The 72,089-nt window shown below is 47.0% G+C and overlaps 1 protein-coding gene across 1 annotated transcript; it reads left to right on the top strand.

The window, feature by feature from the left end:
- The first annotated feature begins 19,415 nt into the window (after positions 1 to 19,415).
- Positions 19,416 to 29,047, top strand: LOC147990114 (uncharacterized). The gene is made up of 2 exons (XM_087537134.1): positions 19,416 to 20,138; positions 28,958 to 29,047. Exons 1-2 carry the CDS (start codon positions 19,416 to 19,418, stop codon positions 29,045 to 29,047), a joined length of 813 nt encoding a protein of 270 aa, XP_087393260.1.
- The last annotated feature ends 43,042 nt before the right edge of the window (positions 29,048 to 72,089 follow it).

Below are 72,089 nucleotides of genomic sequence, written 5' to 3' on the forward strand. Positions count from 1 at the left end.
AATATCAGACGGAGTCGAAACGGAACGATATCAACTGGAGAAGTTATTTTTGGAAGGAAACACACCTGATGGACTTGGACCCCACGTCAGAAGATACGGGAGCTGCCCACGAGGGTGGGGGCGTGCCCACCCCCCTAGGGCGCGCCCCCTGCCTCGTGGGGCCCCCGTGGCTCCCCTGACGTGCTTCTTCTGCCTATATAACTCCATATACCCTAAAACTTCTAGAACGCAACATAGATCGGGAGTTCCGCCGCCAGAAGCCTCCGTAGCCACCAAAAACCAATCGGGACCCTGTTCCGGCACCCTGCCGGAGGGCGGAACCCTCACCAGTGGCCATCTTCATCATCCCGGCGCTCTCCATGACAAGGAGGGAGTAGTTCTCCCTCGGGGCTGAGGGTATGTACCAGTAGCTATGTGTTTGATCTCTCTCTCTCGTGTTCTTGATTTGGCACGATCTTGATGTATCGCGAGCTTTGCTATTATAGTTGGATCCTATGTTTCTTTCCCCCTCTTCTCTATTGTAAAGAATTGAGTTTCCCCTTTGGAGTTATCTTATTGGATTGAGTCTTTAAAGACTTAGGAACTCTTGATGTATGTCTTGCCGTGGATATCTGTGGTGACAATGGGATACCATGTGCCACTTGATGTATGTTTTGGTGACCAACTTGCAGTTTCCGCCCATGAACCTATGCATAGGGGTTGGCACACATTTTCGTCATGATTATCCGGTAGGAACTTTGGGGACTCTTTGAGGTCCTTTGTGTTGGTTGAATAGATGAATCTGAGATTGTGTGATGCATATCGTATAATCATACCCACGGATACTTGAGGTGACATTGGAGTATCTAGGTGACATTAGGGTTTTGGTTGATTTGTATCTTAAGGTGTTATTCTAGTACAAACTCTAGGGCTGTTTGTGACACTTATAGGAATAGCCCAACGGATTGATTGGAAAGAATAACTTTGAGGTGGTTTCGTACCCTACCATAATCTCTTCGTTTGTTCTCCTCTATTAGTGACTTTGGAGTGACTCTTTGTTGCATGTTGAGGGATAGTTTTATGATCCAATTATGTTAGTATTGTTGAGAGGACTTACACTAGCAAAAGTATGAACCCTAGGACTCGTTTCAACACATTGCAATACCATTTACGCTCACTTTTACCACTTGCTACCTTGCTGTTTTTACAATTTCAGATTACAAAAACCTTTATCTACTATCCATATACCACTTGTATGACCATCTCTTCGCCAAACTAGTGCACCTATACAATTTACCATTGTATTGGGTGTGTTGGGGACACAAGAGACTCTTTGTTATTTGGTTGGAGGGTTGCTTGAGGGAGACCATCTTCATCCTATGCCTCCTACAGATTGATAAACCTTAGGTCATCCACTTGAGGGAAATTTGCTACTGTCCTACAAACCTCTGCACTTGGAGGCCCAACAACGTCTACAAGAAGAAGGTTGTGTAGTAGACATCAACGGATACTAGTGGGGTGGTCCCTGCGATCGAAGGTGATCGGACAGGAGGACCAAGGGTTGAACTTTGGGGCGACTGGGTCCAACGCATATACGTCCCTGAGCGCACGCTTCCGCTCCCTCTTGGGGATGTGGGTTGCGTATATCATGTTCACCGCCCGCACTTGCGGGGGAAACCTTTTCTGTCCTCCAGTGTGCGGCTGCCGGGGTTCTTCCTCGTCATCGCTATGCGGCCCCTTGTCCTTGTTTTCGGCGATTAACTTGCTGGCCTGCTTGAACACCCAACAATCCCTGTTGGTGTGATTGGCTGGCTTGTCTGGGGTGCCGTGTATTTGGCACGAGCGATCGAGTATACGGTCCAAGCTGGACGGACCCGGCGTACTTTGTTTGAATGGCTTTTTTCGCTGACCAGGTTTAGAGCCTTTGAATCCGGCATTGACTGTCGTATCATCAGTACTTTCGCCGTTAATGCGGCGCTTATGCTTGTTGCTACGCGACCTGCTGTTGCCGTCCTTGGTATCTGAGGTACCATGGTTCTTTGATATGTTGTTACTGCGAGCCAACCAGCTGTCTTCTCCCGCACAAAAGCAGGTCATGAGCATCGTGAGGACTGCCATAGATTTCGGTTTTTCCTGACCAAGGTGCCAGGCTAGCCACTCATCTCGGATGTTGTGCTTGAAAGCTGCTAAGGCCTCCGCATCCGGACAGTCGACGATTTGGTTTTTCTTTGTAAGGAACCGAGTCCAGAATTGCCTGGCCGTCTCTTCTGGCTGCTGAATTATGTGGCTCAAGTCATCGGCGTCTGGTGGTCGCACATAAGTGCCTAGAAAGTTGTCGAGGAATGCATCTTCCAAATCTTCCCAATAGCTAATGGAGTCCGCTGGCAAGCTATTAAGCCAATGTCGTGCTGGTCCTTTGAGTTTTAGTGGGAGGTACTTGATGGCATGTAAGTCATCACCGCGGGCCATGTGGATGTGGAGGAGGAAGTCCTCAATCCATACCGCGGGATATGTTGTGCCGTCTTATGATTCAATGTTTACAGGTTTGAAACCTTCTGGGAATTGATGTTCCATTACTTTGTCTGTGAAGCATAAGGGGTGTGTGGCGCCTCTGTATTGGGCTATATCGCGACGCAGCTCGTATGGGTCCTGCCCGCTGTGTTCGGCCCGGCCGGATTTGCTTTTACTGTATCCGGTGTGACGTTTGCCGTCTCGTAGAGTGGTGCGCCCTCGTGATCCGTAGATCGATCTTGAGTGCTTTGGTTTGTCCTCCAATATGTCTCGCAGGTCTGGTGTATCTCCCCATGCCATTTTATTTGGATGGCGTTGGGGTGGAGGCTGAGCTTTCGGCAGGAATGCCTCTCTATCGCGGCCACGAGGTGGCCGGTCAACCGTATCATACGTTTCTTCCTCTAGTCGGGGTAGTAACCTGCGCCTTGGGTAAATCTTGGAGGGATGCTCGAGTTTATATTCCTCGGTTGCGAGGACTTCAGTCCATTTGTCAGCTAGCAGATCTTGATCAGCTTGAAGCTGCTACTACTTTTTCTTCAGGCTATTTGCCGTGGCCATAAGCCTGCACTTGAAGCGCTCTTGTTCGACGGGATCCTCTGGTACGGCGAATTCATCGTCGCCGAGGCTTGCCTCATCTTCGGAGGGGGGCATGTAATTGTCATCCTCCTCCTCTCCGCCAGCCACTTTCTCCAGAGAGCTGGCACCTTCATCCCCTAACTCTTGCTGGAGGGGGTTTTCGTTGTTTTCGGCGCTATCCGGAGTGTTATTATCTCCTGCGCCAGTATCACCACTTTTGCTTTGGCGGGACTTAGAGCGGCGCCGCTGTCGTCGGCGCTTGGGTTGCTTCTTGGAGGGGTCATCCTCCGCTATCTCGTCGTTGTTGCCTTCATTGGGTGTATCCACCATGTATATGTCATACGACGAGGTGGCTTTCCAGTGCCCTGTAGGTGCTGGTTCATGTTCGTCTCCTACATCGTCGTCCATACCGTCGATGTCTTCGGAGTCGAAGTCGAGCATGTCGATTAAATCATCGACAGTGGCTACAAAGTGGGTGGTGGGTGGGCGTCAAATTTCTTCGTCGTCTGCATCCCAGTCTTGTTGGCCATAATCCGGCCAGGGCTCTCCTGACAAAGAGAGAGACCTTAGTGAATTCAGAATGTCGCCGAAGGGCGAGTGCTAAAAGATATCCGCAGCGGTGAATTCCATGATCGGCGCCCACTCGGATTTGATTGGCAGAGGCGCGGATGGTTCGGGGTCCGAAAGAGAGTCCGACACCTTGGAGTCATGGGTTGCGTAAAGGATTATGCTAGTGTTTGGCTCGATCGCCATCGAGACTGCAGCCCCCAAGGCGGTGTCTAGCCTCCCGTCCTTGATTGGCGCAGTTGGCTCCGAGCTAAGGGCCGAAGCTGGTGTGGGCGCGGCCTCTGGAGTACCGTCCGGTGGCAGAGCTAGGTCATGCCCATCGAGACAGTGCGGCGCGCCTGGCTGTGGCTCGAATCTGTCGAAGATCAAGTCTCCGCGGATGTCGGCCGTGTAGTTCAAACTTCCAAATCTGACCTGATGGCCAGGGGCGTAGCTTTCAATCTGCTCCAGATGGCCAAGCGAATTAGCCCGTAGTGCAAAGCCGCCAAATACGAAGATCTGTCCGGGAAGAAAAGTCTCACCCTGGACCGCATCGCTACCGATGATAGTAGGAGCCATCAAGCCTAACGGCGACGACACAGAGGTACTCTCGATGAAAGCGCCAATGTCAGTGTCAAAACCGGCGGATCTCGGGTAGGGGGTCCCGAACTGTGCGTCTAGGCTGGATGGTAACAGGAGGCAACGGACATGAAGTTTTACCCAGGTTCGGGCCCTCTTGATGGAGGTAAAACCCTATGTCCTGCTCGATTGATATTGATGATATGGGTGTTACAAGAGTAGATATACCACGAGATCAGAGAGGCTAAACCCTAGAAGCTAGCCTACGGTATGATTGTATGTTGTGATTGTTGTCCTACAGACTAAAACTCTTCGGTTTATATAGACACCGGAGAGGGTTAGGATTACACAAGGTCGGTTACAAAGGAGGAGATATCCATATACGTATTGCCTAGCTCGCCTTCCACGCCAAGTAGAGTCCCATCCGGACACGAGACGAAGTCTTCAATCTTGTATCTTCATAGTCTAACAGTCCGGCCAATGGAGATAGTCCGGCTGTCCGGAGACCCCCTAGTATAGGACTCCCTCAGCTACCAACAGAAACACCTAAATTATTGGCATTATGAATAATCTCATCATCGGAGAAATGAAAAATTGAGCAACTTGTATTAACTGCCACATCTGTAGTGGCCTCGATTTCATGAAGCTTGGCCGCTCGCATGCCACGCCCCAACTGCAGATCATCAACATCCGGTTGAGCCTGAATTTAGAGGCTCACCCGTCTCTGCCCGCACATCGGGTCCAGAATCCCTCCAAAGGAGATGATGTCGTCAGTGGTAGGCCCATTTGGGTTGTGGCCACCTGCCTCGTGCCCAGCTGTACCTACCGCCAACGAGCCAGTTGGGGCGTGGCCGCCTGCCAGGTGCCCAACTGTACCCATGGTCACCGAAATAGCAGGTGGCGCCCTCACAGTCATTCATGTGCTCTACTCGCGCGAGCTGTGTGGGGGGACTGCCTGTCGGCACTGAACTTCGGAGGAAGAAGCCCTGTCTGCGTGAGCAGCCGCCTTTGCCGAGGCACCCCCACCAGTCCTTGTATGGGTCTGTGCCGGCGTCAACAACATCGGGCTAGTGGGGCATAACAAGGCCTCCTACCAAGTGTCCCCCACCACTCTATCCTTAGATACCCGTTGCAGTATCAAGGGCAGCATAGGCGATGCGGCTCGCACTGCACCAGTATCGACAACCATCTGTGCCGGCGCACCTGAAGAAGCTACCGGCGACAATGATGGCACCTCCTGCTCCACAGGGTCATCTAGCTCAGCCTTGTGCCCCAAAAGACGACTGGGAGCAGAAGATGTGCCAAAAGAATTGATGCGAAGCATCCTACTATCATCCCCATGGGCATTCCATCACCACCACGAACGCTAACTGGAGCGATGATGAGAACCCATGCGCGTACCATTGAAACCGAGGTTACCTCTTTCCCCTTTGAGCTCCCTTCGATTTCATATGAGAAATGGCTTCTACTTCAAGCGGAGACTTCGTGCATGACTAGGTATCGAGGAGAAGATCATGAAGAGGCAAGAGCCTCAAGAAGAAGGAGGAGAAGGAAGAGCTCCAAGACACTGAGCACCAGAGGCTCTCTGGACACCCCGGGTGCCCGCACCATCCACCACCGGGTGCCTGCATCCCTGGGTGACCGCACCATCCACCCCTGGGTGCCCGCACTGGCTAGCCCCGTGGGGCGCGGCCCCCTGACTACCCCGGGTGCCCGGACCTTCACACCCCTGGGTGCTCGACCCCCCTCCCTGGGCGCTACCCCGGGTGCACGGACCTCACCCACGAGTGCAAGGCCTCCTCCTCGCTGATGACCCCGGGTGCCCGACCTCTTTACCCCGGGTGCCCAGATACGTCTGGTTGTTCCCGTGTGCACTTAGGGCGAAATGACCCTTGTAACATCGTTTTTCTCCCAATTCATCCGTAGCCTATAAGTAATCCATATCTAGCTCATTTTTAGGGTTAGCAAAGTATATGAGAGACATTAGAGAGCTTTGCTCCTTGTATCTACTCCTCTAGGAGATCAAGACCTCCTAGGAGAAGATCCCCTAGTGGATTCAAGATCCCATCTAGGGAAGGATCCCCATCATAGGATCATTAAGACCTCATCTTTATTGTGGATTTAGGAAGAACCTTACCTTTGTGCTTGTTTCCCTGGATTGATCTTGTATACTTGTGGATCTCATGTATGCTATCCTAGTGGATGTGTGATTTGGGTTTGTTTGAGTGATTTTCCCTTGTGTTCTTTTGTGTTCTTCCTCTTTTCCCCCTCCAAGGGTGAAAACATACTCATCTAGGGTTCCACCCTACAACATCTTGGTATCATGAGCAAGGTTGATTCACATCTTGGAGTACCTACACCCCCCCATTTGCTAGCCTAATTTCGTTGGGTTTTTGTCCCAATTTGGAAATCCCCACAAAAAATGGCCCAAATTTTTTCCTTGCAATTTGCTAGATCTTGTGAGATTTTGTTGTTTTGGTCCATGGATTTGTTGTTTGGCAAGTGGATCTAGCCTTTCCCCAACTATCCCCACCTTACCCACCACGAAATCCACCCAATTTTGCATTTTGCACGAAATTTCCGCCCAAATTGACCACCCCCGGGCAAATTTTTGCCCAACCTCCTTGACCACCCCGGGCACCCGCACCCTCCTACCCCCGGGTACCTGCACCCCCCTGTTTTAGCCGAAACCTAACACCATTTTCTTCACAACTTTCACTCCAGAAGTTTGATTTCAATTTTCTTTAGCTTGTTGAGTATCTATTGACATCCCCCATCCATCTACATACGTTCCAACATCATTTGACTCCATAAAAAATTTAGCATTTTGGCATCTTTGCTTAGTCCGTCCATCATATCATCTACAAAACCACCATAGCTTCCCGCAACGTAACCCATTTTGATCCATATAGCATTTGTGGTCGCTTGAGTGGTGACTTGAGTATCCTAAGGTGTTTAGGCTACTTAGGGATGGTTGCTTCTTCATCAACCACCACCACTACTTCCGCATTGCCAACTCTGGAACCACCAACGCATTCCGCTATCACCATTTGACATTTTTCGTTTGAGATTTTGAGTTTGCGCTTTTTTCATTTCCAGGGGTGTTTCTGAAGGAAATATGCCCTAGAGGCAATAATAAAGTTGTTATTTTATATTCCCTTATTCATTATAAAGGTTTATTATTCATGCTACAATTGTATTGATCGGAAACCTAAATACATGTGTGAATACATAAACAAATACAGTGTCCCTAGTAAGCCTCTACTAGACTAGTTCGTTGATCAAACATGGTTAAGGTTTCCCTAACCATAGACATGTGTTTTCATTTGATAACGAGTTCACATCATTAGGAGAATGATGTGATGGACAAGACCCATCCGTTAGCTTAGCATAATGATCGTTCAGTTTATTGCTATTGCTTTCTTCATGTCAAATACATATTCCTTCGATTGTGAGATTATGCAACTCCTGAATACTAGAGGAATACCTTATGTGCTATTAAACGTCACAACGTAACTGGGTGATAATAAAGATGATCTATAGGTATCCCCGAAGGTGTTTGTTGAGTTGGCATAGATCGAGATTAGGATTTGTCATTCCGAGTATCGGAGAGGTATCTCTGGGCCCTCTCGGTAATACACATCATAAGCTTGCAAGCAAATGACTAAGGTGTTACTCACGAGGTGATGTATTACGGAACGAGTAAAGAGACTTGCCGGTAACGAGATTGAACTAGGTATAGAGATGCCGACGATCAAATCTGGGGCAAGTAACATACCAACAGACACAGGTTCAAACGATAAAGGATCATCATGGAATATGTAGGAATCAATATGCGCATCCAGGTCCCGCTATTGGCTATTGACCGGAGAGGTGTCTCGGTCATGACTACATAATTCCCAAACCCGCAGGGTCGCACGCTTAACGTTCGTTGACGCTAGAGTAGTATTGGGATATTTGATGAGTGGTAACAAAATGTTGTTTGGAGTCCAAGATGATATCCCGGACGTCACGAGGAGTCTCATAGTGGTCGAGGGGTAAAGATTTGTATATGGGAAGTCATGTTTTGCGTTCCGAAAAAAAGTGCAGTTTTTTCGGTATTGTATCGGGAAGCTTCTAGAAGGTTCCGGAGGATTCCGGAGGGGTTCGGAAGTCCACAAGTGGGTCCACCACGACCCAAAGGCTAGCATAGGCTGCGGGGAAATGCCCAGGCCTTATTGGGATAGGCGCACCAAGTCCTCAAAAGCTCATGTGGCTAGGGAAGGCAAAAAAATGAAGGAGTCCTAGTAGGAATAGGATTAGACTTGGGAGTCCAAGTCCTCTCCCCGTTAGCTGCGCCCTAGGCCTTGGGGGGGCTGTTTCCCACGTCCCTTCACCTGCATTTAGAGGGGAGGGGGCGCCCCAATATGGCACACCAAGCCCTTGGCGCCCCTCTCTCCCGTTACTCCATAGTTCCACCGCCTCCTCCCAGCGACGCTTAGTGAAGCGCTGTCGGTACTCCACCACCACCATCACCACCACGCTGTCGTGTTGGTTGTGATCCCATCTACTTCTCCTCTGTCTCTTGCTGGATCAAGAAGGAGGAGATGTAATCGAGCCGCACGTGTGCTAAACTCAGAGGTGTCGTCCGTTCGGCACTAGATCGGTTGGATCGTGAAGAGTACGACTACATCGACCGCGTTGTTATACACTTCCGCTTACGTTCTACGAGAGTATGTAGACACACTCTCCCCTCTCGTTGCTATGTATCTCCATGGATAGATCTTGCGTGTGCGTAGAATTTTTTTGTTTTTCATGCAACATTTCCCAACAGTTTCGGCTAACTAGGAACGGTTCGACATTATCAACACCGCCGCTCAACTTTGCCAAGGATTCTACATCGGCTAACTAGGAACGGTTCGACATTATCAACACCGCCGCTCAACTTCGCCAAGGATTCTACATCGGCCACCTTCACCTTTTTGACACCCTAACCATAAGAAAGAGCGGTAACCTCTATATCATCTTGGTACCATGGTATCCCATCTTTGTACATTCTTTCTTGCCATTGCTTTGTTAACCCCTAGCCGATTTTGCGTCACTTTCCTATCGAGACTAGCCATTTGAGTATTGCTGGGCCACGCTACTTGTGCACTTCAGTGATCATAGATACGAACCTACTATTGCATACATACGTCATCTTGGTATCATCATATGATCTATTGTGTCACAAGATTGTTCCTGCATACACAATTGCTATCTTCGTATGAGCATTTCGCAAAAGTGGCCAAAGAAACGAAAAGCTTTTAAGCAAAAAGACAAAAAGAAAGAGCTTGTAAGAAATAGCCATAGCATCGCCACATTGCATATCATACTACCATATTGATCATCTTGGATCATCATGTGCGAAACACCGGAACATCTTACATATATAGCATACTTGGGATAGAAAGTTGATATAGTTTGCATCTCATAGGTTGTGCACAAGTGTCGTATCCGTCTATTGAGCAATCGTGCTAGCGTCTCTCTAGAGTTTTGCTACACGAGCGTTTTTCGTGGATTCCACATTTTGAGATCACTCCTTGGTTGCATGACCCCATTTATCTATCTCTGTGTGTGTGTTTCTGTGTGCCATTTTTTACTATTGGTCTACTTGATTTACTTGCAATTTTGTGAACCTTCTCAACATTTTCGATATCTTGACTAACATTTTCTTAAAATTTTGTGCCACCCATCCTAACCAAGATCCTCCATAAGCTTTACTTGTGTAGGTGTGAGAAACAAACCCGGTACCAGTTCTACTATTGTAGCATTACATTGAGTGATACCCGATACATCCTCAATCTTCGGAAAAGGTAACTTCGGTATTTTTCTCTCACTTTCCTACTCACCACCACTTGCTTGTGATGGATAGGAAATGCACATCATCTTCAGTCTTTGACCGCATCGAGCGACTCGCCATCGACATACAACACTCCGAAGCAAGGAAATGGGACTACGTCAACGTCAAGTTGGACACACACATGGTTGACATCTGACACGTGTTGGCCAACTACAAGTCTTCTTCCCCTTCGTCATCTTCATGGTGGAGACGCTCAAGCAGCAAATCTTCAAAGCGGCCATCCGATGAAAGTACCATGCGGCACCGTCATCATCTTCGAGACGACCATCAAGATGCCCGCAAGCCAAATTGGAACGATGACGAAGAGCGTCGTCGACCGCGAGATGAGAACCACCAAGAGGAAGCTACGACTACCACCACCAATTCGGCATCTTCGTCAAGTGTTATTAAGGCATCTTCACCTTCGGACGTATGACATCTTCGCCTACTTCCCACAAGTACGCCTACATCAACATCGTCAAGTCCAAGGAAACCACCCACAAGCGAGGGCGACACTTCCGTCTTCTGAAGCCCCTCAAGGAGGTTGGCCGAGGATGAAAATTCGCTTCGGTCATGGATAAGAGCTACGAGGTGCCACATCATATGGGCCTCATACAAGACAACGACAAGACGGTCGAGCAAGGGCCATCCCCTTCGACCACGACGACGAGCGCAACCTCTCCAACAACATGCTGATGGCGCCCCAATGAGACTCTTACTCCGAGTCAAGCTACGACACCGCACATGAGACCTTATCTTTGGTCTCGGAGGAGAGCGATGATTTGCCACATCCTACGACATTCATCTTTGGAGGCGTTATGGATGAGGAGTTTGAGCATGGGACTATCCCTTCAACCAAGGAGGCGATAGGAGTTGAGCATGGAGATATTGGCACCTACGTCTCTCCGACACCCACATATGACGAGATGCTCCAATTCCCATGCGAGGAGAGCCACCCCACTATGAGTGATATGAGTGACTCCACCATATGCGACATTGAGTGCATTTCCTATGAGAGGATGAGTGTGACCGCCACTAGCCCCAGACACGAGATCATGCCACACATCCCATGTGAGGTTGAGAGCCACTTGAGTGACTCCACCAACCATATGAGTGAGAGCATCTTAATGGGAGTGAGTGAGTCACAACACTTAGTGAGTGAGGTAGTTGAGAAGGCATGTCAGGCCACTATGATTTCTAACAACTTAATCTCTACTCCGAGTGTGTTTTCCTTTTTGGTGCTAGATCTCCAACACGACTACGTGCCAATCTTCAATGAGTCCATACCTCGAATGGGGAAAACGATGGCCATGATGGACGATGATGCACCCCCACCACATGGTACCATCAAGTTGATGAAGCTATTGACCAAGCGTCAATTTTTGCAACCTCACCTACAACACATGAGCAAAGGTCTAAAGGTAACATAGGTGATGGTACTTCACTTGTCCCGCTAGTAGACTATCTTGCAAATAATTGCTTGCATGATGTTGATCACCTCATGGATCCATCACATACTACATCCTCTACTTGTTTCAATATGCCACCCATTTATGATGAATATGATGTTGAGCATGTCGAATTACCTAGTTGTGTGCTATGCTCCATAGGATATCATGTGAAAATTCTATTGGTCACATTATGTTTGACAATCCATTAAACTTGTCATATGCTATGAGTGAGATCTCCCATATTGCATCATTCCAATCTCAACATAGTAACTATTCATGCCCCGTTAAAATAAATCCCATTTGCACATATGGCATAAATGACGAGATCATGGTTTTCGGATTTTTCTTCTCTTGCGATGATATTGCTATGCTACCTTTGAAAATTTTATGCAATTCATCTCATATGTCATGCCATGGAAATTATTGTATATTGCATGATTCCATCCCATGTGTGCACCATATGCATACCATTCATAACAATGCTCTAGGTGTTTCACGTGATGCATTACAAAATTTGAGTCTCCGTTATGCTATACTTAACAGCAAACCTTTCATGATGGATGACATGTTTATATATCCTGCATCTCATTTATTTGAGCATTGGATATTTTGTGCTAACCAACACATGCATGTATGTATCATAATGGATGATGTGTACATATACCACACACACACAATTTTTCCTTTGCCTTTGTTTTATGTAGGTACTCATGAATACTCGTCAACTTCACAATCCCATGAGTTGACGAAATGAGCTCTTGAGAGTAGCGAAGATTTGGGATTCCGTGGAGTATCCTTACTACTGTTCCCTTCGCGCAAGGACTACATGCATCTCTTTTACTTGGCTCTCACACAGCTTTGGGCTATATACCACTTGTTACATTATGCCCATTTTATCGTGTTTACTTTGCCTGTTATGCTTGTTTCTATGCCTTCACCATGCAATTGTGACCCTTGCTTGCATTTACACATGATTCACCATTATGCTACTCCTATGTCTATTTGCATACTTGGTGGAGATACTAGTTCCTATTGCCTTGTTATATACATGCCACATACTATTGTTGATTCTTGTGTTGGGAGAGTCATGATGTTACATTGATACTTACATAGGACTTCTTACCAATAAAATGATGATACATTACTCATATCTTGTTTTCATGCTTGTGACATGTCATGTGCATTATGTATTCCCACTATTTGCACACATGACATGTTTGCCATGATTCCTTCTAGTACGTTGCATCTTCGCACTACTAGCTTACATGACTTGTTTACTATGATCACTTGCTTTGTCGCATCACCCATGAATGCATTACATATCATTTTAGATCATTTGACTATGCATCATGTGCATTGTGATGAACATTCTTGTTGCACGGACTCATACTTACTTGATTTACACATTATGTGCGCTAACCATTGTATTTCCAAGTGTACTTTGTGTTTGCTCGTTTTGCATGTATACCATCCCGACGACATCTTGGAGTACTTTGATTGCGCCATGACATACAAGTCCGTCCACGACTACCATTCCCATGGTCACGAGATTTACAATCCGAGAGCGGATCTTCCCCAAGGGGGGAGATGATGTGGAGCAACCTACGGTTATCCCCATGGGCATTCCGTCAGCACCACGAACACTAAGTGGACCGATGACGAGAACCCATGCACGACCATTGAAACCGAGGTTACCTCTTTCCTCTTCGAGCTCCATTTGATTTCATATGAGAAGTGGCTTCTACCTCAAGCGGAGACTTTGTGCATGACTAGGAATCGAGGAGAAGATCATGAAGAGGCAAGAGCCTCAAGAAGGAGGAGAAGGAAGAGCTCCAAGACACAGAGTACCGGAGGCTCTCTGGATACCCCGGGTGCCTTCACAGGCTGGCCCCGTGGGGCGCGGCCCCTCGACTACCAGGGGTGCCCGAACCTTCACACCCCGGGTGCCCGCCCCCCCCCCCCCCTGGGCGCTACCCCGGGTGCCCGGACCTCACCCCCGGGTGCCTGGCCTCCTCCTCGCTAATGACCCTGGGTGCCCAGCCTCTTTACCCTGGGTGCCCGGACATGTCCGGCTGTGCGTGCGCGCACTTAGGGCCAAATGACCCTTGTAACCTTGTTTTACCTCAATTCGTCCCTAGACTATTAAGTACTCCATATCTAGCTCATTTTTAGGTTTAGCAAAGTATATGAGAGACATTTGAGAGCTTTGCTCCTTGTATCTACTCCTCTAGGAGATCAAGACCTCCTAGGAGAAGATCCCCTAGTGGATTTAAGACCACATCTAGGGAAGGATCCGCAGCATAGGATCATCAAGACCTCATCTCCCTTGTTGATTTGGGAAGAACCTCACCCTTGTGGTTGTTTTCTTGGATTAATCTTGTATACTTGTGGATCTCTTGTATGCTATCCTAGTGGATGTGTGATTTGGGTTTGTTTGAGTGATTTTCCCCTTGTGTTCTTATGTGTTCTTCCTCTTTCCCCCCTCTAAGTGTGAAAACATCCTCATCTAGGGTTTCCACCCTACAACAAGAACCGAACCTCAGAGCGTTCATCGGCGCCGACGGGGGTGCCGCCCCCTTGCCTACAGACTCCACATCCGACTTGGCAGACTGTCCCTCTGCCCTCTTAGCAGTGTCGCGCCCACTGCTCTCCGCCCTCTTATCCCGATTCCCGCTGCCATCATCCCCCTCTGCCATGTGCACATCATTAGACCCGTCCACCCCATCAAACAAAGGGAGACCCTCAATCTCGACCTTAAGGTCGCACATCATGCCTACATGGGTCCATCTCACAATGTCCGGAACCAACTCAATGTCGACAACACTGACAAGCAGACGAGCCACGCCCTGAGCGCGGGTGAAAGGCATGTCAACCCTTTTTGTCTTGCCAATAAGTTACACCAAACTCTAGATGATGAAGATTGAGGAACAAAACCTAACAAATTATAAGTGATCATTTATCAAACAGAATCTAATTAGTTTCTAATAGTAACAATCGCTAGATGAATATATCATTCAAATACAAAGAAAATGAACTGAAAATAGAACCTTGCACTTGGAGATTAAAACATAGCCCATGGTTTGGCCTGGACGTGTTCCTCGATCTTGATTGAAGCAACGAACGGAACAACGGTCCACGGCCTATTGCGAGCAAGACGATCAACAATGGGATTATATCGGAGGTAACTGCATCGGCACCGGCATGACTGCTAGGGCCTTCATCAATCCCGGATTGCCGCTCGCGAGACCTAGACGGCAGGCCCAGACGGAGTATTGCTCTAACCCATGATCAAAATTACCTTGAAAAAATGTATTAGGTCCTATATATTTTGGAGGGAGTATCCAATTTGCATTTGACGCTACTGACACATCAATCATTTCACAACGTTTTTGTCGGTAAAATAATTCAGCTTGAAAAAATTACTTTGCTTGTTCTGCGTGTTTATTTTAGCTTGAAAAAAGTGATGTGTTTGTTCTGTGTATTTACTTCAGCTTGAGAAAATTACCTTGCTTGCATTCAATTTGTACTTGACGCTACTGACATGTCAGTCATTTCACGCTGTTTTTGTCGGTAAAAAAATTCAGCCTGAAATAAGTACTTCCTGCAACATCCGTCATGATACCTTACCCTGCAGCATGTACCTCACGAATACCTCACAGCAGCATATTACTCCAATTGCAATGTACTTCCTTCTAGAAGATTTGCTTAGCAACCCGATGCGCATCGCACGGTGTAGAACTCTTAGGGCACTATGCGCGGCAGGGACCAAATCCACACTAAAAAAACCATCAGGTCAAGATTATAATTACTCCAATGTACAACTGACGGTCACGACCATGAGGAAAAATAAGTGTTTGGCTATAAGCCATTCTGCCTACTCGGACACGGGAAAAACGACACAACGGAATGTACATCCCTGTTAAGATTCACATGATCGCTAAACACGGCTTTTGACAAAATTTTCACTATTTTCATTTGAAAAGAGGAATATATTAATATCACAAAGATGACAAAATTTTCATTATTTTCATAAGTTCGGACGTCATTACTCAAACTCGAATAGCCCAGGTACTGCTAACCTTAATATGGTTTGGAAAGATCTGTGGCAACTGCGGCTCCCGGGAAAAATCAAACATTTTGGTTGGAAAGTCCTAAAGGGGGTCTTGTCGTGTCTCGGCGTTCTGGCATGTAGGCATATACCCTTGGTTCCGCAATGCCCGCTTTGCAAGATCTAATTTACAACACTGCCTTTTTACATAATCACGGGCATCCGATGTTTGGTCTGAGTTAGGATTGCAGAATGATATTATAAGAGCCGTGTGGCAAGGTCGATCTGGTTCTATAACTTTGGAAATTCTGGTCCGCATGTGTACCATGATTCATGAGCTGCCAACGGCTGAACTCATCTTGGTTGCGATGTGGTTTATCTGGTGGTAGAGGCGCCAAGTAACTAATGGGGAGTCTGGACATAGACACTGGAACAAACATAAATATCTATCTGAGTTTTAGCCACCAACTTCGTATGAGCCTACACACCAAATCAGCCGGTACGTACGATCAGTCATCAGTGGAAGAAGCCAATGGAGGGAGCCGTAAAAGTTAATGTCGATGCGTCATTCCATGCGGATAATTTTTCAGGAGCCTGCAGTGTTGTTGCTGATGATCGAGGCAATTTCTTGGCTGCAACTACTTTTGCAATACCACATGTGTCTAGTGCAAGCTCTGCAGATTTGTCAGCTATCAGATGTGGTCTCATCTTTGCAGCGAATCTCGGATACACTAAGCTTATTTTGGAGTATGACTGTACGACTGCTTTGGAGACTAGATCTGACCCAAACGCATACAAGGGAATTGATGTTCCAATAGTAGTGGAATGCTCTCTTATGGCCATGGAATTTGAAAGCATCAGATTTACTCATTGTAGCAGAGAAGCTAATATGGTAGTGGATGGCTTAGCAAAGCACAACTTTAGTCTAAGCAATTCTGAAACTTGGGACGCTGTCCCGGACTTTATTCTTCATTCTTATGTAAACGATCTTGCTCTTATTTGATGAATAAAGTTTTAATGCTAATAAAAACTAGATGTCACAAAGACATCCAAGATGCACATAATCTCAAAAAAAAAAACTAAATACCTCGCCACAATGATCAATTCCTCTCAGCAGCAACACAAAAACCACCACCAAAGACAACACCCGGAAATCATAGAAGGTCTGCAAAAGTGGCGACTTCAAAAAAGAAACAGTGCACAAGCGCAATCGTCGCCTGATCCAAGATCTTAGGTTTTTGCCTTGGAGAAACTCGATCTCTCAAAACAATACCTTCATCACGGCAATTGCCAGGCACAACCAATGAAGGTCAGACTTTAGGTTTTCACCCCGAAAGTCACGACCCGACACCCGAGGAGCACCACCGAAAATGAAATCCTACAGTGTTGCCGCCCCCACTTGTCACTGCTGCTTCTGAAAGTTATCAAACACCTGGCTGACTCCATCACCTCCAAGGCCCCATCCGCCTTACTGATCCTCCGATCTTAGCCACCATGACATTCTCCATTGCTGTTTAGGCCATGGAAATCGAGATACCGACATGTCCCATGGTTCCAACAAACAAAGCTTCGCGTCACGCCCTCGTGTAGCCACGTAGGCTGATACGGCGCTCACGGCCGGAATCTATCCAATCTAGATATCCTTGGGTGAGATCTCCATCAGTAGTTCCGAAACACGTCGACGGCCAGATCAAGGAGGACAGGTCATGCTGATCATTGTTATGATGCGATGAGAGCACTAAGATCGTCACCACACTGCTGCCTCCACCACGCAGACGCCATCGCCACCTTGGCGGAGGACACCGGACTGCGCTGCCCATAGCCCGCGCCACCGGCCAAATACGGACGCTAGATCAGGGCAGATCCTGGTCCGTCGCCACCCCTCACCTGCACGATCCGCCGGTCCCGAGCGATCTCAGCCAACTCCCAGGGGGAACTAACACACCCTGCGCCTTCCCTCTAGTTGCTGGTCCCCAGCGCTCGCAACCATCTCTAAGGGAGGGAGGGGGGACGAGCATTCCTGCACCGTCCCCCAAGCTGCAGCTCCCTGCACTCGAGCGGCCGGGCCGGGATTCACGCAGGGGCCAGGACACCCGGCGTGGTCTGGCCCTCCTCGATGCCCAGATGCAGGACACGGGAGAGGCCCCCGATACCCAACACGATGGCCTCCCTCCTAACCATCACGCCAGGAGCCGAGAGGCACTAGATCCCCGCCGCCCCCATCACCGACGACGCCCGGCTTTGTCCGGCAGCGGCCTCAGGGGGCGACGAGGGACGGGAGCAGAGGGGATAGGGGCGGCGGCGGGGCGGTTAGGGTTTCGCCCTGGTCGCCTGCAGGAGGTGATGCGAGGAGGCGGGGTGCTTGCGACTACTCTGGATGAAAAACTATTAAATGGAGTAATTTATGTCAAAAAGTCAAAACTGAAATTCACTAAAAAAAAGCATGCATACCTTATACGAAAAAGAACACTGTATAATTACAATCATCATTGCCAGCAACATCAGGCTATGTTGGATCCCACTAGCCTTCTCAACTAGGTCCGCCCATGCGCCTCGAGTGCTAAACAAAGGAGATCCGACAAAAGAGCACCATAACCTGATAGATGACCGCCATGCCGCATGCTATCTCGAAAGAAAGCAACCAAAGATATCTCATAGGAGTCCTAAAAATAATATCCCATAGGAGGAACTGAAAGCACGACACCGCTTAGCAAGACGGTGCTGTTCCATGGATTGGGAACACAACACATGTAGCCATATGAATATCACAAATTTGTACTACATAGTTGCAACACATTATAATAGGAGTTCATATTGGACCGAGATGTGCACATGGCGGCTCACTACAGATTAAGTAACAAGTCGTGTTTATATATATATATATATATATATATATATATATATATATATATATATATATATATATATATATATATATAGTAGTAGGAACAGATAAAATAACAGGTTGTATATAGCCGCAACAGATTACCAACTTGCGGTCGTAATCAACGATGATTATCCGCAGCATGGGCGTGCATGTGATGGGAAGCAGCTTTGCAGGGCACCTGCAGCTTCCTCCTTGCTTGCAACCATCCGCTCCCTCGAGGCCCTACCGTGCACTCACATCTTTGTATATTATCAGCTGATACGATGGGTAAAGGAGATACTGCGGCGTAGTCCAGTGTATCTGGGGCAGAAAATAACGGTCAGCGTAGTACACATGGGCATCGAGTTCAGGGTGACCCTGCAACGTCCATCCATCCATTCAGCTGTCCATCAGTTCTTATCCCCTCGAGGATAACACTAGCGGCACGTGATCGAGTATCTGAGCCATGCATTTTCCACTGGACTGTAGAATGGTAAAAACGTATTTTTCTCTATGACAAAATATAAGGTGTTTTCCATGCGTCTTACATTTTGTATTTTGGTGCAGAGGTTGTACTTCTTATCTTTTTCCCCGTATGGTGGAAGATTCAAATTTTGTTGTGCAAACTAGAAATATCGACTGCAATTCACATCAGGTAACACAAAAACCACAAGTCCAAGAGTTGAAAACTCAAGAGCCCTAAGAATAACAAAAACCAAGTAAGAGCATGTTAGAGTAAGTAATAGGCCTAATGGGCCTGGGCTGCCGGTATAGTCCGTTAGTCTTAGGGTTAATTAGAGATAAGGGTCGATTGCTTAGAAGTCAAGTAAACCTCTCTATATAAGAGGAGATGATGTATCCATCTAATCAAGCAAGAATTAAGAAGGAAAGCCCTTCCCTCTTGCCCGGTCGTGGGCAAGAAGGCCCCCGGCCGGCCCTCTCGCGCCCTCCTTCTAGCAATGTCATAATAATTTGGTATCACCTTTCCTGGATTCGATCATGTCCAACCCTCCAGTGAGTTCTTCCCACCCGCCGCCGCCGCACACCTACCCGCCGCCACCAGCGTCTTCATCGGCGCTGCTACCCCACACAGCAGGCGCGCCGGCAGTGGGCGTGCTGGCGTCCTCAGGGGCGATTGCACCCTCTGCCCCGGCGTCGTCCGCCCTCGTCCTCACCCCGGAGCAGAGGACAGCCGCAATCCTAGAATTACAGCAGGCCGTGGCGGGCATCAGGGCCTTCTTTCGTCGGGCCCTATGCGCCCCAGCGGCATCCCCGGCAGCCACATCCTCCGCCGCACACCAGCAACAGCTACCACCGCCGTCGCCGCTCTCGGGAGCGACCACGGCGCCGGTCATCTCATACCACTATGGAATGCCCTATGACGGGACTGCGACGACCTCATTCCCATCAGCGCCGCCGCCATCCCAGGGCGTCCCCATCCATCTGATCAAGTTCCCGCTGTCGTTGTCACCGCTTCCGGATTGGATCGCTACCCGCCACATGTCGGCAGCGGTGAGGCTGCAGGCTGCTGCGCGTGGCCTCCTAGCGCATCGGCGTGTGCAAGAGATGTGTGGTATGCAGCTGCCTCTCCTCCCAGTTGCACTTCGTTGCGCAAAGGACCTCGATCTCGTCCGCTGCGTTGGGTATCTTGGGCATGCGGTTTTCCCCACGGGCGGCGCACATGCTGTTTTCCCCACGGACAGCGACCTCAAGGTCTGCGACTGACGGAGTCCTAGATTAGGGGGTCTCCGGACAGCCGGACTATATCCTATGGTCGGACTGTTGGACTATGAAGATACAAGATTGAAGACTTCGTCCCGTGTCCGGATGGGACTTTCCTTGGCGTGGAAGGCAAGCTAGGCAATACGGATGTGTAGATCTCCTCCCTTGTAACCGACTCTATGTAACCCTAGCCCCCTCCGGTGTCTATATAAACCGGGGGGTTTAGTCCGTAGGACAACATACAATCATACCATAGGCTAGCTTCTAGGGTTTAGCCTCTACGATCTCGTGGTAGATCAACTCTTGTAATACTTATATCATCAAGAACAATCAAGTAGGACGTAGGATATTACCTCCTTCAAGAGGTTCCGAACCTGGGTAAACATCGTGTCCCCTGCCTCCTGTTATCATCCGCCTTAGACGCACAGTTCGAGACCCCCTACCCGAGATCCGCTGATTTTGACACTGACATTGGTGCTTTCATTGAGAGTTCCACTGTGCCGTCACCATAAGGCTTGATGGCTCCTTTGATCATCGGTAGCGATGCGGTCTAGGGTGAGGTTTTCCTCCCCGGACAGATCTTTGTATTCGGCGGCTTCGCACTACGGGCCAATTTTCTTGGCCATCTGGAGCAGATCGAGAGCTACGCCCCTGGCCATCAGGTCAAATTCGGAAACTTAAACTACACTGCCGACATCCGCGGAGACTTGATCTTTGACGGATTCGAGCCCGTGTCAGGTGTGCCGCACAGTCACGACGAGCACGACGTAACTCTGCCGTCAGACAGTGTTCGGGAGATCGCATCTGCAACTACTCCGGCCTTCAATCCGGAGCAAATTGCGCCATCCAAGGACGGAGGGATAGACCCCGCCATGGAAGCCGCACTCTCAGTGGCGATGGAGCCGAATACTGACTTCACCCCTTACGAGAGCCGTGTCGCCAAACCACTGGATTCGTCTCCGGCCACGGACTCCGAACCGCCTGCATCCGTGCCCATTGAATCCGGCTAGGCACCGATCATGGAGTTCACCTCTGCGGATATCTTTTAGCACCTTGGCCGAACTATGTCCGGCTAGAATGGGGTACAGATGACGAAGAAATTCGCTGCCCGCCCACCACCCACTTAGTAGCCATTGTCGACGACTTAACCGACATGCTCAACTTCGACTCCGAAGACATCGACGACATGGACAAAGATGCAGGAGACGAACAGCAACCAGCGCCCACAGGGCGCCGAACAGCCACTTCATCACATGACATTTACATGGTGGATACAACCAAAGAAGGCAATGACGAAGAGACAACGGAGGATGGCCCTCCAAGTAGCAACCCAAGCGCCGACGTCAGCGGCGCCGCTCTAAGTCCCGCCATAGCAAAAACAGCGATAACATTGCAAGAGAAAATAACACTCCAGTCGACTCCAGAGGAAACGACGACCACATTGCCCCGGCGGCAGAGCACGATGAAGCTGCAAGTGGCGAACATAGTACGGATCTGATGTCCGAACACGGCGACGCCGAGTATAAACCTCATCAAACCCCCTTCGGGGAGGAAAACAGTCCAGACGAAGATGCACACATCATCCCGGAAACGCACCTGGAGCAAGAGAACCTTCGCAGAAGGCTTATTGCCACAGCGAGGAGTCTGAAGAAGCAGAAGCAAAGGCTTAAGGCCGCACAAAATGCACTCAACAGCAGGTGGAACAAAGTGCTCGACAACGAAGCAAAGTATGGTGGAAGTTACCACACAAAGAGCTATCCAAAGCGCAAGCTGTTACCTGAATTCGACGACGAGGCCTTAGAGCCCACACAGCCAAAAAATGAAATGGCCAACCGGCCGGATCCACCACCTTGTGACCGCGATAGAGCGGATAACAAATACGCACATAAGTCAACACACGATGAACGTGAGGACTTGCGCCAAAAATCCGGTACGACCAGATCCATCTATGGATCTAGGAAGCGTGCCCCGGCACAAAATCAAAACCAAATACCACAACCATCCGAACGCCACGGTACATCCAAGTACAGGGGTGCCACACACCCCCTATGTTTCACCGATGAGGTGCTGGACCACGAATTCCCAAAAGGATTCAAACCAGTGAACATAGAGGCGTACGACGGGACCTCAGACCCTGGGGTCTGGATTGAGGACTTTATCCTCCGTATCCATATGGCTCGCGGAGACGATCTCCATGCCATTAAATACTTGCCCCTCAAGCTTAAAGGACCAGCTCAGCACTGGCTGAAAAGCCTCCCCGAAAACTCAATTGGAAGTTGGGAGGAGCTCGAGGACGCTTTTCGGGCTAATTTTCAAGGGACCTACGTCCGACCTCCGGATGCAGACGATTTAAGTCATATAATTCAATAGTCCCGAGAGTCCGCCCGAAAGCTTTGGAACAGGTTGCTCACCAAGAAGAACCAAATCGTCGACTGTCCGGACGCCGAAGCCTTAGCAGCTTTCAAACACAGCGTCCGAGATGAATGGCTCGCCAGACACCTCGGCCAAGAAAAACCGAGAACAATGGCAGCCCTAACAAGCCTCATAACCCGCATTTGTGCGGGCGAAGACAGCTGGTTAGCCCGCAGTAGCACCAACGACCCAAGCACATCCGAAGTCAGGGATGGCAACGGAAAACCACGACACAATAAAAACAAGCGTCGAAATAAAGAAGATAGCCCAGATAATACGGCGGTAAACGCCGGATTCAGGGGCTCTCGGCGAAAAAGCCTTTCAGGGGCTCTCGGCCTAAACAAGATTCTTGACAAACTATGTCAGATTCATGGCACCCCCGATAAACCTGCAAATCACACCCACAGAGAATGCTGGGTCTTCAAGCAAGCAGGTAAGCTAAACGTCGAACACAAGGGGGGGAGACACCAAGCGAAGACGAGGACGAATCTCGCCAGCAAAGCACTGGGGGACCGAAAAAATTCCCACCAGAGGTTAAAACAGTCAACATGATCCATGTGACGAAGAGGAGAAGCAAACATGCACTCCGAGACACAGGCGCCATTGAGCCCGTCACCCCTAGGTTCAACCCCTGGTTGGCCTGTCCGATCACTTTTGATCGCGGGGATCACACGACAAGCATCCGGCACGAAGGATTGGCTGCCTTGGTGTTAGACCCAATAATAAACGGATACCATCTCACACGAGTCCTCATGGACGGCAGCAGTGGTCTAAATCTGATATATCAGGACACAGTCCGCAAAATGGGGATAGACCCGACAAAAATAAGCCACTGTACTACTACCTTCAAGGGAGTAATACCAGGCCTAGAGGCCCGCTGAACGGGCTCTCTATTACTAGAGGTTGTATTCGGTTCTTCCGACAACTTCCGAAGCGAAAGGTTAACTTTCTACATCGCTCCATTCCGAAGTGGCTATCAGGCACTACTCGGAAGAGCGGCTTTCGCTCGTTTTAACGCAATCCCGCATTACGCTTCTCTCAAGATTAAGCTGCCCGGTCCACGTGGAACCATCACAGTTAGCGGAAATACTGAGCATGCTCTACGCGTGGAAGAATGTGCGGCGGCTTTAGCCGCCGAGCACTAGACGGCGTCACCAACCAGAAAAAATGACAGGTTGTCAAGACCACGGACACGGTTAGACGAGTTCGGTGCACCACTACGTATACATGAGATTGGTTTGATGATCAAGCCCTCCTAGATGGTACCAGGGGCTTCCCGCGTGTAATCAGGGCCAGTCCGGATCAACTTGACTTATCTTGAATTTTAATGGTTTATTGATAATAACCTATTTTCTGGTACGGCAACTTTCACCTAAGTTCTTCTCTTTTACAGATGACAATCATGCTACACCCGTCCAGGACACGGCACAACGGAGACACAGGCGCAGACGTGCAGCAGGGACCTGCTCAAAGGTTTCTTTTTAGATTAAGACCCTGCATAAACCTTTTTTACTGTCTCTTGTTGTTCACATCCTCCGGATACTCAATACAACCGAGAAGGATGCCAACGTATTGTCATGTGGCCACGTCAGGATATTGCACGTACCTGGACACCCGGGGTCTATTATTAAGGGCATTGTTCAGCCCGGCATATGTTATAAAGACCGAATACCTTAGGGAGTGTTCGGCGTCGCGAGTTTGGCCTTATATGCATCATCTCCGAATCATGTCTTTGGTCAAATGTTGGGTTTGCCTGGCTCCCATGTTTTGGTACCTTACGTTCCGCTATATCGGCTAAGGTAGCACTGGGAGAACTACTGCGATTGTGTCCTGGTTCGTCTGGATGAGCACCTTAGTAGAGAAAGCGGAAAACTGACTGTCATGATATAGCGCGAGACTGGTCAACCTCTTGATGACTCAGCGGAATCTTCGGGATTCCTCCACATTAACGAAGGGCTGTTTCCCGATCATGTACGTACGTGCCCCGTATTCGGATGAGCGCAGAAGTGCCAGGGGCTATATAGTAGCCCCACTGTCAAACTCCTATGGCTAAGTGAAAGTGTTAAAGCAATATAGTCTGATTGCCTCGTTCGCTGCGCTACCACCTCCTTAACGGACCAAGACGTTGGATCGAGTGTGAATACGCGTTTTTTGCGAACACCCACGCATTATATGCGTGGGGGCGGAAGCCGACGACTGCAAACTTTCAGGTTATATACATATATACATAAACGGCCGCACAGGAGGCATCATAATACTTTCAGGCAAAAGTATAAACACAGCCTTGATAACTCAATAAAACATTGTTCTTACAATGGGAGTACATGTCACTAGAACATGATATTCTTCGAGCGCTGAGCCTCTATCGAACGAGCGCCTTCAAGGACTTCTTCAAAGTAGTGCTCGGCAGCCACTCGGCCCACTACCGAACCCTGTGTTGCAACAGTGGTGGCCTCCATCTCTGCCCAGTATGTCTTGACACAGGCAAAGGCCATCCGCGCACCCTCTATGCACGTCGACCTCTTCATAGCATCGATGTGCGGCACAACACCAATGAATTGTTGCACTAAACTAAAGTAACTATTCGGCCTTGGCCCTCCCGGCCACAGATGATCCACAACGGACCTCATGGAGAGTTCGGACAACCTATGGAGCTCGGCCCACTCGGCCATTTGCTCATTCAATAGCAGCGGACGCACTGGAGGATGGAACTGTGACCAGAACAGCTTTTCCACTTCGCGATCTCTTTGATCCTTGAAGTACTCGGCCGCATCAGCAGCACTTGCCGCCAAATCCACATAGGCGTCCGCAGAACTCCATAGTTGATCAAGAGGAGCATACTTCGGATCTCCGAACTTAGTCCGCAACAAGAAGGGCTTCCCAGCCACGATATCCGCAGCTTGATGCAGCTCTTCCTTTGCCGCTCTGATTTTAGAACAGGCTTCCTTGGCTACTACCATGGCCTTTTCCAGGTCTGTCGCCCTCGCTCAGCTTCCTTTCTCAAGAAGCTGGTGACGGTTAGCGGCATCTTTCAACTCAATGGCCATCTTGGCTATCCTTTCCTTGTTCTGGCGATGCGCGGACTGTTCGGCCCGCAGCTCTTCGACTGCCTTTAGAGCAGCCACATCGCTATTCCTTGCTTGTTCCTTGGCTCGGGCAAGCTCTGCCGGAAGGGTCTCCACGGTGGCAGCTCCATCTGCAGTCACAACATATTAAAGATACTGGCATCATGCTCCTCTTACTATGCGTTGATCACCGGAGAAATCACTTACTCGGTGCCTTGTCAAGCCGCTTGTTGACAAGCACGATGTCGGCATTTGCCGCATCAAGTTGCCACTTTAGTTCGACAGACCCATCAGTCCGGCTAGCCACCGAAGCTTCAGCCACCTGCACATAAAGGCGGTCTTTTTATTACCTGGGACTATGATCCTCTGTTTGCCGCTATTTTCGATGACAATCAGAGTCTCAGGGGCTACTATCTGCATAGGGCACACCTAACGTGTGCGGTACTGTAAAAACCATACACTATTTCACGTACCTCAAAGCCTTTCAGTAGACTCATAAAAGCTTCATGCAATCCGCTTTCAGTGGACGAAATCATTTCAACTATTGTACTTATTAGCGTACGATGCGCTTCTGAGATGGCTGCTTGCTCCAGAAGATCCTTCAGTACGTCCGACCACACACTATATGGTCACGGACTCTTTCTGTTGCTCTCTTTAGGAGCCGAATACTGAGGACTCTGGGTGGCCAAGGGATTACCCCCTGGCCTTGGCGGATCAGAAGAAACCCTCCGCGATGACACTTCAGGGTCGCCCGCCTCATGAGGCGGGGTCGCAGGGGGAGGTGTTTTGCTCTCCATCATCTCCGGAAGAAGATCCCCCGAATACGAACTCAGTCGAGAAGGGCTACGACCCGAACTACAAGATATAAGCTTCGGTTATTGTCTTCAGAAGTAAGGTAGGATATTTTCACTACTAAGTACTTTTCGATTACTTACAGCTCGATAGAGGGCTGATTCCCTTGCGGACACTGTGCGGCAAGGGTACCCCCGGGGCAGGACCCTCTGGCGAAGATTTCTTCCCTCGTTTGGAAACCTCTATTTCTGGATCTTCAGAGGTGGTCCTCTTCCTTCCTCGGGGAGAGGGAATGCCAGATTCTTCTCCCTAGTTATCCTCCTTCGCGGAGGCGCTCATTCCTCCGGTTGGGACGAGTAGTGAGTGAGGCTCGCTTTCGGCCTCTTTATCCCCCCCCCCTTTATCTTCCTTCGAGGGCACCTGATAAGGCGCCGGCTCCAGCATTCTATCTAGTACTAGATTGGCCAAGCCCTCGGGAAGGGGGGCCGGACACCTGATCATCTTCACCTTTGTTATACAGTCCTGGTTAAAGAGCGACTTTTCAGAATGATGTTATGATAAATACGAGAAACAGTGTGTTCGACCATGGGATTACTTACTTGGGTATCCGGGCGATTACAACTCAGACCCGCATCCTCAGTGGTGTCCGGACACTTTATTTGTGATCCGAAGAACAACTTGTACATCTGCTCGAGCGTCATGCCAAGGAAGTGCTGGATGATTCGCGGTCCCTCCGGGTTGAACTCCCACAAATGGAGAGGTCTACGTTTGCAAGGCGGGACCTGGTGAACTAGCATGACCTGCATCACCATGACCAGGCTGACGTCTCTCTCAATGAGATCTTGGATACGACTCTGCAATATCGGCACATCCTTTACTGGACCCCAGTTTAGTCCCTCGCTGATCCATGACGTCAGTTGTGGTGGGGGGGCCGAGCGAAAGGCATGGGTGGCTACCCACTTGGCACTCCGGGGAGCTGTGATATAAAACCACTCCTGCTGCCACAAACTGGACACCTCTGGGAAGGAACCCTCTAGCCATGAAGCATCAGCGCTTTTGCTTATTGCGGCACCTCCGCACTCTGCGTGCCGCCCCTCGGTCATCTTCGGCTTCACATTGAAGGTCTTGAGCCACAGGCCGAAGTGAGGGGTGATGCGAAGGAAGGCCTCACATACGACGATGAATGACGAGATGTGAAGGAGGGAATCCGGGGCCAGATCATGGAAATCCAGCCCATAATAGAACATGAGCCCCCTAACAAAGGGATTTAGAGCGAGGCCTGGTCCTCGGAGGAAGTGAGAGATGAACACAACACTCTTGATGGGTTCGGGAGTGGGGATGACCTGTCCCCGGGCGGGCAGCCTGTGCGAAATTTCGGCGGTCAGATATCTCGCCTCTCTCAGCTTCTTGATGTCCTCCTCTGTGACAGAGGAAGGCATCCACCGACCTTGGAGGTTGGGTCCGGACATGGTTGAAGGTCCGAAGTGCCTGACCTAAGCCTGGGGTGTTGGAACTCGAGGCGGGGGAAGGATTCGATTGAGCGCGAGAGGAAAAAGGGACATGTCTTGGCCTCTTTAGAAAGAGGGTGAATAGCAAGCGTCCTCCCCGCGTCCGTTTTGGACTCGCCTAAAATCGAGGAGTCATGCCAACGGGCACGAGTGGGTTACCCACGTCTGTATTGATGAGAATCCCGTAATAAGGGGGACACGATCTCTGCTTCGACAAAACGTGTCAAGAAAACCGCCTCGCGATATGTGCGGTGCTGGTTGAGAAAAACGATTCGAATAATGACCAAGCCATGACATAACGTTGTGCTGTCGAAACGCGTCAGCAGATTAGATTTGTGGAAATATTATTCTCTCTACAGTGGTATGTGGAAATTATTTTGCAGGGCCGGACACTATCCTTGTGTTCAAAATCTTCCATGGAGTATTCGGAGGAGGAACCCGCCTTGCAATGCCGAAGACAAAACTGCGCGCCGGACTCATCGTCATTGAAGCCTGGTTCAGGGGCTACTGAGGGAGTCCTGGATTAGGGAGGGTCTCCAGACAGCCGGACTGTTGGACTATGAAGATACAAGATTGAAGACTTCGTCCCGTGTCTGGATGGGACTTTCCTTGGCGTGGAAGGCAAGCTAGGCAATACGGATGTGTAGATCTCCTCCCTTGTAACCGACTCTGTGTAACCCTAGCCCCCTCCAGTGTCTATATAAATCGGGGGGTTTAGTCCGCAGGACAACATACAATCATACCATAGGCTAGCTTCTAGGGTTTAGCCTCTACGATCTCGTGGTAGATCAATTCTTGTAATACTCATATCATCAAGAACAATCAAGCAAGACGTAGGGTATTAACTCCTTCAAGAGGGCCTGAACCTGGGTAAACATCGTGTCCCCTGCTTCCTATTACCATCCGCCTTAGACGCACAGTTCGGGACCCCCTACCCGAGATCCATCGGTTTTGAGACCGACAGCAACATCGGCGGTTGGGGGGCGCACCCCTCCTCGCCTTTCTCCATCGAATGCCCTCCACTCTTCTCTATGTGGTGCAGACCAACAGCCGTCCGGCGGGGAGAAGGCATGGTGTCATCGACAGGAACGCACGGCGTAGCACCACTGCATTCCGCCGCCGGTCGCTATGAGGGTGCCTCTGCTGGTCGCTCTTGCGACCACTTCCAGGTGGCCATACACATTCACTCCTTTTGTCCAGATGGTGTCCATGTGATCCAGGTGGTTGTACACGTGCACGTCCGACGTGCGGATGGTGTCCACTTTATGTTCAGGGGTCCAAAATAAAGCGTCCTAGTCCATTTCAGGTTGAGAGTAATAAAACAAGCCGAGATGTAAAAGGCTTGTTTTTAGGTGTTACGTTTGTGTTGCGTCAAGTCATGGTTATAAGTTGGTTAGGTTGCAGCTCAAGGAGAAGTTGCATGTCCAGGTGGGGTGTAGTGTTAGAGTAAGCAATAGGCCTAATGGGCCTGGGCTGGTGGTATAGCCCGTTAGTCTTAGGGTTAATTAGAGATAAGGGTCACTTGCTTAGGAGTCAAGTAAACCTCTCTATATAAGGGGAGGAGATGTATCAATCTAATCAAGCAAGAATTAAGAAGGAAATCCCTTCCCTCTTGCCCGACCGTGGGCAAAAAGGCCCCCGGTCGGCCCTCTCGCGCCCTCCTTCTAGCAGCGCCATGACAGAGCATCTTCAACTGGGCCCTACTTCCCTCCTATATGTTTGGAATGACATCCAGGACACCGTTCGGATCAAGTAACTGAAGGAAATATGCCCTAGAGGCAATAATAAAGTTGTTATTTATATGTCCTTATATCATGATAAATGTTTATTATTCATGCTAGAATTGTATTAATCGGAAACTTAGTACATGTGTGAATACATAGACAAACAGAGTGTCACTAGTTTGCCTCTACTTGACTAGCTCGTTGAATCAATGATGGTTATGTTTCCTAACCATAGACATAAGTTGTCATCTGATTAATGGTATCACATCATTAGAGAATGATGTGATTGACTTGACCCATCCGTTAGCTTAGCATGATGATCGTTTAGTTTGTTACTATTGCTTTCTCCATAACTATACATGTTCCTATGACTATGAGATCATGCAACTCGCGAATACTGGAGGAACACTTTGTGTGCTACCAAACGTCACAACATAACTGGGTGATTATAAAGGTGCTCTACAGGTGTCTCCGATGGTGTTTGTTGAGTTGGCCTGAATCAATATTAGATTTGTCACTCCGATTGTCAGAGAGATATCTCTGGGCCCTCTCGGTAATGTACATCACAATAAGACTTGCAAGCAATGTAGCTAATGAGTTAGTTACGGGATGTAGCATTACGTAACGAGTAAAGAGACTTGCCGGTAACGAGATTGAACTAGGTATTGAGATACTGACGATCGAATCTTGGGCAAGTAACATACCGATGACAAAAGGAACAAAGTATACCATTATGCGGTTTGACCGATAAAGATCTTCGTAGAATATGTAGGAGCCAATATCAGCATCCAGGTTCCGCTATTGGTTATTGACTGGAGACGAGTCTCGGTCATGTCTACATAGTTCTCGAACCCGTAGGGTCCGCACGCTTAACGGTCGGTGACGATCGGTAATATGAGTTTATGTGTTTTGATGTACCGAAGGTAGTTCGGAGTCCCTGATATGATCACGGACATGACGACGACTCTCGAAATGGTCGAGACATAAAGATCGATATATTGGATGACTATGTTTGAACTTCAGAAAGGTTCTGGGCAAGTTCGGACAAATACCGGAGCACCGGGGGGTTACCGGACCCCCGGGGGAGTGTAATGGGCCTATTGGGCCTTAGTGGAGAAGAGGAGGGGCAGCCAGGTCAGGCCGCACGCCCCCCTTCCCTCTAGTCCGAATTGGAGAAGGAGGGGGGCGGCGCCCCCCTTTCCTTCCCCCTTTGTCGGTGTACAAAAAGAGGGGTACACTTTTTGTACCCCTATAACTATGCACGGGCAGTCTGAGCCATGGGCACCACCACACCAAGCAAGGCAAGGGAGGTGAGCCAGGGTAAGACCGAAGCTCAAGAGAACTAGAACGACGCCAAGGCCAAGACCACGAAGAGCAAAGGGGACGAAGCGGATCTTGCCGGGAGACAGTTCTAGCAGCCCCAGCAAGACCCTTGCCGCGGCGACTCATCCCACACCTACGGAGCAAATCACCCTTGAGTCCACTGCCCCCATGGGGCAAGGATTCGGGAAACATCCCCGTGGTGGCATGCAGATCTTTGTAAAGACATTCAAGATCAGATACGCACTGAGGAGACGACAACCCTTGGCGGGATCCCAGCCGAGGAAGACCACAAGGCCCTCGGCAAGCGCCTTGCCGGGGATGACAGCAGGCGCCTCGGCAAGACCCTTGTCGGGGCCCCGGCAAGGCCCTTCCCGAGGATACCCGTGGGGCCACCATCAGGCCCACGCCGACTAAACCTCCACCACCGCGTTCATGCAGCTGCCGACCCAACCAGCTGGGCAGGCACCTGCGTGGCGGTATGCAGATCTTCGTGAAGACCCACCACTGCGCCACCTCAGCTGCATGCCTACCTACGTGGCATCTCAGGCATCGCTGGCCAGGGCGCGTGTCGACACAAGAAGGAGCGGCGACGGACGAGACAGATCTCTCCCCCGTCCCCGATAAAGCAAGGACACCTAAGCAAGACGCGTTAAATGCGCCTTGTCATGTAATGCAAGGGATAACCTCGCATCACTGTACCCTTTCCACCTCCTGTGTGCCACTGTGGCAACCCCTTTTTTCTATAAAAGGAGGCCCGAGGCGACCAGGAGGAGGATTCGGCTTTTTGGAGCTCCTCACGCCCCATAGCTAACTCAAGAACACAGATATACAATCCACCAAAGCAGGAGTAGGGTTTTACGCATCCTCGCGGCCCGAACCTGGATAAACGAACCGTGTGCTACCTGTTAGATCCGTTCTTCTCATGACCCCGCGCCCCGCTAAGCACAGTAGGGATTCTTGTGATCCCATAGGTGTCGTTCCCACCGACATCTTTGGCGCGCCAGGTAGGGGGCGCAATTGTGAGGATCGGCTTTAGCAGTTAGTTCGGCGCTTCTTCATCATCATGGCGCCCAAGAAGAAGACGACGGTGGCGGTTGGCAAGTCGAAAGTCGGACAACCCATCCCGACGTGGGCAAGCAGCGGACCGGTCGCAGAGAGGACCCGGGGCGCTGCTCACGAACACCAACACCATCCCAGCAGCCGAAGTTTGGGAGGCGGCAATGTTTGTGCGCCTGGTAACGGGCCACACGTCGCCAAATCCAAAGGCGGAGCCAAGTCCTTCGCGGGTGGAGCGGGGCCTTCCAAGGTCATTGCCGCCCCACCCGAAGGTGACGCAAGGGCCTCCATGACTCCCATGCCGGCTCCAACAGTGTGCTCCTCCCAGGCAGCGCGCGACGAACGGCGTAGTCGCGCCGAAGATCCCGGGCGTCACCGCGGGAAGAGCCCCGAGCGCCATGCCCGGGACGTAGAAGACCTGCCCACTCGCTGAGGTGCTGGTGAAAACGGCATCCGACCGTGGGGTTGTGATAGAGCTCCTTCTGGCATGGTCAGGAGTCGAAGCGCGTCGCGATCCGTGCAGGTTTCGCAGCCACCGACGCCAGCAGAGGCCCTGGCGCGCACAGTTGCTCCTCGACTTTCCTCCCACTACGGGGAAACTCGACGAATGGAGAGCCACTATCCGAAACCTTGTTGCGGTGGCCAACAAATACGAACCAAGTCTGGTGGGGCCCCCGGGTCGACGCTCCGATGGAGTCCTGCGGACCAATGGCGGAAAAGCCGGCGGCGCCGCGACCACGGTGCATTCACCTCTTCCCCATCTGGTACCGCGGACGCCGGCTCGTCGCGACGTCGCGGGCGACGCCATCTTCATAGCATCGTCTGACCCACGGACCCACTGTGACCAGCTCCAAGTTCTTTGGGAACGAGCCCATGAAGACGCTTGAACCACTATCGAGCGCCGGCGCGGAGCGCGCCACCAGTCAGACAGGCAAGCAGGGCCTACTGTGAACCACCCGGCCCCGAAGAGCCCTGGAGGCCTACCTTACGAGGTAGGATGTACGGCTTTTACCCGTGAGCTGCGGCAGTTCCAGTGGCCCACTCACCGCACCTTCAAACCTGACGTTGGCGAAAAGTACAACGGCAAGACTCACCCGTCTGAGTTCCTCAGCATTTACACCATCGCGATGCAAGCCGCCGGAGCCCGCGACGATAAGTTGCTTGAGAATTACTTTCCATTGGCTCTTAAACCCAACGCCATGTCGTGGTTGATGCACTTGCCGGTAGACTCCATTTCCTCCTGGTCGGATTTGTGCCATGAGTTTGTGGGCGCCTTTACTGGAGGTCACCAAGCCCATGGCCAAGCAAGCGACCTGCATGTCATTCCCCAGAAGGGAGGCCAGAGTCTGCGCAAGTATATACAGAGGTTCAACCGGGTACAGTACAATATCCCTGATGTTCACCCTGCCGCCATCATCAGCGCGTTCCATCAGAACGTGCGTAACCGCAAGATGCGCGAAGAACTGGCAATGAACAAGGTGAAAGATGTGGCAGAACTCTATGTTCTTGCTGACAGATGTGCCCCAGCTAAAGAGGGAAGGAAGTACCCCGGCGAAGATGCCGGCGTGGAAACCGACTCCTCAGATGAGGATATTGCCGCCCCAGCGAAGAAAGGCCGGCGCCGCAACAGGAAGCGCAAAGGTAAAGCCGTGCTTGCCGTCGAGGGATCTGATGACGCCGGCTCCGCCAAGAAAACCAAGGGAGATGACCCCGGCAAGGAAATTGCCGGATGTGTCGCCTGCCGGGCCTTGGTGGCTGCCGAGAAGCCAGGAAACTCCGACAAGCCATACTGCAAGATCCATCGCACCAAAGGCCATGATCTCTAGAACTGCCGACAGGTTGAGCTCCTTGCTGAGAAGCAGAGGGCTGAATATGAGAGGCGGGACAAGGAGAAAGGCCAGGGCGGTGCTGAGGGGTCCGGCAAGAAGCGTGACGGCCAGGCGGGCCGTCGCGGCAAAGATAAACAGCAAGAGAGGCCCGCTAGGGGCCGTGAAAAAAAGCCAGAAGACGATGATCACGAAGAGGACGATGAGTCTGGTGACCAAGAATTTCAAGAAGCTACAGAGGCCATGTGCATCGATGGCGGCGCCTCGCTGCATACCTCTCACCGCCAGCTTAAAAAATGGGCGCGTGAGATTACAGTGGCGGAACCGTCGTTTGATGCCCAAAGGCCGCTGAAGTGGTCCAGCACACCTATCATTTTTGACACTGAGGATCACCCTGACCGCACTACTGCAGTCGGGTGCTTGCCATTGTTGGTTTCACCAACAATACGCAACCTCAAGGTGACAAAGATGCTAGTCGATGGCGGGGCCGGTCTGAACTTAATCTCGCATGCCGTGATCGAGAAATTGCAGATTCCTGATGAAGACCTCGAAGAGACGGGCACGTTTCAGGGGGTCAACCCAGCAAGAAGTCAACCAAAGGGAAAGGTCACGTTGCCCGTGACTTTTGGGAGTGATCTGAACTACAGGACAGAAAGGATTGTGTTCGACATTGCCAAGATCCCCTTGCCTTACAACGGGATCCTTGGCCGCCCAGCACTGGCCAAGTTCATGGCGGCGTCACATTACACCTATAACACCCTGAAGATGCCGGGGCCTGTGACGATCATCACCGTCCCATCATACAAGAAGGATGTGCTAATTTGCGCTGACCAACTCTACCAACAAGCAGTTGCAGCAGCCGCCGCTGCTAAGGCGCTTGCTCCTGCCACTAGAGCCCCGGGAAGGCAAAAGAAGAAGATCGGTGAGACCTCAGGCACCCACTCCGGCAAGCGCACCTCTTCGGAGTGTAGCGCTCCCGTCGAGGACGTGCCCGAGAGCTCCGCCGATAGAAACAAGAAGTCCAGGGCCACACCGCCGGGAACCAAGAAGGTTTCTGTCAAGAAGGACGGCACGGGAGGAGCTTTTACCATAAGCTCCACCCTTGATGACAAATAGGAAGATGCGCTCGTCACCTTCCTGCAGGTGAATGTCGATGTGTTTGCATGGCAAGCATCCGACATCCCCGGCGTTCCCAGGGAGGTGATTGAGCACCACCTTGCTGTCTGTCCTCATGCGCGGCCCGTCAAGCAGAAGGTCAGAAAGCAAGCTTTGGAACGACAAGAGTTCATCACAGAGGAGATCCGGAAACTGGAAGCAGCGGGTTTGGTAAGAGGAGTGCTCCATCCAACGTGGTTGGCCAATCCGGTGGTAGTGCGCAAGGCAAATGGGAAGTGGAGGCTGTGTATTGATTACACAAATATTAATAAGGCTTGTCCCAAAGACCCCTTCCCGTTGCCGCACATCGACCAGATTGTTGACTCCACAGCTGGGTGTGATCTGTTGTCATTCCTCGATGCCTACTCCAGCTACCACCAGATCTTCATGACGAGGGAAGATGAAGAGAAAACGGCATTCATCACCCCATGTGGTAAATATTGCTTTATACGGATGCCTTTCGGGTTGAAGAGTGCTGGTTCAACGTTTGCAAGGGCGGTCCAGATTGGTTTTGAACCCCAGCTCCATAGAAATATGGAGGCTTATATGGATGATATAGTGGTCAAAACCAAGAACAGGACAACCCTCATATCAGATTTACAAGAAACATTTGCAAACCTACGCAAGATCAATCTCAAGCTGAACCCTGAGAAGTGCGTCTTCGGCGTCCCGTTTGGCAAGCTTCTCGGGTTCCTTGTGTCACAGCGTGGGATAGAGGCCAATCCGGACAAGATCAAAGCTATAGAGCAAATTGAAGCGCCCAAGCGAGTCAAGGATGTGCGTCCGCTTGCTGGTTGCATTGCCGCCGTGAGCAGGTTCATTTCCAAGGCCGCCAAGCGCGCCCTTCCCTTTTTCAAGATTTTGAAAAAGGCGGGCCCGATGGAGTGGACGCCAGAAGCCGAAGTAGCATTGCAAGATTTGAAGAGGTACCTCTCCTCCGCGCCAATACTAGTTGCGCCTGGGCCACAGGAACCGTTGCTGCTGTACCTGGCGGCAACGAACCAGGTGGTCAGCGCCGCACTAGTGGCGCAGAGAGAAATTGATGATGAGGTAATAGCAGCGACGGAGCCCGATGCCACCGATGCCGAGACGACGCAGCCAATTGAAGTGCCGCCGAAGAAGAAAATGATGCAGCACCCGGTCTACTTCGTTAGTTCCCTCCTGCAGGGGGCTAGATCGAGGTACTCTGGTGTGCAGAAACTGCTCTTCGGCCTTCTTATGGCCTCGAGGAAGCTGTGTCACTACTTCTAGGCGCACGAAATCACTGTCATCACTCGCCTCCCTCTGCAATGGATATTGCACAATCCAGACGCAACGGGAAGGATCGTAGAGTGGGCACTGGAACTGTCCAGCTTTGGCATCAAGTTTGAGAGTACGTCGACGATTCGAAGCCGAGTCCTGGCGGAATTCGTTGCAGAATGGACCGCGACACCTGACGAAGAAGCCCAAGAGACTGCTCTCCCCGGCAAGGAGGCAAGTTGCGACTGGATCATGTACTTTGATGGAGCTTTCTCCTTACAGGGCACCGGGGCTGGCGTACTGCTTGTCGCGCCCACCGGAGAGCACCTCAAGTACGTGATCCAGATGCACTTTCCCAGGGTGGTGTCAACAGACAATACGGCTGAGTACGAAGGGCTGCTTGCCAGTCTTAGGATCGCGGCGGACCTCGGAATCAAGAAACTCGTCGTCAGAGGCGACTCGCAACTTGTCGTCAAGCAAGTCAACAAGGATTACCAGAGCCCGTTGATGAAGGCCTACGTCGATGAAGTGAGAAAGCAGGAAGAGCGTTTTGACGGTATACAGGCAGAATACGTTCCCCGAGCGGAGAATGATATCGCCGATTACCTGTCAAAATGCGCTGCCCTCAAGCTACCTGTGGAACCAGGTTCCTTTGTGCTTCGGCTAACTCAGCCATCCGTTGATCCATCAACAGAGCAGAACAAGAGGAGAAAAACAGGGCCCGGCAAGTACTTTCCCGCCAAGCTCCCTAAAGCCGCCGGCAAGGATGTTACCGGAGACACTGAGCCCGCCAGAGGACGGCTAGCTCCGACAGAGCATCAAGCTCTTGCCATCGAGACAGCCACTCCTATAGCAGAGGAAATGCCTTTAGTCCTCGCTGTCGAGCCCCAGGCTCCAGCGTGGGCACAACATACCGTCCGATTCCTCCAAACAGGGGAACTTCCTAAGGAGCAGGAAGAAGCGAAAAAAGTAGCCCGTCGCTCTACTATGTACCAGTTCGTCGATGACGTCCTGTACAGAAAGAGGCTGAACGACGTGAAATTGAAGTGTATCCCTCGAGAGGAAGGACTGGGGCTGTTGGCGGAGATACATGGAGGCATATGTGGATCCCACATCGGGTCAAGGGCCCTTGCCGGCAAAGCGTTTCGGCAAGGTTTCTTCTAGCCCACCGCCCTCCAGGATGCAACGACACTAGTCACCAGGTGTGAAGCGTGTCAGTTCCATTCAAAGAAGCTTCATCAGCCAGCTCAAGCCCTTCAAACCATTCCTCTCTCCTGGCCTTTCTCGGTCTGGGGCTCGACATACTGGGCCCTTTCCCCCGCGCTGTCAGGGGCTTTGAGTACTTGTATGTTGCAATCGACAAGTTCACAAAGTGGCCAGAAGTGGAAGCAGTGAGGAAGGTCACAACACAGTCAGCCGTCAAGTTCTTCAAAGGACTGGTGTGCCGTTTTGGTGTGCCCAATAGGGTTATCACCGACAATGGCACGTAGTTCACAAGCCACACCTTCATGCAATATATTCAAGACCTCGGCAGCAAGGTCTGTTTCGCTTCCGTTGCTCACCCACGAAGCAATGGTCAAGCTAAGAGGGCAAATGCTGAGGTACTATGAGGCCTAAGGACAAAGACCTTTGATAGACTGCACAAGACTGGAAGGCGCTGGATTGATGAATTGCCGGCGGTTCTTTGGTCAATTAGAACGACACCAAATCGAGCCACCGGCCAGACACCCTTTGCCCTGGTATACGGGGGCAGAAGCAGTTCTCCCCACGGAACTCATATACGGGTCACCTCGAGTACTCGCTTATAATGAGCTTGAGCAAGAGCAATTGTGGCAAGATGATGCAACGCTCCTTGAGGAAGATCGTCTTCGGGCGGTTGTGAGAGCAGCGCACTACCAGCAAGCCTTGCTCTGCTACCATAGCCGCAAGGTTCATGCCCGAAGCATTGAGGAAGGCGACCTTGTTCTTCGGCGCTTTCAATCGGAAAAGAATTCCAACAAGTTGACGCCAAAGTGGGAAGGCCCTTATCGGGTAATACGAGTCACCAGGCCCGGCGCAGTCCGCCTGGAGACCGAAGATGCCGTTCCGGCGAGTAACTCCTGGAACATTGAGCATCTTCGCAAGTTTTACCCGTGAGGCGCGGCTTGCCGGGCCCCCCGGCAAGCCACCTTTCGTACGAGCCTTGCCGATGACGCATGTAACCCTTTGTACAAAGCCAGGCGCAGACCCTGAGCATAAGTAAATGAAGCACTGGCGCCCAAAGTTATAGCGTGCATGCTAGGTCGAGTCTCGTCCTTGGTTAGGGTTGATAGTGCTTAGCGGCGACTAACCCCTAGCCTAGAGGTCGAGTGTGCATCTCTTTGTCTTTATTTTGTCTTCTTTGGTTCACAGGACACATAGATATCTGTGCTGAACCACTTGGGGAGAAAAAAAAGATGAACAGACCAGCATCTAGCCCCCGGCAAGCCAATATTGCCGGGGGCTGCAAGAGCAAAGATTCACCCACGGCGAACCAAGGTTGCCGGGGACTGTAGCTTCAGATAAGTTCTTCATCCCTTATCATGCATTCCATTATGGACTGAGGTATGTGAAACCTCGTTTTCCCCTAAACTACCGTGCTCCCATAACTCTAGGCCCTAGGGCTCGTTCCTGGGGCCAAGTTTGGTCATAGTCGCGGCAGCGAAAGGATGAAACAAGGAGCCTGAACCCGCTTCATCCCAGCCTCCGCCGAAGGCGTGAGAAAGGTCGAGCGAAGTGGGGAGACGGCAAGGCCTGTTGCCGGGCAAGGAAATGTTTATCTTGAAGATATCAAGGATTTACTCCTTGCCGTGGGTTCCACCCGCAAACAAATGCCCGGCAAGCATCCCTTTTTCATTAAAAAAACATTCCACTCAGGTACAATCCATAGGGAATGAAAAATATGAATGATGGGATTACAAGTTTTAAATTCAACAAAGGCCCGAAGGCTTACAAACTAAAAAGAGATAAGGTGCCCGTAATCCCTTTCTTGTCCCTCTCCTCGGGAGGCAGGTCAGGGAGGCGAAAGGGACAAAAGGAGCGCCTAGGCGAGCTATGGGTGGCAGAAGACACCAAGAGAACATCTTGGTGGCTGTCCAAAGGCTGGATGGTGATGGCGGCGCCGGAAGCAGAGCTCGAAGACGAGGCGGCAGGACGTCAGCACGCGTCGAAGGCGTCGGTGCCCGCGTACTCCGACTTGACGGCCTTGCCGCCCACCTTCTTCCTCTTCCGCAGCCTCCCAACGCCAGCCGCCCAAGGAGATGACCCCGAGAAGTTCAGGGAGCCGGCGACGCGGATGATGAGATCGCCGGTGCCGCACGGAGCGGCACCCGACACCTAATCGGACCCGTCATCCTGCTGCCTACCACCCTCGTCGTCGCTGCCGCTGTCCTCCTCGTCACTCCCGCCCGAGGAGGAGTCTTCACTATCAGAAGAGCTCTCCACGCAGCACCTTGCATGGGTCCCAAAGCACCCGAAGACGTTAACGGAGAGAAGGCCACCCTCCGTCAGCTTAAAATGGAGAGTGAGCCCCTCCGTCAAGCGGTGGATATGAGCAAACGTCTTCCATCCCCGACAAAGATACATCACGTGAGGGGCGGGGAAGTCGACGCCGACCCGCGTGCCACTGATCCCGCAGCCCCTCATGTGCAGCCGCAATGATTCCGGCGGATCCAGCTCCATCTCCCGCGCAAATGGAGTCGGGAGACGAAGGCGGCGGCGCGGTGGCTGGCGCAGCCTGACGAAGAACTCAAAGGGTCATCCCCAACATGGCCCTCCATTGGAGGAGGAGCTGCTGGCGGAGGCGAGGCCGGCGCGCCGCCCCGTCCTCCTCTTCCCCGAGCGCCCTGGCCTCGCCCATGGCCTCGCCCCCTCCCCCTTCCCCTCGCGGCTGGCTCTGCCACCGCAGGCGCAGGAGAAGGAGAGACGCGTTGTCGAGCGGCGACCCTCGCCGCCACTATTGAAGGACCAGGATTCCCTCTCTCCATGACGGATGGAAGGGAGGAGCAGAAGCTGAAGGAAGAAGAAGATGAAAGAATGCGGGACGCCATCCCCCCTCCCGCTCTTTATAAATGATCGAGGTTGGGGCTCGGCCGCCCCGCTCGGCCAATCAAGATACGGAAGGCACAGGGAGCCAGGACCGACCCGCCGCCCCAACCAGCGACGTCCCGGTTTCCCGCCTCCACCGTTTGCCACCCCAGGCGCATGGGAGACACGTGGTGGACGTGCAGAACCGAGGGGACGGGTGAGACGACCACTCCCCACCCCGTGATCGTGGGGAGTGGATGCCTTGAAGACCGCGCCTCAGCCCCATTCAGTAAATGGGCCGCGCCTCCACGCTTCCCTCCGTTTATGGGGAAGGCGCGAACCGCCCCTTCACTACGATGTGACGCATGCCTGCGGGAACCAACCCCACGCATGCTACCCACGTCACACGCCCCTCCCCACTCCGCGCCACGCGCGGGAGTCGTGGGAAGCGCAACGCGCGAAGAATCTTACCGCGGTAAAAACCACCCCGCCTGCCCGCGCACCGTTTTTGGGCCTAGCCCAACAACGCGTTGCGCTTATGTGTGGCCTAGGCCCGGGGGCTCCTATCGGTGTACAAAAAGAGGGGTACACTTTTTGTACCCCTATAACTGTGCACGGGCAGTCTGAGCCATGGGCACCACCACACCAAGCAAGGCAAGGGAGGTGAGCCAGGTTAAGACAGAAGCTCAAGAGAACTAGAACGACGCCAAGGCCAAGACCACGAAGAGCAAAGGGGACGAAGCGGACTCCCCCGGCAAGATCCTTGCCGGGAGACAGTTCTAGCAGCCCCGCCAAGACCCTTGCCGCGGCGACTCGTCCCACACCTACGGAGCAAATCACCCTTGAGTCCACTGCCCCCATGGGGCAAGGATTCGGGAAACATCCCCGTGGTGGCATGCAGATCTTTGTAAAGACATTCAAGATCATATACGCACTAAGGAGACGACAACCCTTGGCGAGATCCCAGCCGAGGAAGACCACAAGGCCCTCGGCAAGAGCCTTGCCGGGGATGACAGCAGGCGCTTCGGTAAGACCCTTGCCAGGGCCCCGGCAAGGCCCTTCCCGAGGACACCCGCGGGGCCACCATCAGGCCCACGCCGACTAAACCTCCACCACCGCGTGCATGCAGCTGCCGACCCAACCAGCTAGGTAGGCACCTGCATGGCGGCATGCAGATCTTCGTGAAGACCCACCACTGCGCCAGCTCAGCTGCCTACCTACCTACATGGCATCTCAGGCATCGCTGGCTAGGGCGCGTGTCGACACAAGAAGGAGCAGCGACGGACAAGACAGATCTCTCCCCCGTCCCCGATAAAGCAAGGACACCTAAGCAAGACGCATTAAATGCGCCTTGTCATGTAATGCAAGGGATAACCTCGCATCACTCTACCCTTTCCACCTCCTGTGTGCCACTGTGGCAACCCCTTTTTTCTATAAAAGGAGGCCCGAGGCGACCAGGAGGAGGATTCGGCTTTTTGGAGCTCCTCACGCCCCATAGATAACTCAAGAACACAGATATACAATCCACCAAAGCAGGAGTAGGGTTTTACGCATCCTCGCGGCCCGAACCTGGATAAACGAACCGTGTGCTACCTGTTAGATCCGCTCTTCTCACGACCCCGCGCCCCGCTAACCACAGTAGGGATTCTTGTGATCCCATAGGTGTCGTTCCCACCGACACCCTCTCTCCTCCTTCCCTCTCTCCTACTCCTACTCTTGGAAGGGTTGGAGTCCTACTCCCGGTGGGAGTAGGACTCCCCTTGGGGCGCGCCTAGGAGGGCCGGCCTCTCCCCCTCCTCCACTCCTTTATATACGAAGGAGGGGGGCACCCCATAGACACACAAGTTGATCATTGTTCTTTTATCCGTGTGCGGTGCCCCCCTCCACCATAATCCACCTCGGTTATATCATTGCGGTGCTTAGGCGAAGCCCCGTTCCGTAGCAACATCATCACCGTCATCACACCGTCGTGCTGACGAAACTCTCCCTCGAAGCTCTACTAGATTGTGAGTTCGCGGGACGTCGCCGAGCCGAACGTGTGCAGATTGCGGAGGTGTCGTACCTTTGGTGCTAGATCGATCGATCGTGAAGACGTACGACTACATCAACCGCGTTTTCATAACGCTTCCGCTTACAGTCTACGAGGGTACATAGACGATACTCTCCCCTCTCGTTGCTATGCATCACCATGATCTTGCGTGTGTGTTGGAATTTTTTTGAAATTACTGCGTTCCCCAACAGTGGCATCTGAGCCAGGTTTATGCATAGATGTGATATGCACGAGTAGAACACAAAGGAGTTGTGGGCGTGGGTATATACATATTGCTTGCCGTCACTAGCTGATTCTTGATTCAGTGGCATTGTTGGATGAAGCGGCCCAGACCAACATTACGCGTACGCTTACGCGACACTGGTTCTACCGACGTGCTTCGCACACAGGTGGCTAGTGGGTGTCTGTTTCTCCAGCTTTAGTTGAATCGGATTCAATGAACAAGGTTCTTTCTAAAGATCAAAAAGCAATCACTATACTGCGTTGTGGTTTTTGATGCATAGGTAAGAACGGTTTTTGCTCAGCCCGTAGCAACCACATAAAACTTGCAACAACAAAGTAGAGGACGTCTAACTTGTTTTTGCAGGGCATGTTGTGATGTGATATGGTCAAGACATGATGCTAAATTTTATTGTATGAGATGATCATGTTTTGTAACACAGTTATCGGCAACTGGCAGGAGCCATATGGTTGTTGCTTTATTGTATGAAATGTAATCGCCATGTAATTGCTTTACTTTAGCACTAAGCGGTAGCGATAGTGGTAGATGCAATAGTTGGCGAGACGACAACGATGCTTCGATGGAGATCAAGGTGTCAAGATGGTGACGATGGTGATCATGATGGTTCTTTGGAGATGGAGATCAAAGGCACAAGATGATGATGGCCATATCATATCACTTATATTGATTGCATGTCATGTTTATCCTTTATGCATCTTATTTTGCTTAGTTGGGCGGTAGCATTATAAGATGATCTCTCACTAGATTTCAAGGTATAAGTGTTCTCCCTGAGTATGCACCGTTGCTACAGTTCGTCGTGCCGAGACACCACGTGATGATCGGGTGTGATAAGCTCTACGTTCACATACAATGGGTGCAAGCCAGTTTTGCACACGCAGAATACTCGGGTTAAACTTGACGAGCCTAGCATATGAAGATATGGCCTCGGAACAATGGAGATCGAAAGATCGAGCGTGAATCATATAGTAGATATCATCAACATAGTGATGTTCACCATTGAAAACTACTCCATCTCACATGATGGTCGAACATGGTTTAGTTGATATGGATCACGTCATAACTTAGATGTTTAGAGAGATGTCTGTCTAAGTGGGAGTTCTTAAGTAATTTTATTAATTGAACTTTAATTTATCATGAACTTAGTACCTGATAGTATTTTGCATGTCTATGTTGTTGTAGATAGATGGCATGCACTGTTGTTTCGTTGAATTTTATTGCGTTCCTAGAGAAAGCTAAGTTGAAAGATGATGGTAGCAACTACACGGATTGGGTCCGTAACTTGAGGATTATCCTCATTGCTGCACAGAAGAATTGCGTCTTGGAAGCACCGCTAGGTGACAAACCCGCTGCAGGAGCAATGCCAGATGTTATGAACACCTGGCAGAGCAAAGCTGATGACTACTCGTTAGTTCAGTGTGCCATGCTTTACGGCTTAGAACCGGGACTTCAACGACATTTTAAACGTCATGGAGCATATGAGATGTTCCAGGAGTTGAAGTTAATATTTCAAGCAAATGCTCGGATTGAGAGATCTGAAGTATCCAATAAGTTCTACAGCTGCAAGATGGAGGAGAATAGTTCTGTCAGTGAACATATACTCACAATGTCTGGGTATCACAACCACTTGACTCAATTGGGAGTTAATCTTCCTGATGATAGTGTCATTGACAGAGTTCTTCAATCACTGCCACCAAGCTACAAGAGCTTCGTGATGAACTATAATATGCAAGGGATGGATAATACGATTCCTGAGCTCTTCGCAATGCTACAGGCTGCGGAGGTAGAAATCAAGAAGGAGCATCAAGTGTTGATGGTCAACAAGACCACCAATTTCAAGAAAAAGGGTAAAGGGAAGAAGGGGAACTTTGAGAAGAACAGCAAGACAGTTTCTGTCAAGTGAAGAAACCCAAGTCTGGACCTAAGCCTAAGACTGAGTGCTTCTACTGCAAAGGAACTGGTCACTGGAAGCGGAACTGCCCCAAGTATTTGGCGGAGAAGAAGGATGGCAAAGTGAAAGGTATATTTGATATACATGTTATTCATGTGTACCTTACTAATGCTCGCAGTAGTGCTTGGGTATTTGATACTGATTCAGTTGCTAACATTTGCAACTCGAAACAGGGGCTATGGATTAAGCGAGGATTGGCTAAGGACGAAGTGACGATGCGCATGGGAAATGGTTCCAAAGTCGATGTGATCGCCGTCGGCACGCTACCTCTACATCTACCTTCTGGATTAGTATTAGACCTAAATAATTGTTATTTGGTGCCAGTGTTGAGCATGAACATTATATGTGGATCTTGTTTGATGCGAGACGGTAATTCATTTAAATCAGAGAAGAATGGTTGTTCTATTTATATGAGTAATATCTTTTATGGTCATGCACCACTGTTGAGTGGTCTATTTTTACTAAATCTTGATAGTAGTGATACACATGTTCATAGTATTGAAGCCAAAAGATGCAGAGTTGATAATGATAGTGCAACTTATTTGTGGCACTGCCGTTTAGGTCATATTGGTGTAAAGAGCATGAAGAAACTCCATTCTGATGGACTTCTCGAATCACTTGATAATGAATCACTTGGTACTTGAAAACCATGCCTCATGGGCAAGATGACTAAAACTCCGTTCTCTATAACAATGGAGCGAGCAACAGATTATTGGAAATCATACATACTAATGTATGTGGTCCAATGAACATTGAATCTCGCGGTGGATATCGTTATTTTCTCACCTTCACGGATGATTTGAGCAGATATGGGTATATCTACTTAATGAAACATAAGTCTGAAACATTTGAAAAGTTCAAAGAATTTACGAGTGAAGTGGAAAATCATCGTAACAAAAAATCAAGTTTCTATGATCTGATCGTGGAGACGAATATTTGAGTTGTGAGTTTGGAAATTATTTGAAACAATGCGGAATAGTTTCGCAGCTCACACCACCTGGAAGACCACAGCGTAATGGTGTGTCCGAACATCTTAATCACACTTTACTAGATATGGTGCGATCTATGATGTCTCTCACTGATTTACCGCTATCGTTTTGGGGTTACGATATAGACACAGTTGCATTTACGTTAAATAGGGCACCATCTAAATCTGTTGAGACAACACCTTATGAAATGTGGTTTGGCAAGAAACCCAAGTTGTCGTTTCTTAAAGTTTGGGGCTGCGATGCTTATGTGAAAAAGCTTTAACCTGATAAGCTCGAACCCAAATCTGAGAAATGTGTCTTCGTAGGATACCCAAAGGAGACTGTTGGGTACACCTTCTACCACAGATCCGAAGGCAAGATATTCGTTGCTAAGAATGGATCCTTTCTAGAGAAGGAGTTTCTCTTGAAAGAAGTGAGTGGGAGGAAAGTAGAACTTGATGAGGTAAATGTACCTTCTCCCTTATTGGAAAGTAGTTCATCACTGAAATCAGTTCCAGTGATTCCTACACCGGTAAGTGAGGAAGCTAATGATGATGATCATGAAACTTCTGATCAAGTTACTACCGAACCTCGTAGGTCAACGATAGTAAGATTTGCACCAGAGTGGTATGGTAATCCTGTTCTGGAAGTCATGTTACTTGACCATGACGAACCTACGAACTATGAGGAAGCGATGATGAGCCCAGATTCCGCAAAATGGCTTGAAGCCATGAAATCTGAGATGGGATCAATGTATGAGAACAAAGTATGGACTTTCGTTGACTTGCCTGATGATCGGCAGGCCATAGAGAATAAATGAATCTTCAAGAAGAAGACTGATGCTGACGGTAATGTTACTGTCTACAAAGCTCGACTTGTTGCGAAAGTTCTTCGACAAGTTCAAGGAGTTGACTACGATGAGACCTTCTCACCCGTAGCGATGCTTAAGTCCGTCCGAATCATGTTAGCAATTGCCGCATTTTATGATTATGAAATTTGGGAAATGGATGTAAAAACTGCATTCCTCAATGGATATCTTAAAGAAGAGTTGTATATGATGCAACCAGAAGGTTTTGTCAATCCAAAAGGTGCTAACAAAGTGTGCAAGCTCCAGCGATCCATTTATGGACTGGTGCAAGCCTCTCAGAGTTGGAATATATGCTTTGATAGTGTGATCAAAGCATATGGTTTTATACAGACTTTTGGAGAAGCCTGTATTTACAAGAAAGTGAGTGGGAGCTCCGTAGCATTTCTAATATTATATGTAGATGACATATTTTTAATCGGAAATGATACTGAATTTCTGAATAGCATAAAAGGATACTTGAATAAGAATTTTCCAATGAAAGACCTCGGTGAAGCTGCTTATATATTGGGCATCTAGATCTATAGAGATAGATCGAGACGCTAAATTGTACTTTCACAAAGCACATACCTTGATAAATTTTTTAAGAAGTTCAAAATGGATCAGGCAAAGAAAGTGTTCTTGCCTGCATTACAAGGTGTGAAGTTGAGTAAGACTCAATGCCCGACCACTGCAGAAGATAGAGAGAAAATGAAAGGTGTTCCCTATGCTTCTCCCATAGGCTCTATCATGTATGCAATGCTGTGTACCAGACCTTATGTGTACCTTGCTATTAGTTTAGCAGGAAGGTACCAAAGTAATCCAGGAGTGGATCACTGGACAGCGGTCAAGAACATCCTGAAATACCTGAAAAGGACTAAGGATATGTTTCTCGTATATGGAGGTGACAAACAGCTTGTCGTAAACGGTTACGTCGATGCAAGCTTTGACACTGATCCGAATGACTCTAGGTCACAAACCGGATACTTGTTTTTATTTAATGGTGGAGCGGTTAGTTGGTGTAGTTCCAAGTAGAGCGTCGTGGCGGGATCTACGTGTGAAGCGGAATACATAGCTGCTTTGGAAGCAGCAAATGGAGGAGTCTGGATGAAGGAGTTCATATCCGATCTAGGTATCATACCTAGTGCATCGGGTCCAATGAAAATATTTTGTGACAATACTGGAGCAATTGCCTTGGCAAAGGAATCCAGATTTCACAAGAGAACCAAGCACATTGATAACCCACAAGTATAGGGGATCGCAACAATTTTCGAGGGTAGAGTATTCAACCCAAATTTATTGATTTGACATAAGGGGAGCCAAAGAATATTCTCAAGTATTAGCAGCTGAGTTGTCAATTCAACCACACCTGGAAACTTAATATCTGCAGCAAAGTGTTTAGTAGCAAAGTAATATGATAGTAATGGTAACGGTAGCAAAAGGTAATGATAGAAAAAGTAATATTTTTTGAGGTTTTGTAGTGATTGTAATAGTGGCAACGGAAAAGTAAATAAGCGAAAAACAATATATGGAAAGCTCGTAGGCATTGGATCGATGATGGAGAATTATGCCGGATGCGATCGATCATGTAACAGTCATAACCTAGGGTGACACAGAACTAGCTCCAGTTCATCAATGTAATGTAGGCATGTATTCCGAATATGGTCATACGTGCTTATGGAAAAGAACTTGCGTGACATCCCGGCAACGGGGTCCTATTGGAAACTAAGGGATATTGAGGCCTCCTTTTTATAGAGTACCGGACCAAAGCATTAACACATAGTGAATACATGAACTCCTCAAACTACAGTCATCACCGGTAAGTATCCCGATTATTGTCACTTCAGGGTTAATAGATCATAACACATAATAGGTGACTATAGACTTGCAAGATAGGATCAATAACTCTCATATATTGATGAAAACATAATATGTTCATATCTGAAAGCATGGCACTCGGGCCCTAGTGACAAGCATTAAGCATAGCAAAGTCATGGCAACATCAATCTCAAAACATAGTGGATACTAGGGATCAAACCCTAAAAAAACTAACTCGATTACATGATAAATCTCATCCAACCCATCACCGTCCAGCAAGCCTACGATGGAATTACTCACGCACGGCAATGTGCATCATGAAATTGGTGATGGAGGAAGGTTGATGATGACGATGGCGACGGATTCCCCTCTCTGGAGCCCAGAACGGACTCCAGATCAGCCCTCCCGAGAGAGTTTAGGGCTTGGCGGCGGCTCCGTATCGTAAAACACGATGAATCCTTCTCTATGGTTTTTTCTTCCTGATAGTGAATATATGGAGTCAAGGTTGAGGTTGGTGGAGCGTAAGGGGGCCCACGAGGCAGGGGGCGCGCCCAGGGGTGTAGGGCACGCCCCCACCCTCATGGATCGGTGGTGGCCGCCCTAACGTGGATCTTTCTTCAAGTATTTTTTATATATTCCAAAATAATTCTCCGTTGATTTTCAGGTCATTTCAAGAACTTTTATTTCTGCACAAAAATAACACCATGGCAATTCTGCTGAAAATAGCGTCAGTCCGGGTTAGTTCCATTCAAATCATGCAAGTTAGAGTCCAAAACAAGGGCAAAACTGCTTGGAAAAGTAGATACGACGGAGACGTATCAACTCCCCCAAGCTTAAACCTTTGCTTGTCCTCAAGCAATTTAGTTGATAAACTGAAAGTGATAAAGAAAAACTTTTACAAACTCCGTTTGCTCTTGTTGTTGTAAATATGTAAAGCCAGCATTCAGGTTTTCAGCAAAGATTATGAACTAACCATATTCACAATAACACTTAGGTCTCATGTTTACTCATATCAATGGCATAACCAACTAGTGAGCAATAATAATAAATCTCGGATGACAACACTTTCTCAAAACAATCATGATATGATATGACAAGATGGTATCTCGCTAGCCCTTTCTGAGACCGCAAAACATAAATGCAGAGCACCTTTAAAGATCAAGGACTGACCAGACATTGTAATTCATGGTAAAAGAGATCCAGTCAAGTCATATTCAATGTAAACTAACAGTAATGGGTGCAAATAACAGCGGTGCTCTCCAACTGGTGCTTTTTAATAGGAGGAAGATGACTCAACATAAAAGTAAATAGATAGGCCCTTCGCAAAGGGAAGTAGGGATTTGTAGAGGTGCCAGAGCTCGGTTTTGAAATAGATATGAATAATATTTTGAGCGGTATACTTTCATTGTCAACATAACAACCGAGAGATCTCGATATCTTCCATGCTACACACATTAAATGCGGTTCCCAAACAGAATGGTAAAGTTTATACTCCCCGTCCACCAACAAGCATCAATCCATGGCTTGCTCGAAACAACGAGTGCCTCCAACTAACAAGAGTCCCCGGGGAGTTTTGTTTGCAGTTATTTTGATTTGATTTACATAAAGCATGGGACTAGGCATCCCGGTGACCAGCGATTTTCTCGTGAGTGAGGAGCAGAGTCCACTCCTCTTGAGAATAACCTGCCTAGCATGGAAGATACAGACAACCCTAGTTGATACATGAGATATTCGAGCATACAAAACAGAATGTTTATTTGAAGGTTTAGAGTTTAGCACATACAAATTTACTTGGAACGGCAGGTAGATACCGTATATAGGTAGGTATGGTGGACTCATATGGAACAACTTTGGGGTTTATGGAGTTGGATGCACAAGCAGTATTCCCGCTTAGTACAAGTGAAGGCTAGAAAAAAGACTGAGAAGCGGCCAGCTAGAGAGCGACAACAGTCATGAACATACATTAAAATTAATCAACACCGAATGCACGCATGAGTAGGATGTAATGCACCATGAACATAAATATCGTAGAGGCTATGTTGATTTTGTTTCAACTACATGCGTGAACATGTGCCAAGTCAAGCCACTCGAATCATTCAAAAGAGGATACCACCCTATCATACCACATCACAACCATTTTAATAGCATGTTGGCGCGCAAGGTAAACCATTATAAGATCCTAGCTCATTAAGCATGGCATAAGCAACTACAATCTCTATGTCATTGCAAACATGTTTATTCATAATAGGCTGAATCAGGAACGATGAACTAATCATATTTACAAAAACAAGAGAGGTCGACTTCACACCAGCTTTTCTCATCTCAATAAGTTCATCATATAATCATCATTATTGCCTTTCACTTGCACGACTGAATAGTGTGGATAATAATGATAGTTCACGTGCATTGGACTAAGCTGGAATCTGCAAGCATTCAATTCAAGAGAGAAGACGAGGTAATATGGGCTCTTTGTTAGATAAACAATAATGCATATAAGAGCCACTCAACATTTTCATTATGGTCTTCTCCTCTCGACCCCCAAGGAACAAGAAAAGAAATAAAACTATTTACGCGGGAAAGCTCCCAACAAGCAAAAGAAGAACGATAAATTTTTTTGGGTTTTAATTTAATTATTACTACTAGAGGAATGGAAAGTAAACTAACTAAAAGCTACAACTATTTTTTTGGTTTGGTTTTTCTTAAGGTTTTTCAAACACACAAGAAGAAAACATAAAAAGGAAAATAAACTAGCATGGATATTACAATGAAAAAGTATGAGCACCGACAACTAGCATGAGTGTGTGAACAGGAATGTAATGTCCGTGAGAAATACGTACTCCCCAAGCTTAGGCTTTTGGCCTAAGTTGGTCTATGGCCAAGTCTGGCCTGGCAGATATCCAAAGTTGTAGCTGCGGTCATACTGAGATGCAGCGGCAATTGCCTAAGGAGCTGCAGCTTGGAGGTGAGCTGTCTCCGCCCTCCTCTCGTACTCGGTCGCCTCCTCCCTGGTTATAACATATCTCCCCTTTGCCTGAAAGTCAAAGAAATTTGGAGCAGGGAGAGCGACATGATAGGTGCATCGTCTGTCAAATATTAGTCGGTATTGGAGGAACTGATCATTCCTCTCAACAAATTTATGACGAACCATAACATCATAATCTAGATAAGAAGGAGGCAACTCGATATCATCTCCACGTATGGGTATCTCAAGAAAGTTAGCTATACGAGTTGCATAAATTCCACCAAAGAAATCTCCATGAATACGATTATTATCCAACCTACGTGCAACAATAGCCCCCAAGTTGTATTGTTTATCTCCTAAAACAGCGCTCCTGAGAACGCTAAGATCAGGTACACACATGTGACATGCTTCATCTTTACGATTTATGCACCTTCCTATGAAAAGAGCAAAATAATGTATAGCGGGAAAATGAATGCTCCCTATGGTGGCTTGTGTTACATCTCTAGATTCTCCCACTGTTATACTAGTAAGAAAATCTCTAAATTCATATTTGCGAGGTTCACTAACATTACCACACTGTGGGAGTTTACAAGCAGTGTTAAAATCTTCTAGGTCCATGGTATAAGATTTATCATAAAGATCAAACAGGACAGTTTGAGAATTGCGTGATGATGAAAATTTAAACCTTCTCACAAATGAATCAGTTAAATAGAGGTATTGACGGTACTTATCCCTCTTGAATCTCTCCAAATCAGCATTACGCACATATGCTTCAAGTTCCTTCTTGATTCCTGCTCGAACCATGAAGTCCTCTGACGGCCATTCACAAGGCCGCGCTTGAGCATCCCTCGGTGGTTCCTCGTCCGCATCACGTATTGCGGGTCTGGGTCCTTGCTTTCTTGAAGAACCACGTTGGTACATTTTCCTAAACATATTTCTTCCTCTGAAAAATTTATGAAATTTTTTGGTAACTCAAAATAAAAGTGAACCAAACTCAACAATATTGATAGCAACTACTCCTACAAGTGCCTAGAGGCAATATCATGCATTAAAACTACTTTTGACCATATAAATTTGACATGCAAGGTCAAGAACAGGGTCACCTAAGCAGCAAAAATTTGCAGTAAATAAAGCACTAGAACAAAAACTAATTGGACCATTGGAGGAGTCACATACCAAAGAACAATCCCCCAAAGCAGTTTTGTGAACGGAGCTTTGAGCTAGGAGATCGAAAATGGCAGCAAGATGAGCTTGAACTCGGGTTTGAGCTGGTTGGTGATTTTTGTGGGAGGAAGAAGGAGTGTGTGGTAGCTGGAATAAGTGGAGGGGACCCACGTGGGGTCCACGAGGCAGGGGGCGCACCTAGGGGGTGGGCGTGCCCTCCACCCTCGTGGGCATGTGGCTTCTCCCCCTGATGTGTTTTCAGTGCCAGATATTCTCAAATATTCTAGAAAAAATCATATTTAAATTTCAGGGTATTTGGAGAACTTTTATTTTCAGGGTATTTTTTATTGCATGGATAATTCAGAAAACTGACAGAAAAATACTATTTTTTCTTTATTTAATACAAATAACAGAAAGTAAAAGGAGGGTACAAAGAGTTGTGTTTTCGAAATTCATCCATCTCATGCTTGTCAAATGGAATCCATTAACAAGGTTGATCAGGTCTTGTTAACAAACTCATTTCGAATAACATGAAACCAGAGAATTTTCGAATAACACTAGGTTACCTCAACGGGGATATGCATGTCCCCAACAATAAGAATATCATATTTCTTCTTGACAGTAGGAAGAGGAAATTCAAAACCTCCAATAGTAATTGTTAAAAAATTTCCAATAGAATTGATACTGTGGACTTGAGGTTGTTTCCTTGAAAAGTGTACCGTATGCTCATTACCATTAACATGAAAGTGATATTGCCTTTGGTGCAATCAATAACAGCCCCTGCAGTATTCAAAAAGGTTCTTCCAAGAATAATAGACATACTATCGTCCTTGGGAATATCAAGAATAACAAAGTCAGTTAAAATAGTAATGTTTGCAACCACAACAGGCACATCCTCACAAATACCAACTGGTATAACAGTTGATTAATCAGCCATTTGCAAAGATATTTCAGTAGGTGTCAACTTATTCAAATCAAGTCTACGATATAAAGAGAGAGGCATAACACTAACACTGGCTCCAAGATCACATAAGGCAGTTTTAACATAATTTCTTTTAATGGAGCATGGTATAGTTGGTACACCTGGATCTCCAAGTTTCTTTGGTATTCCACCCTTAAAAGTACAATTAGCAAGCATGGTGGAAATTTCAGCTTCCGGTATGTTTCTTTTATTAGTAACAATTTCTTTCATGTATTTAGCATAAGGATTCATTTTAAGCATATCAGTCAAACGCATATGCAAAAAGATAGGTCTAATCATTTCAACAAAGCGCTCAAAATCCTCGTCATCCTTTTTCTTGGATGGTTTAGGAGGAAAAGGCATTGGTTTCTGAACCCATGGTTCTCTTTCTTTACCGTGCTTCTTTACCATGCTTCCTAGCAACAAAGTCTCTCTTATCATAACGTTGATTCTTTGATTGTGGGTTATCAAGATCAACAGCAGGTTCAATTTCTACATCATTATCATTGCTAGGTTGAGCATCAACATGAACATCATCATTAACATTATCACTAGGTTCATATTCATTACCAGATTGTGTTTCAGCATCGGAGATAGAAATATTATTGGGATTCTCAGGTGTGTCAATAACAGGTTCACTAGAAGCATGCAAAGTCCTATCATTTTTCTTTTTCTTTCTTTTAGAAGGACTAGGTGCATCAACATTAGTTCTATGAGAATCTTGCTCAATTCTCTTAGGATGACCCTCAGGATACAAAGGTTACTAATTCACTTTAACTCCTCTAGTTGCAACTCTAACAGCATAGTCATTATTCTTACTATTCAATTCATTGAGCAAATCATTCTGAGCTTTAAGTACTTGTTCTACTTGAGTGGTAACCGTAGAAGCATGTTTACTAATAAGTTTAAGTTCACCTTTAACACTAGCCATATAATCACTCAAGTGTTCAATCATATAAGCATTATGTTTCAATTGTCTACCAACATAAGCATTGAAATCTTCTTGCGTAACCATAAATTTATCAAATTAATCCAAACATTGGCTAGTAAACTTAGCAGGAGGGATTTCATCTTTATCTTATCTATAGAGAGAATTTACCTTTACTACCTATGTCAGGTTATCGAGACCGTGTGTTTCTTCAATAGGTGATGAATTAAGACAATGTATTTCTTGAACAGGAGGTAAATTCTTAACATCTTCAGCTTTTATACCTTTTTCTTTCATAGATTTCTTTCCCTCTTGCATATCTTCAGGACTGAGAAATAGAATACCCCTTTTCTTCGGAGTTGGATTAGGGGTTGGTTCAGGAAGTGTCCAATTATTTTCATTAGTCAATATATTATTCAATAAAATTTTAGCTTGATCAACAGTTCTTTCCCTTAAAACACAACCAGCACAACTATCCAGGTAATCTCTGGAAGCATCGGTTAGTCCATTATAAAAGATATCAAGTATTTCATTTTTCTTGAGAGGATGATCAGGCAAGCTTGTGGGAGACTCTCTTCTTCAATTTGCACAAAATTATATATTTCCCTTAAAGCAGCTTGTTTCTTATGAGCAGGGAAATATTTAGCAGAGAAGTAGTAAATCATATCCTGGGGACTACGCACACAACCAGGATCAAGAGAATTAAACCATATCTTAGCATCACCCTTTAATGAGAACGGAAATAATTTAAGGATATAATAATAGCGAGTTTTCTCATCATTAGTGAACAGGGTATCTATATCATTTAATTTAGTAACATGTGCCACAACAGTTTCAGATTCATAGCCATAAAAAGGATTAGATTCAACCAAAGTAATTAACTCGGGATCGACAAAGAAATCATAATCCTTATCAGTAATAAAGATAGGTGAAGTAGCATAAGCAGGATCATATTTCATTCTAGCATTCAGAGATTTTTCTCTCAGCTTAGCTAATAATTTCTTAAGATCACTTCTATCATTGCAAGCAAGAAAGTATCTAGCAGTTTTTTCATCCATAACATAACCTTCAGGAACAGCATGCAATTCATATCTAGGGGAGAATCTTCATCATCACTTTCTCCAATATTATCAGTTTCAATAATTTCATTCTCTCTAGCCCTATCAAGTTGTTCATCAAGAAATTCACCAAGTGGCACAGTAGTATCAAGCATAGAAGTAGTTTCATCATAAGTATCATGCATAGCAGAAGTGGCATCATCAATAACATGCAACATATCAGAATTAATAGCAGAAGCATGTTTAGGTGTCGCAAGCTTACTCAAAACAGAAGGTGAATCAAGTGCAGAGCTAGATGGTTGTTCCTTACCTCCCCTCGTAGTTGAGGGGAAAATCTTGGTTCTTTGATCTTTCAAGTTCTTCATCATGATAAGCAGATATAAATCCCAAGTGACTCAAAGAATAGAGCTATGCTCCCTGGCAACGGCGCCAGAAAATTTTCTTGATAACCCACAAGTATAGGGGATCACAACAGTTTTCGAGGGTAGAGTATTCAACCCAAATTTATTGATTCGACACAAGGGGAGCCAAAGAATATTCTCAAGTATTAGCAGCTGAGTTGTCAGTTCAACCACACCTCGAAACTTAATATATGTAGCAAAGTGTTTAGTAGCAAAGTAATATGATAGTAATGGTAACAGTAGCAAAAGGTAACGATAGCAAAAGTAATATTTTCTTGGGTTTTGTAGTGATTGTAACAGTGGCAACGGAAAAGTAAATAAGCAAAGAACAATATATGGAAAGCTCGTAGGCATTGGATCAGTGATGGAGAATTATGCCGGATGCGATCGATCATGTAACAGTCATAACCTAGGGTGACACAGAACTAGCTCCAGTTCATCAATGTAATGTAGGCATGTATTCCGAATATAGTCATACGTGCTTATGGAAAAGAACTTGCATGACATATTTTGTCCTACCCTCCCCGACAACGGGGTCCTATTGGAAACCAAGGGATATTAAGGCCTCCTTTTAATAAAGTACCGGACCAAAGCATTAACACATAGTGAATACATGAACTCCTTAAACTACGGTCATCACCGGTAAGTATCCCGATTATTGTCACTTCGGGGTTAACGGATCATAACACATAATAGGTGAGGGAGTCTTGGATTAGGGGGGTCTCCGGACAGCCAGACTATATCCTTTGGCAGGACTGTTGGACTATGAAGATTCAAGATCGAAAAATTCGTCCCGTGTCCGGATGGGACTCTCCTTGGCGTGGAAGGCAAGCTTGGCAATACGGATATGTATATCTCCTCCCTTTTAACCGACTCTGTGTAACCCTAGCCCCCTCCGGTGTCTATATAAACCGGAGGGTTTAGTCTGTAGGACAACAACAATCATACCATAGGCTAGCTTCTAGGGTTTAGCCTCCATGATCTCGTGGTAGATCAACTCTTGTAATCCTCATATCATCAAGATCAATCAAGCAGGACGTAGGGTATTACCTCCATCGAGAGGGCCTGAACCTGGGTAAACATCGTGTCCCCCGTCTCCTGTTACCATCCGCCTTAGATGCACAGTTCGGGACCCCCTACCCGAGATCCGCCGGTTTTGACACCGACATTTGTGCTTTCATTGAGAGTTCCACTGTGCCGTCATCGTAAGGCTTGATGGCTCCTTCAATCATCGGTAATGATGCGGTCCAGGGTGAGGTTTTCCTCCCCGGATAGATCTTCGTATTCGACCGCTTCGCACTGCGGGCCAACTCGCTTGGCCATCTGGAGCAGATCGAGAGCTACGCCCCTGGCCATCAGGCCAGGTTTGGAAACTTAAGCTACACTGCCGATATCCGTGGAGACTTGATCTTCGACGGATTCGAGCCCATGTCAGGTGCGCCGCACAATCACGACGAGCATGACGTAACTCTGCCATCGGATAGTGTTTGGGTGATCGCATCTGCAACTACTCCGGCCCTCAATCCGGAGAAAAGTGCGCCATCCGAGGACGGGTGGATAGACCCCGCCATGGAGACCGCACTCTCAGTGGCGATAGAGCCGGATACTGACTTCAACTCTTATGAGAGCCATGTTGCCGAACCACTGGATTCGTCTCCGGCCACGGACTCCAAGCCGCCTGCATCCATGCCTATCGAATCCGATTGGCCACTGATCATGGAGTTCACCTCCGCGGATATCTTTCAGCACTCACCTTTCGGCGACATGCTAAATTCTTTAAGGTCTCTCTCCTTGTCAGGAGATCTGCCGTGGAATTGTCACAGCAGATGTCCTAGAGAAAGGACTTAGTCATAGGGCCATCGCAACTAGGAAGCTTAAAGGGGTTAATCGGGACAAAGGACACGAGAGGTTTTATACTAGTTCGGCCCCTTACGATGAAGGTAAAAGCCTACGTCTAGTTGTGTTGGTATTGCTGGTGGTTTCGATCACCAAGAGGCTTAACTCACCATCTTGGTTATCGATCTCTTGTTTCTTGCCCTAAGCCGCAACCGGGTCGTCCCCTTATATACACGGTTTGACGCCTGGTGGCCTACAGAGTCCCGACCGACTCATAATCGTGTCCGGCTCGGTGACATCCTTTACATGCCTTTCTTTACAAGTCTTTCCTTACATACGGCAGTTCATAATATCAGGCCTTAACCCGCCTCCAGGCCTTTGGGCCTTCTATAAGATTTAATAAACTATCATCTTGAATGTTTACTGGGCTTCTTGTGTAACCCACCATTGGGGCTGACCCGGCCCCATCTAGGCGGGTCATAACTGATAGTTATATCCCCAACATTAGGCCCCAGGTTGACTTTGAACCTCGTTCTTTGTCAATCTTTAATACTTAGACAAAAATCCATCTTCTTATCTTCGTTGAAGTTTTTGTAACCCGCCGTGACGTCATCTCTTGAAAATGCAAAAAACTTTCATGACGTCATCTCTCAATGGATCTTTTATCTTTAATGTTTCCCAAGAATCGAGGTGCCTGTGTAGCCGGATAACCATTATTCGGCTCTCCCTCGATTTTCGCGCCCGTCTGTTCACATCTTTCCCTTATAAATAGGCACGCCTCAGCCTTCCTCATTCTCCTCTCTCGCTCCGTCTTCTTCCTCTTGCAACCCTCCTGCTGCTCGAGCCTCACCGTCGTCGCGCGTCTCCTTTGTCTCCGTCAACCTTGGCCGCTGCATCAACTCGAACTGGTCCAGAGAACGGCGGCGACCTCCACAGAAGACCTGTGACTGTAAGTTTTCTTCTCAGATCCGCATTTAGGGTTTCCAAATTCCTTCGTGTTCTTCCTAGTTCATCGCAGTCCCTTGTAGTTCTTCCACCGCAGGCCTCTTCTTGATCCAAAAGATATATATATATATATATATATATATATATATATATATATATATATATATGCTCATGCGGTAGTGTTTTTGTGCCTCTTCTTGACCCACAGATCCCTTTCTCTGATTCAAAGACTGCATTAGAACTTATAGACTCCTCTGGGCTGAAATTTTAAGGTCCAGAATTTTTTTCATTTTGAATAGCCATTTGATCTGGAATAATACCAAGCAATTTAGGAAACTTGTTTGTCTCAACACTTAGCTGAATTTGCCTTCTTCAAATATCTGTAGTCATGGCGGCTTACCATGCTGGCTTACTTTTCCTTATATGTCATTAGACCTTAACTAAGCCGCCATTACTTATTTGCATCATCATCACTTAACTGTTAATCTCACCATTAAATTGAACCAGCATGTTGCCTTTCTTTTCAGTTCGTCTTTGCACATCATGCCGTCCAAAGCACCAACCGTATGTAACTGGGTTCCCTCAACCGTAACTGAGGAATGTTTGAAGGAGTTTTTCACCACCGGATTTCTGCTAGGAAAAGACGTCATGTGTTACCGTGCCCCTGACTCGGAAGAAGAACGGCCCAATCCAAGAGACGGCGAAGTGATTGGCTTTACTGACCACATGAACCGTGGCTTCTCACCGCCCGGCTCAAAGTTCTTCAGAGAGGTCCTCCAACTTTTCAAACTCCACCCTCAAGATATCGGGCCCAATTCCATATCTAAGATCTGTAACTTCCAAGTGCTTTGTGAGGTGTATCTTCAACAAGAGACGGCCGTGGAGCTATTTAGAGAATACTTTTATCTGAATCGGTAGAACGAGCGCACCAACGGCCTCACCTTAGAACTTGGAGGCATCTCCATTCAGCGCCGGCAGGGTGCTGTATTCCCCCTCATAGTCTTACCAAGTCACCCTAAGGACTGGAATCAGACTTGGTTCTACTGTCAAGACATTTCACCGGCAAACGAGAAGCCACTGCCGGGTTATCGCCCTGATCGTCTTGACTCCAAGTTCGCGCTTCCTGACAAGCTTACTGCCACTGAACGCAAGAGAATGATACCATCCATCAAAAGGATTAACACTCTGTTAGGGAACAGGTTAACTGGAGTTGATCTGACCCGCTGCTGGATCTCATGGCGGGTCATCCCTTTAAGTCGTCGGTCAAAGCTGATGTATGAGTATGGTGGAGGCCCAGATGACTCTCTTCGTCACAGCCCTGCTCAATTAATAGAAGAAGATATTGTTTCAATGTCAACCCTTCTGGTGAATGGGAAATACAAAGATTGCAGTATTGTCAGGTTAAACCCCTTTTGCAAGCTTAACCCAGTGCCAGAAGTAAGGATATTCTGATTTCTCTCCTTTGTATTTTTCCCAGCCGTATTGTTTTAATACTTGCCTGACTTATCATATTGTTTTTACCTATTTGCAGGCCAACTCTAACTTTTGGAAAGTTAAATATGACCACGAAGCCGCCAAGAAAGCGAGAGCCGCCACCATAAACACCAAGAAAACGACCCGGAGGTCGAAAAAGAAGAAAAAGAACACAACTGAAGATTGGATGAAGCTTGATGATACATCTGATTCGGAGGTAGCCCTTGATTCCCTTGGCCAATTTTTTAATAATCTTATTAACACTGATCATTACCAGGATGACACTGGGGCCAGTCAGGCCGTGGAAGCAGAGGTAACTATCATTTCCTCTGACTCAGAGCCCTTGCCAAGACAAAAAATTCGACGAGTGATCCGTAAAGTAAGGTTTTCTAACCCTTTAGCTCACTTGGATCCCAACTTTCGTTTGAAAAAGCAGCAACATGAAAGCCGCCGTCAAGCTCGGACCGAAGATGAGCCGGCTGTCGTTCTTCAACAAACTCCTTAGAAGCGCCTGAATGAGGTTTACTTCTTTTGTCTTTAACTCTGTTTAATGGATCCTTTCCCTTGCATTACTTTAACTTTATTTTATATTTTTAGGAGGTGTCTCGCTCTTCCGGCGACTCATCGCAAACTCAATTTCCGGCCTTCAAGATTGCCCCTCGGTAATGAAAAATCCTCCTTTTTTCCGGGTTTTTCAAATTGTATCTTTTTACTAACAGTCCGGCAACATCTCTCTTAGTGGCCAAGCTAAATCCAAGAAGGCAAAGGCAGCTAAACCGGCGGAAGACCCGCCAATGCTTGCATCAGACCTGACCAGGCCATCTTCTCCTCCATTAACTGGCACTCCAGAAGACCCGCCTGTCGATGCAGAAGCAAATCCTCCCGAGCCGTCGTTTGATGAGACCACTATGAACCCTTCCGCAACTGGACCATCAAGCTCAGCCAACCCGCCATCACCGTCTGCACAAGACATTCAGATCACCGGGAGCCTTTTTATTGAGCCGGGGAATCCAACCGTGCTGGCATTGGAGAGGCAGAAAGTGCGCTTTGATGTTGCCAATTATGATCATCTAAATGCCAATGATATTTTATCCGGCTATCTCAGCCATGTGCACTCCAGTCGCGACTCTGAGATCGAAATGGTCAAACAGTTGCAGCTGAAATACGAGGTATGTTCTTCCGGTTTATCTATATTCTTCTAGCCCCCAAGTCTTCAGATTATGAGAGAACCGAAATGATCTGTAGACTTTATAATATAGGTCGAGACCGTTACTTTTGAAACTTTTCTTGAATGCAACAAAATAGAACAAAGCTTCATCTGTAGTCCCCAAGGGCCGGTTCCTTTTGATCATAAATGAGCCGGTACTTTTAAATTGATTTGTACCGTATTCAAAGAACTTAACACTCCGGCTTAACCTCAAGAAACTTGCTGAATTGCATAAATTAGCCCCCAAGTGCCAAGTGATGTTACTTTGTAAAGTACTTGGGACTTAAAATATGTCTTTAAATTCATAAAAAAATGTTTTGGCATAAATTAGCCCCCAAGTGTCAAGTGGTTTTTTTTGTAAAGTACTTGAGACTTGAATCTTGATTGTTGAACTTTTAAGCGAAATCTTGACTCATCTGAGTATGTTTTTTGCAGAATGCCTTATCTGAACTAAACTCGCAATTGACTGGCGTGAAGACCCGGCTAGCGAGTCAGGAGGCAGAAATCAAATATGCTAGCTCCAAACTGCAAATAAGTCTCTCTGAGACGGAAAATTTAAATACCAGCTTTATCGCCAAGAAGAAAACCTGGGCAAATGAAAAAACGCTTCTAAAGCAACACGCTAAGAAGGCCGAAGAAGCCCTTGAAGAGGTTTCAACAGAGTTGAACGGTTTAAAGGAATGGGTGTCTCAAATGGTGGCCGCCATCTTTGGTAAACCGTCTGTCTTTAATCTTGTGTACTTTTTGCTGATCCGGAATATAAGCCGCCAGCTGACTTTGTGTATAAAATATGTGCAGGCCCACGAAGCAAGAACCTGAGCCAAGATCCTTTGATTAAACTGAAGGCACTGTATACTTTAGTAGAACAACTATGAATTGGCGCACAACGGGCACTTGCCGCCATCTCCCCTGCCAATCAAGGACCCAACCGGCTCAGCGACGTCTTGAAGAAATTGTCAATCCTGCCCGCCAGATTTCAAGAAGTGAAACGCTCCTGTGCGCGAGCCGGAGCTTTGACTGCCCTGAGCCGCTCCAAGGTTTGGGTGCCAGATCTAGACCCGGTGGACGTGGCCAGAGGCTATCCCACCGTGAAGGAAGAGGATCTCCATTTGAGCAGGATGACTTCATGGCTTGCATGCGCGGAGTCCGACCTCAGGCAACTACCCTTGGAGATGACACCAACATCGACAAATACCAGCCGGGTTTTGATGTTGAAAATAAGAAGATGGCGACTCCCTCGTACAAGGTGACAGATTTGATCCCGCCTGTAAGAGAAAATACATTTGCCCCAGAAGTTGACCCGGCCGGCCTGATCGACGAAGAAGCGGAATTTGTTGCCGTGAATGGCTTTGACTAGTTAAAACCCAACTTCCAGCCAACAGAGGGCGGTGAACCGGCGAGCGAGGAGTAATAACCATCTTCATTGGCTTATAAAAAGCCTTGTAATAGTTTATCTATGAAAACACTAAATGCCTTGCCTATGCCATCGTGCATAAAACACTGTGTGTGACTCCGTATTTCCTGATGGCAACATATGCATCATATTTGATGATTGTTTCTGCAACACTTTAACTCAGTTCCTGTAGATACAAGAGAAAAGACTGGCTTGGCGGTTTAGATCCGAATGGGTTAAAACACCCGGCTTATAGCCAATATGTTTACCATAATAGAAAACAGAAACAGATATAAATAAAGGACAACGGCTGAAACTAACCCTTTGGTTAATGCAGCAGCTTGAATAACCCGGGTAATGAAGTTGATAACTCAATTTTTCTAAGAAGTCAATGCCTCTGAATACTTAATGATCATCATACCTTGGTGGCCTTGTTGTCAAATAAACAAGCCGATGAAGAAGATCATGCTAATTATTTGTGGAATTGAGACAACAAATACTAAAAGGCAAATAATGGGTAACAAGTACGATTTAACCTTATATGTAAAGGTTGGTGGCTTCTGATTCGAATACAATCAGTAAACCGGACCAAAGGGGTTAAGCTAAGGTTCAATATGACCATATAGCCCCCACTAGCTTTGGCGTTGCGCCGATCAAGAGGGTACCGACATCTATGTTCTCTTTGGTTCGAATACGACCTATGTTTGAACAGGAAGCCCCCAAATGACCTTGAGAGGTTTTTAACGACCCTGATTCGAATACGATCCAAGTAGGACCCAAAAGGGGTTAAGCTATGATTCGGATACGATCAAGAAGCCCCCAAGTGAGTTTGGCCTTGAGCCGATCAAGAGGGTTACGACAGCTATGTTCTCTTTGGTTCGAATACGACCTATGTTTGAACAGGAAGCCCCCAAGTGACCATAATATTGCAGCTAGATTCGAATACGATCATAAGCTGGACCAAAAAAGGTTAGACTTGATTCAAATATGATCAGCTCCTTAATAGTCAGTTGAAAAGAAAACATAACAAAGATACGTAATCTTTTGAAAAGAAAAGAGACCGATGTTCCTGCTTTATTACTTGTCATGGTATATACAATGTTAAAGTATGTACATGATGAGAGCCGATGGCTCAGGTGTTGTATGGCCGAACTTGAGCAATGTTCCACGGCCGGCGGGTCTCCTCCTCCGACTTACGTGAGTCCTTGTGCTCTCGAACATCAATGAGGTAATATGACCCGTTGTTTAAGTTCTTGCTGACCACAAAGGGTCCTTCCCAAGGTGGGGATAACTTGTGTGCATCTGACAGATCCTGGATGAGCCGGAGCACCAGGTCGCCTTCCTGAAAAGTCCTGGACTTAACCCGGTGGCTGTGATAACGGCGCAGGTCCTGTTGATAAATTGCTGATCGAGCCACTGCTAAGTCTCTTTCTTCATCTAACAAATCGAGCGCATCCTGTCTGGCTTGTTCATTATTAGCTTCGACATAAGCCGCCACGCGGGGCGAGTCATGACGGATGTCACTAGGCAACATCGCTTCTGCTCCATACGCCATGAAAAAAGGTGTGTTACCCGTAGACCTGTTAGGCGTGGTGTTGATACTCCACAGCACCGAGGGTAATTCCTCTACCCAACAACCCGGTGTTCGCTGTAAGGGAACCATAAGCCGGGGCTTGAGACCTTTTAAAATTTCCTGATTTTCTCTCTCAGCTTGACCATTGGATTGAGGATGAGCTACAGAAGAAACATCAAGCCGGATATGCTCACGTTGACAAAACTCCTTGATACGTCCATTTTGCATCATGCTTTTATATCGATATTTATTGCTTTATATGCTGTTATTTCACATTATGTCACAATACTTATGGCTATTCTCTCTTATTTTACAAGGTTTACATAAGGAGGGAGAATGCTGGCAGCTGGAATTCTGGGCTGGAAAAGGAGCAAATATTAGAGACCTATTCTGCACAACTCCAAAAGTCCTGAAACTCCACGGAATACCTTATAATAAATAATGAATAATCCTCGCCAAAGATGAAGACCAGGGGGCCCACACCATGTCCACGAGGGTGGGGGGCGCCCCCCTAGGGCGCGCCCCCTACCTCGTGGGCCCCTGGTGGCTCTCCGATGACCATCTTCTGCTATATGAAGTCTTTCGTCGAGAAGAAAATCAGAAGCAACCTTTCGGGACGAAACTCCGCCGCCACGAGGCGGAACCTTGGCGGATCCAATCTAGAGCTCCGGCAGAGCTGTTCTGCTGGGGAAACTTCTCTTCCGGAGGGGGAAATCATCGCCATCGTCATCACCAACACTCCTCTCATCAGGAGAGGGCAATCTCCATCAACATCTTCATCAGCACCATCTCATCTCAAAACCCTAGTTCATCTCTTGTATCCAATTATTGTCTCCAAGTCCGGGATTGGTGCTAGTAGGTTGCTAGTAGTGTTAATTACTCCTTGTAGTTGATGCTAGTTGGTTTAATTGGTGGAAGATCATATGTTCAGATCCTATATACATATTAATACCCCTCTGATTATGAACATGTTTATGCTTTGTGAGTAGTTACGTTTGTTCCTGAGGACAAGGGAGAAGTCTTGCTATTAGTAGTCATGTGAATTTGGTATTCGTTCGATATTTTGATGAGATGTATGTTGTCTAGCCTCTAGTGGTGTTATGTGAACGTCGACTACACAACACTTCACCATTATTTGGGCCTAGAGGAAGGCATTGGGAGGTAATAAGTAGATGATGGGTTGCTAGAGTGACAGAAGCTTAAATCCTAGTTTATGCGTTGCTTCGTAAGGGGCTGATTTGGATCCATATGTTTCATGCTATGGTTAGGTTTACCTTAATACTTTTGTTGTAGTTGCGGATGCTTGCAATAGACGTTAATCATAAGTGGGATATTTTTTCAAGTAAGAATAGCAACCAAGAACCGGTCCACCCACATATCAAATTATCAAAGTACCGAACGCGAATCATATGAACGTGATGAAAACTAGCTTGACGATATTCCCATGTGTCCTCGGGAGCGCTTTTCCTTATATAAGAGTGTGTCCAGGCTTGTCCTTTGCTATAAAAAGGATTGGGCCACCTTGCTACATTTTATTTACTTTTGTTACTTGTTGCTTATTACAAATTATCTTATCACAAAACTATCTGTTACCACTTATTTCAGTACTTGCAGAGAATACCTTGCTGAAAACCGCTTATCATTTCCTTCTGCTCCTCTTTGGGTTTGACACTCTTACTTATCAAAAGGACTGCGATAGATCCCCTATACTTGTGGGTCATCAAGACTCTTTTCTGGCGCCATTGCCGGGGAGTGAAGCGCCTTTGGTAGGTGGAATTTGGTAAGGAAAAATTTATATAGTGTGCTGAAATTTACTGTCACCTGTTACTATGGAAAGTAATTCTCTGAGGGGCTTGTTCGGGGTATCTTCACCCCGACCAGTAGAGCAAAGAGTTGCTCCTCAACCTACTGAACCTATTGAAAATGAAATTCCTTTGGAGTATCCTTCGGGTATGATAGAAAAACTGCTAGCTAATCCTTTTACAGGAGATGGAACAAAGCATCCTGATGAGCATCTAATATATGTGGATGAAGTTTGTGGATTATTTAAGCTTGCAGGTGTACCCGACGATGTTGCTAAGAAGGTCTTCCCTTTATCTTTGAAGGGAGACGCATTGACATGGTATAGGCTATGTGGTGATACGAGATCATGGAACTATAGAAGATTGAAATTGGAATTTCATCAAAAGTATTACCCTATGCATCTTGTTCATCGTGATCGCAATTATATATATAATTTTTGGCCTCACAAAGGAGAAAGCATCGCTCAAGCTTGGGGGAGGCTTAAATCAATTTTATATTCATGCCCCAATCATGAGCTCCCAAGAGAAACAATTCTTCAAAAAAATTATGCTCGGCTTTCTGAAAATAATCGCACCATGCTCGATACTTCTTGTGCTGGCTCTTTTATGATGAAGACTATTGGATTTAGATGGGATTTATTGGATAGAATTAAACACAACTCTGAAGATTGGGACCTTGACAATGGTAAAGAGTCAGGTATGACACCTAGTTTTGATTGTGTTAAATCTTTTATGGATACCGATATTTTTCGTAAATTTAGCACTAAATATGGACTTGATTCTGAGATAGTAGCCTCTTTCTGTGAATCTTTTGCTACTTATGTTGATCTCCCTAAGGAGAAGTGGTTTAAATATCATCCTCCAATAGAAGTAAAAGTAGCTGCACCAATTAGAGTTGAAGAAAAGACTTTCACTTATAATGATCCTATTGTTCCTACTTGTTATGTTGAGAAACCACCTTTCCCTGTTAGGATAAAGGATCATGCTAAAGCTTCAACTATGGTTCGTAAAAGGAATATTAAACATATACACCTCCTGAGCAAGTTAAAGTTGAACCTAATATTGCTATTGTTAAAGATCTCTTGTCTGATAATATAGATGGGCATGTTATTTACTTCTGTAATGAAACTGCTAGAATTGCTAAACCCTGTGATACAGATAAACCTAGACCTGTGGTAGGCATGCCTGTTATTTCTGTTAAAATAGGAGATCATTGTTATCATGGCTTATGTGATATGGGTGCTAGTGCTAGTGCAATACCTATTGACTTATACAAAGAAATTATGCATGACATTGCACCTGTTGAGTTAGAAGAAATTGATGTCACTATTAAACTTGCTAATAGAGATACTATTTCACCAATGGGAATTGTTAGAGATGTTGAATTCTTGTTTGGGAAAACTAAATATCTTGCTGATTTTCTTGTTCTTGGTTCCCCACAAGATAGCTTTTGTCCCATTATATTTGGTAGACCCTTCTTGAATACTATTAATGCTACCATAGATTGCACAAGGGATGTTGTTACTGTCGGCTTAGATGATATGACTCATGAATTTAATTTCTCTAAATTTAGTAAACAACATCGTGAAGAAGAATTGCCTAGTAAGGATGAAATTATTGGTCTTGCTTCTATTGCCATACCTCCTAGTGATCCTTTAGAACAATATTTGCTAGACCATGAGAATGATATGTTTACGAATGAAAGAATGGAAATAGATGAAGTATTCTTTAAACAGGAACCTATTCTGAAACACAATTTGCCTGTTGAAATCCTAGGGGATCCCCCTCAACCTAAGGGCGATCTCGTGTTTGAGCTTAAACCGTTGCCTGATAATCTTAAATATGCTTATCTTGATGAAAAGAAGATATATCATGTTATTATTAGTGCTAGCCTTTGAGAGCATGAAGAAGAAAGATTATTGAAAACTCTGAAGAAGCACCGTGCTGCTATTGGATATACTCTTGATGATCTTAAGGGCATTAGTCCCACTCTATGTCAACATAAAATAAATTTGGAAGCAGATGCCAAACCAGTTTGTGATCCTCAACGATGTCTGAATCCTAAAATGAAAGAAGTGGTAAGAAAAGAAATACTAAAGCTTCTGGAGGCAGGTATAATTTATCCCGTTGCTGATAGTCAGTGGGTAAGTCATGTTCATTGTGTCCCTAAGAAGGGAGGTATTACTGTTGTTCCTAATGATAAAGATGAATTGATTCCACAAAGAATTATTACAGGTTATAGGATGGTAATTGATTTCTGCAAATTGAATAAGGCTACTAAGAAAGATCATTACCCCTTACCTTTTATCGATCAAATGCTAGAAATATTATGCAAACATACACATTATTGCTTTCTAGATGGTTATTCTGGTTTCTCTCAAATACCTGTGTCGGCTAAACATCAATCAAAGACTACTTTTACATGCCCTTTTGGTACTTTTGCTTATAGACGTATGCCTTTTGGTTTATGTAATGCACCTGCTACCTTTCAAAGATGCATGGTAGCTATATTCTCAAACTTTTGTGAAAAGATTTGTGAGGTTTTCATGGACGACTTTTCCGTCTATGGATCTTCTTTTGATGATTGCTTGAGCAATCTTGATCGAGTTTTGCAGAGATGTGAAGAAACTAATCTTGTCTTGAATTGGGAAAAGTGCCACTTTATGGTTAATGAAGGTATTGTCTTGGGGCATAAAGTTTCTGAAAGAGGTATTGAAGTTGATAAAGCCAAGGTTGATGCTATTGAAAAGATGCCATGTCCCAAGGACATCAAAGGTATAAGAAGTTTCCTTGGTCACGCTAGATTTTATAGGAGGTTCATTAAGGACTTCTCAAAAATTTCTCGACCTCTCACTAATTTATTACAAAAAGATATACCATTTGTCTTTGATGATGATTGTGTAGAAGCATTTGAAATACTTAAGAAAGCATTAGTCTCTGCACCTGTTGTTCAGCCACCTGATTGGAATTTACCCTTTGAAAATATGTGTGATGCTAGTGATTATGCTGTAGGTGTTGTTCTATGGAAAAGAGTTGGTAAGAAATTAAATGTTATCCATTATGCTAGTAAGACTCTAGACAATGCTCAAAGAAATTATGCTACTACTGAAAAAGAACTTTTAGCAGTTGTATTTGCTTGTGATAAGTTTAGACCTTATATTGTTGATTCTAAAGTAACTACCCACACTGATCATGTTGCTATTAAATATCTTATGGAGAAGAAAGATGCTAAACCTAGACTTATTAGATGGGTTCTCTTGCTACGAGAATTTGATTTGCATATTGTTGATAGAAAAGGAGCTGAGAACCCCGTTGCAGACAACTTATCTAGGTTAGAGAATGTTCTTGATGACCCACTACCTATTGATGATAGCTTTCCTGATGAACAATTAAATGTCATAAGTACTTCTCGTAGTACTCCTTGGTATGCTGATTATGTTAATTACATTGTTGCTAAATTCATACCACCTAGCTTCACATACCAACAAAAGAAAAAGTTCTTCTATGATTTGAGACATTACTTTTGGGATGACCCACATCTTTATAAAGAAGGAGTAGATGGTGTTATTAGATGTTGTATACCTGAGCATGAACAGGAATAGATCCTACGCAAGTGCCACTCCGAAACTTATGCAGGGCACCACGCGGGAGATAGAACTGCACCTAAGGTATTGCAATCCGGTTTTTATTGGCCTACTCTCTTCAAGGATGCCCGTAAGTTTGTCCTATCTTGTGATGAATGTCAAAGAATTGGTAATATTAGTAGACGTCAAGAAATGCCTATGAATTATTCACTTGTTATTGAACCATTTGATATTTGGGGCTTTCATTATATGGGACCTTTTCCTGCCTCTAATGGATATACACATATTTTAGTTGCTGTTGATTACGTTACTAAGTGGGTAGAAGCTATTCCAACTAGTAGTGCTGATCATAACACTTCTATTAAGATGCTTAAAGAAGTTATTTTTCCGAGGTTTGGACTCCCTAGATATTTAATGAATGATGGTGGTTCACATTTTATTCATGGTGCTTTCCGTAAAATGCTTGCTAAATATGACATCAATCATAGAATTGCATCTCCGTATCACCCACAGTCTAGTGGTCAAGTAGAATTGAGTAATAGAGAGCTCAAATTAATTTTGCAAAATACGGTTAATAGGTCTAGAAAGAATTGGTCCAAGAAACTTGATGATGCATTATGGGCCTATAGAACTGCATATAAAAATCCTATGGGTATGTCTCCGTATAAAATGGTATATGGAAAAGCATGTCACTTACCTCTCGAACTAGAACATAAGGCATATTGGGCTATTAAAGAGCTCAATTATGATTTCAAACTTTCCGGTGAGAAGATGTTATTTGATATTAGCTCACTTGATGAATGGAGAACTCAAGCTTATGAAAATGCCAAGTTGTTTAAAGAAAAAGTTAAAAGATGGCATGACAAAAGGATACAAAAGCGTGAGTTTAATATAGGTGATTATGTATTTCTATACAACTCTCATTTAAGATTTTTTTGCAGGAAAACTTCTCTCTAAATGGGAAGGCCCCTATGTTATCGAGGAGGTTTATCGTTTCGGTGCCATAAAAATCAACAACTTTGAAGGCACAAATCCGAAGGTGGTAAATGGTCAAAGAATCAAACATTATATCTCAGGTAATCCCATAAATGTTGAAACCAATATTATTGAAACCGTAACCCCGGAGGAATACATAAGGGACACTTTTCAGAATGTTTCAGACTCCAAAAAGAATAGGTATATGGTACGGTAAGTAAACCGATTCCAAAACAGTTTTTAAGGCGACATTTCTCTGTTTTGGAATATTTAGAAAAATAGAAAAATAAGTAGCAGTCCGGGAAGGACACGAGGGCCCCACGAGGGTGGAGGGCGCGCCCTACCCCCTGGGCGCGCCCCTACCTCATGAGCACCTCGTGTGCCTTCCGGACTCCGTTTTCTTGCATGATACGTATTTTGGTCGGTAAAAATTCAGTATATATTCTCCCGAAGGTTTAGACTCCCGTATCACGCAAATATTTTCTGTTCTTGTTTCGAGCTGTTTTTCTGACAGATCTAGATTATCATGACGTCCCCAAGTGCTTCCAAGGACAAGTTCTTTGAGAAGGTCATCAACCCTTATCTCACGGAGGTGCTGTGACACCCTCAAACCATTGAGATGCGTGATGGGTTGCTACACATCCGCGATGCTGAGGGACCAAAGGGAACCGGAAGCGTGGAGACAAGGCTCGAAGCAATGGAGCAACAAGTTTTCAAGTGCCAAGGGATGGTGGAGCGTGGAATCAACGCTAGCCACACGATGCTCACGGAGTTCACTAACAACTACAAGCCGGATGCCAAGAACACCGAGGACGCCATGTTCAATCTACATGAGAAGATCGAGCACCTCCAATCCCAAATCTATGACCTGCCAAACCAAAACTGTGAGTATGAATATAGATTCAAAAGGATGAGTTTGGGTGCAGATTCGAGGATTCTGGAGACTCGATCGTCCTTCTATATGATGGTGAACCTATGCCTTAGAAGATGGATGACAAGCCCGCATCATCAACAACACCTCCACCTTCTTCACCAACCAAGGAGATATAATCACATGGGTATGGGCACTCCCCTTGGCAACCGCCAAGCTTGGGGGAGGTGCCCCGGTATCGTATCACAATCACAACTCCTATCTTTACTGTTTTCCTTAGTTCGATCCTATTAGTAGTATTTTGATCTAGTGGAATAAAGTTTATGGCATGATCTAGTTTTAAGTTTTGCTTTATGATCTCTCTATGTAATCGAGTCCGTGAGCTATATAATAAAGATTAGTGTTGAGTCAAGGGCTTGATTTTATTGCTATGATCTTGGGTGAATAAAAGAAAAGAGAAAAAGAACAAAAAAACAAAAGTTCATATTGATCTTATTGAGAGTAATGACTTCACATAGGAAGAGTATGATGATTTAAAAGTTGTTGGGAGTTGGCAGACATAGCTTTGGTCATCGTTGCAATTAATAGGAAGTAATAAGGAAAGAGAGGTTTCACATATAAATATATTATCATTGACATATTTTATGATTGGGAGCACTCATTAAAATATGACATGCTAAAGAGTTGATATTGGACAAGGAAGACAATGTGATGAGTTATGTTTTCTTATATCTGAGATAAAGTATGTTGTCATGGATCCTCCAACATGTTGAGCTTGCCTTTCCCCTTCTTGCTAGCCAAATTC

The sequence above is a fragment of the Triticum urartu genome, chromosome 1A, assembly GCF_056163025.1.
Source record: "Triticum urartu cultivar PI428250 chromosome 1A, HENAU_Tu73, whole genome shotgun sequence".
Lineage (NCBI taxonomy): Eukaryota > Viridiplantae > Streptophyta > Magnoliopsida > Poales > Poaceae > Triticum > Triticum urartu.

Bases quoted from the DNA above. Each gene is read 5' to 3' on its own strand.
- LOC147990114 (XM_087537134.1), top strand. From the start codon at position 19,416: ATGTCCAACCCTCCAGTGAGTTCTTCCCACCCGCCGCCGCCGCACACC. The intron at 20,139-28,957 runs TGACGGAGTCCT...TATGTGGTGCAG, and splicing joins GCGACCTCAAGGTCTGCGAC to ACCAACAGCCGTCCGGCGGG.